Source organism: Pinus tabuliformis, chromosome 8, assembly GCF_031772625.1.
Source record: "Pinus tabuliformis cultivar Carrire ecotype Pingquan chromosome 8, CPIR1, whole genome shotgun sequence".
Taxonomy (NCBI): Eukaryota; Viridiplantae; Streptophyta; class Pinopsida; order Pinales; family Pinaceae; genus Pinus; species Pinus tabuliformis.
Window position 1 is genome coordinate 530069926 of NC_142294.1, and position 72089 is coordinate 530142014.

Consider the following 72089-nt stretch of genomic DNA (forward strand, 5'->3'; position numbering starts at 1 on the left):
ACAAGTCCCGGATTGATGATTTAATGTTGGAATTATAACACATATCTATCTCCCCAACACATATGCCATGCATGTCCAAACTAGTGAAGAAATCATACATGCAACTTGGTACCTGCAAGAAAATCTGATGTAGTTGCTAATGTCGATGTCTTCTTTCGCTTTCCTACTCTTCCTTTGCCTTCTTGCTCCAAGAATCTAAGTATGCCACACCCTCCAAGAGTGCTCCAAGAAAACTCTAAGTATCCCAGAGTATGAGAGAGAGAGAGAGAGAAAATGAGAGAGCTCCAACATTGAACTAACCAAGACTTAGCACTAACCAAGCTTGCCCACTGATCCTCAAAAACCTTTTTATTAATGATGCCTCTATTTTCTTCATTTTCTATAATTTTCCATTATTTTCCTTCATTTTCCTCCTCACATGCAACCTATGACCTTTCACCTTCCTTTTCTCCTAATTTCCATTATTTTCATAAATAAAATGCTAATAAATGCCTAATGCCTTTCCATTGGGGTGTCACTTTATCTAGCTCAACTCACATTTCTCGACAATGTTTCTACCCTAAGAAGGGTCTCAACTTTTCTTTAAAATTTTAGAGTGTGTAGTGTTGTTCATCCTTAATGCGGCATCTTTGGTTTACATACCAAAAAACAACTTTGTCCACATTATCGTCAATCCTCCTCAATCTCAACATTTTCTCCAATTTAGGTTGCATTTTTTATGTGGTGTCTTTGACTTATGCTAGTAATATTTCATTCATGTTAGATTTTATGGCTTGGACATTGAACCAACTAGCTTGCAACAACATCATTGATTATATTTTTACAAAATCATACCAAGAAACATCCTTTCTCACTTGTAATTTCATGAATATAATAGATGATCCATCAATTTCCTTCCATTTGATCATGTTTGAAAACCTCTATAACTCCAAAACATACTCCACATACAATGCATTCAATTCTTCATACTAATACAATCATTTCCTTGTAAAATTTTCAATGAATCATTTCTTTATACAAATCTACCTCTTTAATTAATTTTTCAGAAAATAAATTACATTACAACTACATTGTCAAAATATAGAATGAAATTAATAAATTACATTATAACTATAATGTCAATTTTCTCCAAACTTGTTAGTCATCTCATTTAAGCTACAATCAAAAGCATCAAAAGACAAAAAAAACACACACACATATATATTATTTCAATTGTAACATACATCAAAAGCATTATAGGAGAAGCGCGTACGCGCGCACTCACACACATATATATAATCCTCAAAAACATATATGAAGGTTTATCCTTGAAGATTGAGTGAAAAACATATATGATGTTTATCCTCGAAAAGTGGGTGATTAAAATACCCGCTTGACATACAAGAAAGGACTTGGAAACGAAGTTGTTTTTAGTGCGACTTTTTGGACTTTCCGGTGTTGGAATCTGGCGGAAAAATTTGAGGTGAAATCTTGATTTGTGTTATTTAAACTGGTTTTTTGACTGTATATATGGATTTAGCACCCTGAAAAACCCTTAGGGCACATCGATTGTGCAGGGGTTACCCATTAAACTTATGATTTCAATAAATTCCTACCAGATTTTAGAGAAATTAGATGGGAAAAACCTACTGGAAAAGCTTCCAAAAAATCTCACTAAAGACAACTCGCTTGGGAACCACTTTGGCTTTAAATACGAATAAAGGTTCTCTTGGTTAATTGAGAATAGAAGTTTACCCTTTATTAGTAAAGTCGTTAAGTTTATTGTATGAGTTAGTTTTTAAAATACGATTTAATTTAAAGAAAATGTATTTTTTTTAATAATATGATTTTTTAATAATTTAAAATGTGATTATTTTTTTAAATAATATATATATTATTTTCAAATAAAATTATTTATTTAGCAAATTATTTAAATTGATTATAATTTTAAATTATTATTATTATGTATTATATTTAGAAGCTCATTTCAACTAAGTATAGCTTAGATGTTGTAATATCATGTCTTATAAATATTTTGACTTGGTCAAATTATAGAAAAATAAAATAAAATAAAATAATAAAAAAGTCAAATCAACGAATAGTTAAAAGTATAAAAAAAATTAATAATTTTAATTTTAACACATAAAATTTATTAATTAATGTTAAATTAAATTGTTGAATTCTTTGAAATTTTATGGCTTTTCTCGTAGTATTCTTCTTTAATGTAGCTTTTTAAAAGCAAAAAAATCTAATAATTTTTCAATAATTTTTAGACATGTGTGATTTATATCCTTTGAGTTAGTTACCCGAGAACCCACAGTAATAACCATATTCTGTCAACTTTTCAAATCCCAACAAGGATTCATCATCAGGACTATTTCTCATAATAATTTTTCAATAATTTTTAGACATGTGTGATTTATATCCTTTGATTTAGTTACCCGAGAACCCACAGTAATAACCATATTCTGTCAACTTTTCAAATCCCAACAAGGATTCATCATCAGGACTATTTCTGATTAATAATTAGAGTCTTTAAAATTCCTCTAAATGTAATAATTTTCTTTATTTTCTTTAAAATCTAATATATGATTTCGTTTACATTATGAAATTATTATAAAATTTTATAATTTCAAAATGATATTGTTTATCTATTTTTTTCCACGCTATTATATTTGTTGTCTATTATATTTTTCCACAGTATTATATTGGTGGTCTATTATATCAGTGGCTACGGTAGAGATGACATTTTTCTATGGAGTGTGCTAAGATCTCATGAAAAACAGATTGTTTTATATTGCAAATTCTCTTTCTTCTGAGACAAGCTTGATTGGTATAAATGGAAACCTCTTCGAACTCAAGAAAAAAGTCATTCGCCATGTTAAGCGAGTTTCCTCTTACCAAATTATTTCCATTAACGTTTGCTGATATTATTTTACAAGCTGCCCTTATTGTAAGGTGAGGAGCATTAATCACGATTTGTTGAATCAAAATTTGGTAAAAGAAAATTGTTTTAGTTTTGTGATAAATTTTTAAGGTAATTATGTTGAGTGTTTCACAGTCTAATATGGATAAGATATTGTAGTGGTTCAGATAAGTTAAATCAAGCAATATTAAATAGAAAAAATTAATAAATTAATATCAATTTATTATGGGGAGATATTATTATGAAATATTAAAATATAATGTTAGTTAAATTATAAAAGTTAAATAGAGAGTTAAATGGGTTGGTTGTAGGCTTTCAAAATCAAGTTTGATTATGGATCAAGACCTTTGGCATATCCAAAAGTAGTGTGAATATTCCTCCTATGAGTATTATCATTATCACAGTTTATAAATAGAACAAATAATACAAGTTAAAAGGACCACATAAAAGATGCATTGAAGCTTACTATCCATATGAAGTTTTTTCTAATAAGGATGAAAACAAATATTTTTTCATGAATTTTTGTAGTAATATTATCTATATAGCTTTTTCTGAAAATTCTAAGGTAAAGTAGGAAAAATGTATTAAGAAGAAGCATGCTAGCTCAAAGTACAGGCACTCAAAACTTTCTCTTGAAATAGGCTTAAGGGTGTATATGCATAATGTAATTTTGAATCATTTTATAAATGAATGAAAATTAAGGTTTTAAGAAGAAAAAAAAGAAGAAAAATTAAAAGAAGCTAATAATAATAATAAAAAAAGAGAGCTAAATTTAATTTGTTATATTTGTTTTTATTAATAAAATTACAATTCTTTTAAATAAATAAATAAAGAATTTAATCATAATATGCATATTAGATTGAAAACAATTTAAATAATAATTTTCAAAACTTTATTTTTAAATTTAATTAATAACCATATACAAATTTAATACTTTTCTCTCTCACACACACATATATATAATTTAATGTTATGTATATTAAGAAGTTAAATTCTTAACAAAATTTATTTTGTATGATTAAGAGGCCCAAGACCTGCTAGTATTTAGTTGGAGTGAGAGGTTACCCCTTTAGGGACTATTAGCTTGTCATTCAAGGTGAATTTAAAATTATAAATAATAACAACTAGTCTAGATCTATTTTAACTTTTGATCTACTAAATGTTAAGAAAGATCAAATCTATTGAGATGCAAATCTCTTTTGAAATGAAAAAATATTTGATTTAGATTTGATTCTTCCATACACTTACAGATTTAAAAATAACATCAAAATGAACTAATAACTAATAATATAATAACAGTTTTTAAAATTATCAATAAAATTTTATTTGCTGAATTTTCACATCGTAATATCCAATGACTTTGTGAACATAGGAATATATCATCTTAATATCCAATGACTTTCGTGAACATAAAAGTATGTCCACATACCACAAATCACAAATACATGATGACAACATAGGTCAAATCGGTGTGACTGTCTTCTTTTTCCAGGAAAATGAAACCACTTTCTTTACCACTTGTAACCACTTGTGGCATCCAAGAACATGAAACTATCATTACATTAATGGAGTGACATGGAAATTACTAAGAAATTCGACTTAATGCTTAGGTCTAATCAATGTGATACATGGGGGCTGGTGGTGGCAGGATTTGAAAATGCACTGACTAAGAAATTGCCTAACAAATTCGGCTAAATGCTTTGTTTAATCACAATGCATCAATGTATTGACCACGAAATTTCCTAAAATATTTCTATTTAATGCCTTATGTAATCAATGCGATACCTGGTAGTGACAGGATTTGAAACTGCAATTGACTAAGAAATTGCCCAGGAAATTGGCTCAATACTTTATGTTTATCACAATGCATCCCTATATGGTTGGTAATTTGCTCAATACTTTATGTTTAATCACAATGCATCCCTATATGGTTGGTGGCAAGATTCGTAGATATCTGGGCGGTGGCAGTCTCAAAAATTTATTTAATTATTTAAAAATGGCCCACAACTTGGACTAAATGCTTTATATCTAATCAATGCGTCATACCTGGTAGTGGGAAGAATTGAAAATGCATTCGGGAAGAAGTTGCCTAAGAATTTCTGCTAAATGCTTTATGTTTAATCACAACACATCAGTGGTATGTGGTTGGTAAAGTTTTGAAAATAAATAGGGAGAAATTGCCCGGAACTTCTGCTAAATGCTTTAGGTCTAATCAATGTGTCACATCCAAGACACGAAAAAGCAGTGACCAGGAAATTGCCAAGGACTCCTCGCTGCCCCGTTCAAACTAATGTATTATTACTTCCTTCCATCCATTAAACAAAAAAAGGTATTAATAGTAAGAGAAAAGGCCTCACGACTCAGTTTCTTCAAGAAAACAAGAAGTTCAGAAATCAACCAGATTTCAGTGCTCAATTTTTCAATAGATTGGCTGAATATTGGCCGAATATTGAGAGTGATTAAGGCGCATAATACTGGTTACTCTGAAATAGTGAGACAACACTATCGAGAAGAACGACAACACTATTGAGGTTAAGTACGCATTTCCCGGCTCTGCAACGCATCTTCATCTTTACTTCATTGTTATTCATTTCTATAATATCCCATGGCTTCCTCCTCAACATCCACCTCACATAGCATCAACAACGACTATAAATTTGATATTTTTATAAATCATAGGGGTCCCGACGTCAAAAGAACCTTTGCCACCAATCTGTACAAACGCCTTCGCATACATGGCTTGGAGGTATTCCTGGATGAGCCGGAATTGCGCGTGGGAGAGAATCTGACCCCTCAAATTAAAAGCGCCATTAGAACATCCTCTGTGAATATTGCAATTTTTTCTCGGAATTATGCATATTCAACATGGTGCCTTGATGAGCTTGTACTGATGGTGGAGTGTATGTCAGACTATAAGTCCACCATCATCCCGCTCTTCTGCGACGGTGTCAAGCCTTCAGACCTACGATGGGTGGGGGGCGGAAAGGGAGTGTACGCTCAAGACCTACGCAAACTTCAAGAGAAAACAAATCTGGATGGTCAACGACGATACCGCTCTGAAGAACTTGAGAAATGGAAGACTGCTCTGTCTGCAGTTGCAGATATAACAGGTTTTGACGGAGAGAAGTATAACAGGTGAGAACAGCAACCGTCCATGTACATCTTAGAACTTGATTCGTTGAATTATTAGATAGATAACACCATGTGTAGCCATTTATTATTATTGGTTTGTATTTCATTTTGAAAAGGGTCCATGTACATCTTAGCATTTAATTCGTTGAATTATTAGATAGATAACACCATGTGTAGCCATTTATTATTATTGGTTTGTATTTCATTTTGAAAAGGAAACGAGAGCGGTGAAGATGATTTTCGTTTACGTGGTGGCAATAAGCACTTCTATAATAAGATCAATAAAAATCTCTTTTTTCTTAGAGCAGTTGAAGTACAATGGTAGCGAAAGTATGGTAGGATACTGATAACCTGAAAGGCCAAAATCGCATAGCTTCTGGCTCAATTAGTTACTAGTCTTCTATGCCCTACTGTGGAACAAAAACTTTATGAAGGGAGAGGAAATCGGGACAGTTCGTGATTAAAACTTTTAAGGGTTGCAGATGGCCCATGGATATATGGGCCTCATTTATTTCTAATTAGGGCTAATGACGTAAATTCGACTGTTTATAATTTCTTCTTTCCGTTCATGCCTCCCTAGTGCTTGCATTTTCTTTTTTCAGATTTTTAGCTCTGCCCTTTTCGTTGAATGTGACTATCCTTCGCTAAATCACTGTTTATATTTGGTTTCTTTTATTGTTTAAGTGGGAAGACAGGTGTCTTGCAGTGCCTTAAGGCGGTCTTTGAACTCTGCAACCTTCCCTTCGTATTCAAAGAAGAACAGCTCCTCGAAGACGTCGTGGAAGCAGTGCTGGAAAAAGTTAAAATAACGCTGCATGTGTCAGAATATCCAACAGGCTTGCAAGAAAAATTAAAAGATTTTGAAACCACAATGCCATTGCAGCAGGACGTTGGGAAGGTTATAGTTACCGGAATTGTGGGCCTTGGAGGGGTTGGCAAAACCACCCTAGCGAAAGAGTTCTTTAATATTCAAAGATCAAAATACAAGCGATTTTGCATTTTAGAAGATATCAGAGACAATCCTTTAACTACCTTGCAGAAATACCTTCTAAAGGACTTAACCCAGAAGAAGGACGAGGAAATACGCAGCATTAATGAAGGTAAAGGAAAGCTCCGAAGGCTTCTCCCATCTTCTGATTGTCTCATTATTTTAGATGATGTAGATAATATTGAGCAGCTGCAAGCATTACTTTATCTAGCGAAAGATGCCCTTAAAAGCAGTAGCTTAATTTTAGTGATATCTCACAATAAGGATGTTCTCACAAGCTCAGACATCCAGAATCATCCATATACATTCTGAAAAGCCTCAATCGACGACACTCCCAAGAGCTCTTTTGCTCGCATGCATTCGGCCAGAATCATCCTACTACGGGATTTGACATAGTGGTTAACAAGTTTTTGGATTCCTCCCTTGGATTACCATTATCTATTAAAGTGCTTTCCTCGCTTCTTTATGGAAAAAAATGATTTAAATCATTGGGAAGCACAATTTAGCAAAATCTCCAACATGCTATTTCTGGCCCATCTATTTATAAGCTTCTCTAATCCCTTCACAACCTTGCTATTGTGCAGCAGTTTCATGCAAGTTTCTAGAAAGGTCGTAAGTATAGAAGGATCCATTTCTTGATCAGGCTTATCCTTGCTCCTTGAGGTGGAGGCTTTGACAAAGCTCTTTTTTGCTTCCATGAACGTTTCAGTGCGTACTCCAAATAAAATTTAGTGTCCTTTGGTAGAGTTTTGCGAACCCATGTGTTGTGTTTGGGTTATTTCCCCTTATCATCGCCCGTTGCAATTCCACTTCGGAGCACTCTATTCACATTCAGATCCTCCTCGTGAGGTTCAGCCCTCATCTTCTGCAAGTTTTGAGTAAGTTGAGGTGGTAGCACCCCTTTGTCACGTATCCTTGCTATCAGCGTAGGACAATCTTTTGTCTCATGATCAAACTGACTACAATATTTACACGATAATCACGTTAGGTTAGTGCATTAATGGGCATAATGTCCTGGTCCTCCACAGTGGTAACAGATCAGCTGTCCCCGACCTCTGCTAGGTCCTCCTCCGCCTCGGCCTCGTCCGTGCCCCTAAAATCTTGTTCGCGTCATCCCAACATTCTGGTCAGGGAGCCGAATTTATGCCTAAACCCTATAGGCAGGTGTTTTATCCATCATCAATTCATAAATTCTGCAGTTGCGCTCATCATGCCCTACTGACCTGCAAAAGTTGCAGAATAGTTGTTGCGGTGTTTGTACAAACTTCTGCAGCAAATGACAGTTATCCGTCGCATGTTTTCCTACTACCTGATATACAACGCACCACAACGTAGGCCCCGCGCTTGGTCCTGCTTGGGCTTCCAGCCTCAAAGGCATCGGTCCTCCTCCTGCAATATAGTTCGCAAAGACTAGGTAGTGGTCTTTGTCATGCCCCTAACTTTTACATTTCAGGCACCATACCTCTTTGCACACCTCCGGTCGAACTATTCTGTCCTGCTTCAAACTTTTCATTTCAAGGAAAATATTTTGCAACAGTGCATGGATCTACTGAACCCTCGGATTCGGATCTTGCATCGGTGTTTCATGCAGTCTCATTGCAATCTCCAAGGCCTCTGCCTGAGTCGTAATCTTTTGTTGTGATATTGCAACCCTTAAGTGTGGCAGGAGCAAAGCCACGAACCATCTGCGGTGCTGTCCATCTGCTAAGTTCATATTGGCTTCGTGGATTTTTCACTTCAACCTTTGATCCAATTCCCAAGGTGTCTCGCCTGGTTTCATTGCGATTTCCTTGAACCCCACAATTGACTGTGCCTCAGATTTAGGCCTACTGAATTCTTTATTCAACGCGGTCTAGATGTCTCCCACTCCAGCGTTTGGGTTATCATTAGAGTACTTGATGTACCAAGTTAGCGCGTGATCCTGCAAAGCACTAACCAATGTTTCCTTCTTCATGAGATCATCTGTGACACCCTGAGCTTCCCATACAACGTTCACGACGAACCAAAACTGATATGGGTTCTCATTTCCCAAGCCTTTAAACAAAGGAAACTTCACTGAATTTTCCATGTTGAACTGTGGTGGAAGTGGTGGTGGTATGGGTGAAGTCGCAGGTGATGGTGGAGAAGATGGAGGTGGCATGGGTGGAGGTTGCAGTCGCAGGAATCCCTGTCTTATTAACTGAATTGCACTTCGCGGAGAAGCCTGTGTTACTCCCTCTTCGTCACCCAATGGAGGTGAAATCAGTGGGCTATACTCAAGACCCTTTCTTCCTTCGTTTTTGTAAGTCTTTCCACTTCGTGTAGCTCTGAACATCAAGGTACCTGCATAACCCATTTTTCGCACAATAACATCTTAATCCAGGTATTCAAAGACTTCAAGTACTTACCTCGCGAACCTTTGAAAAAGTGTCACTCTGCCTTGCTGTAACCAACTGAGGTATCGACCACGAATTCAGTCACAAATCCTCCTATGATGTGATCGAGCCAATGATCAACAGCATGGGAGATCTTATCCTCAGAGGCTTCCAGTCTCTGTACCAACTACGGGGTCCAGACAATAGGACCGTCAAGTCTCCACCTCCCTTGGCTATCCGCTAGCTTCGCGATCCACTCGTATAACTCAACTTGAAAGGAACAGAAAAAGATCTCGTGAATTTTTGTATATAGGTATCTATGCAGCCACTGTTCCTTTGCCAACCATGGATTTCTATTCTCTTGCGTTGCGAATTCGTGGATCTTCCTGTCCAACCAGTCTTCGATCTCTTTCTTATTTGGGTTCTAGTGATACGACATCACACATATCTTATGCAGATTCCGGTCCCGGTAACGGAACCATTTGTTGGCTGTGTGGGGCCTGACCCAAGTTCAGCGTTAGTTAGCCAAACAAATCCCTACACTACTGGCCCTTTCGGCATCAGCTCGCGGAGCGCAGATCGAAGTCTCACCCGAAGCAGTATGGGGAGATGTTGGAACCAAGTTTCTGCACCCTGAGATGGTCGTGATATCGGGTTATACCCTCTGTTCCTACTTTTGCGTAGGTCACTAAGCTTTAGGGCTATGTCAGTCTAGCCCTTTATTTTGTCCTTCAGTACCCCCGCGAAGGTGTATGATTGACCTTCGTGCAGCCTTAACATGTAGTCCAGGTACTTTCGTGCTGCTATGACAACGTATTGTACAAGTTCCCAAGTTATCTTATGTGTTTTACTTATCTTACTAAACAGTCACAGTTAGCGCTGTGTACACTAATATTCTTACTTGCATTCAATTAACTAATATAATCACATACATTCGCGCATCACATAAACATTGTAAATGAAACCCAAAACGCAATATAACCAGATGCATTAACAGGAAATAAATACAAAGAATTTGCAAAATACTTCTCTTTATTGATATCTTCAGATTATTATAGATTCTATTTGCCTTGCGCACACAGCTGTAGGGGTCCGCGCACTCAGCTGCAGACTTCCACCCTAGCCCTCTGTGCACTTAGCTACAGAGCCTCTACCTACGCTAAGACCTGAACACTTAGACTTCTCTACCAAGACTCTTCACTTCATTCTTGAAACTACAACTAAAATACTTAGAGCTTACTTACTTAGCTCCTTTTTATACCATCCCATGGTCCGCGGGCCATGGGTGGATCTTTACAGCCGACTTTACACTTTACAACATAAGGGCAGACAACCCTTTATGACTCTTGACACCTTTGCGCTCCGCGACCGCAAAATGCAGAGACTTTACAACTTTATTACACAATTGACCCAAAACATGGGATTTTAGACCCAAAACTGTCCTTGGGGGGTCCCGTTCCCAACAACATGATATACATTTATAGTACATGGTGTGACCCTTGGATTCATATTCCAAGCGGTCTCTTGGACTCCCTTTGGCCGTTCAACTTCCACACAACCCTTAGAGGATTAGGTGTCCAATAACAACAAAAATCAACATTGATGCATAAAAAACAATGCCTAGAACATTGAATGATTTCAATACATAATAAAACAAATGGATAAAAACAAGAAATAATGGGTTGATAATACAACAAAAATTAGCATTTCTGCATTAAAAAAAGCCTAGAACATGGAATGATTTCAAGACAAAAACAAATGGGTAGAAAGAAGCTATAACACTAACAAGTAAAAAATAACATTGAAAAACTACACGATCAATCACATTTAAAATTCAATTAAGTTCAAGGGATGAAACAATGTCCATATAAAAGTTCTAAGTTAAAATATAATAATTTAAGATAACACATGTAAAAATCTTATAAGAAGTATAAGAGTTGTGCTTTATCCAAATTATTTTAATTGATGCCAACTTCATACATGGGCTCTCTTTTTTTCTTCGATTGTATAATAATATCCATTTCACAATCAAGATGACTTGATGACTTAGTTCTCCTTTTTGAAGATCATGAAGACTCTTAAAGGGAATAACAACTTCAACTTGTGTTTATACTGAAATAACTCTATTTGACATCCATACCACCAAGCAAACCATCTAGAAGTTCTTGTAGCATCATCTATGTAACTTTTTCCAGTACTAGTTTAAGTGGTTGTTGCGACATTCTCTTATTTCATAGAACTATGCAACAATCTAATTGGGTCGAGTTGATTTTATGTGTATTTTGTTTTTTTAGGGTGTCACTTTATCTAGCTCAACTCACATTTATCGACAAATGTTTCTACCCTAACAAGGGTCTCAACTTTTCTTTAAATTTTTAGAGTGAGTAGTGTTGTTCCTCCTTAATGCGACATCTTTGGTTTACATACCAAACAACAACTTTTCCTGCATTATCGTCAATCCTCCTCAATCTCAACATTTGCTCCAATTTAGGTTGCATTTTTTATGTGGTGTCTTTGACTTATGCTAGTAATATTTCATTCATGTTAGATTTTATGGCTTGGACATTGAACCAACTAGCTTGCAACAACATCATTGATTATATTTTTACAAAATCATACCAAGAAACATCCATTCTCACTTATAATTTCATGAATATAATAGATGATCCATCAATTTCCTTCCATTTGATCATGTTTGAAAACCTCTATAACTCCTAAACATACTCCACATACAATGCATTCAATTCTTCATACTAATACAATCATTTCCTTGTAAAATTTCAATGCATCATTTCTTTATACAAATCTACCTCTTTAATTAATTTTTAAGAAAATTAATTACATTACCACTGCATTGTCAAAATATAAAACGAAATTAATAAATTACTTTATAACTACAATGTCAATTTTCTCCAAACTTGTTAGTCATCTCATTTACAAAAGGTTAATGCCCAAACCTATATATGAAACACCACCATAAATTTCAATTGTAACATACATCAAAGGCATCATAATTGTAATGTACATGAAAACATATATGAATTTTATCTTCGAAAATTGGGTGAAAAACATAGATGATGTTTATCTTCGAAAAGTGGGTGATTAAAATACTAGCTTGATATACAGGAAAGGACTTGGAAATGAAGTTGTTTTTAGTGTGACTTTTTGGACTTTCTAGTGTTGGAATCTGGCGGAAAGTTTTGAGGTGAAATCTTGATTTCTGTTATTTAAACTGGTTTTTTGATTGTATATACGGATTCAACACCCTAAAAAACCCATAGGGCACTTAGATTGTGCAGTTGTTACCCATCAAACTTGTGATTTTTTTATTTGTGTTATTTAAAATGGTTTTTTGACTATATATATGGATTCAACACCCTAAAAAACCTTTAGGACACTTAGATTGTGCAGTTGTTACCCATCAAGCTTGTGATTTCAATAAATTCGTGCCGGATTTTAGAGAAATTAGACCGGAAAAAACTAGTGGAAAAGCTTCCAAAAAGTCTCACCAAAGGCAATTGGTTTGGGAACCACTTTGGCTTTAAATAGGAATAAAGGTTCTCTTGGTTAATTGAGAATATAAGTTTACACTTTATTGGTAAAGTCGTTAAGTTTATTGTATGAGTTAGTTTTTAAAATATAGTTTAATTTAAAAAAAAATGTATTTTTTTAATAATTTAAAATGTCCCTTTTTTAATAATTATATATATATATATATATATATATATATATATATATAATTTTATTTTAAAATAAAATTATTTATTTAACAAATTATTTAAATGGATTATAATTTTAAATTATTATTATTATGTAATATATCTAGAAGCACATTTCAACTTAGTATAGATTAGATGTTGTAATATCATCTTGTAAATATTTTGACTTGGTCAAATTGTAGACAAATAAAAATAAAATAAAATAATAAAAAACTCAAATCAATGCATAATTAGAAGTATACAAATAAAAAAATAAAATTAATAATTATAATTTTAACACATAAAATTTATAATATTAAATTAAACTATTGAATTCTCTGAAAATTTATGGTTTTTCCCATAGTACTCTTCTTTAATGTAGCCTATTTAAAAGCATAAAAGTCCAACAAATTTTCCAATAAAAATAATTAGTGCCTTTAAAATTCCTCAAAATACAATGATTTTTTTTTTTTTAATCCTATATATAATTTGTTTACCTTATGAAATTATTATAAAATTTTATAATTTTGAAATGATATTGTTTATCTATTTTTTTCTACACTATTATATTTGTTGTTTATTATATCAATAAGATCTCCTAAACTAGATTATTCAAACATAAAGCTCAAAAATCATCCAAAAAACAATGAGGAAATCAAATTATTTTATACTACAAATTTTCTTTAAATATTTTGTGAGACAAACTTGATCTATGTAAATGGAAACCTCTTCAAACTCAAGAAAAAAGCCATGCGCCATGTTAACCCAGTTTCCTATAACTCTTACCAAATTCTTTCCATTAACATTGCCTGATATTATTTTACAAGCTGCCCTCTACCAACATTTGCATTGTAAGGTGAGAAGCATTAATCACGATTTGTTGAACCAAAATTTGGTAAAATAAATTAAATTGTTTTAGATTTGGGATAAATTTTTAAAGTAATGATGTTAAGTGTTTCACAGTTTAATATGGATTAGATATTGTAGTGGTTTTAAATGGATAAATTTTTAAAGTAATGATGTTAAGTGTTTCACAGTTTTCAAAATAAAGTTTGATTATGGATCAAGACTTTCGCATATCTAGTAGTGTGAATATTCCTCCTATGAGTACTATCATTATCACAGTTTATACATAAAACAAATAATATAGGCTAAAAGGTCTTATTTTTTTTGTATAAACACTTCACATAAAAGATGCATTGAATCTTACCATCCATATGCAGTTTTTTCAAATAAGGGTGGAAAAAATTATTTTTATCAATTTTTGTAGTAATATTATTTATATAGCTTTTTCTGAAATTTCTAAAATAAAGAAAAATGTATTAAGAAGAAGCATGCTAGCTCAAAGTACAGGAACTCAAAACTTTTTCTTGAAATAGGCTTAAAGGTGTATATGCATAATGTAATTTTGAATCGTTTTATAAATGAATGAAAATTAGGGTTTTAAGAAGAAGAAAAAAAAAAAATAAAATTAAAAGAAGCTAAAAATATTAATAAAAAATAAGAACTAAATTTAATTTGTTATATTTGTTTTTATTAATAAAGTTACAATTTTTTTTTAAATAAATAAATAAAGAATCTAATCATAATATGCATATCAGATTGAAAAAAATTTAAATAATAGTTTTCAAAACTGTATTTTTAAATTTAATTAATAACCATCTATATATATATATATATATATATAATTTAATGTTTTGTAGGTTAAGCTTTTAAAATTTTAGCAAAATTGATTTTGTATGACTAAGAGACCCAAGACAAGTATTTAGTTGGAGTGAGAGGTTGCCTCTTTGGGACCACTAGCTTGTCATTCAAAATGAATTTAAAATTATAAATAATAATAACTGAGGTAGATCCATCTTAACTCTTGATCTACTAAATGCTAAGAATGATCAAATCTATTAAAATATAAATATCTTTTAAAATGAAAAGAGATTTGATTTAGATTTGATTCCTCTTTATATTTACAGATTTAAAATTAACATTGATATAAACTGATAACTAAAAAGTATAATAACAATTTTAAAAATATCATTAAAATTCTATTTGCTAAATTTGGGCATCGTAATATCCCATGACTTTGTGAACATAAAAATACATGGCTTTTGTGAACATTGATGTCCAAATAGCACAAATACATGATGGCAAGATACGTCAAATCGGTGTGACTGTCTTCTTTTTCCAGGAAAATGAAACCACTTTCTTTACAACTTGTGACCATTGTGGCATCCAAGAAATTGACTCAGAAATTGCCCGGGAAATTCGCTAAATGCTTTATGTTTAATAACAATGCATCCATATATGGTTGGTGGCAAGCTTCGTAGATATCAAAAAACTATTTAATTATTTAAAAATTACCCACAACTTGGACTAAATGCTTTATATCTAATCAATGCGTCACAACTTGGACTAAATGCTTTATATCTAATCAATGCGTCATACCTGGTAGTGGGAAGAATTGAAAATGCATTCAGGAAGAAGTTGCCTAAGAATTTCTGTTAAATGCTTTATGTTTAATCACAATACATCAGTATATGTGGTTTGTAAAGATTTGAAAATAAATGAGAAATTGCCCGGAACTTCTGCTAAATGCTTTACGTTTGATCAATGCGTCACATCCCAGACTCGAAAAAGCAGTGGCCAGGAAATTGCCAAGGACTCCTGGCTGCCCCCGTTCAGACTAATGTATTATTACTTCCTTCCTTCCATCCATTAAACAAAAAGGCCTCACTCAGTTTCTTCAAGAAAATAAGAAGTTCAGAATTCAACCAGATCTCAGTGCTGAATTTTTCAATAGATTGGCTGAATATTGAGAGTGATAAAGGCGCATAATACTGGTTTCTCTGAAATAGTGAGACCATAAAGGCGAGGAGGACGACAACAATATTGAGGTTAAGTGCGCATTTCCCGGCTCTGCAACGCACTTTTAATCTTTACTTCTTTGTTATTCATTTCTATATCCCATGGCTTCCTCCTCAACATCCACCTCCACCTCACATAGCGTCAACAACAACGACTATGTGTTTGATGTTTTCATCAATCACAGGGGCCCCGATGTCAAGAAAACCTTGGCCACCCATCTCTACCATCGCCTTTGCAAACATGACTTGAGGGTATTTTTAGATGACCAGGAATTGCGCGCGGGAGATACTGTAAGCCCTCAACTTGAAAGCGCCGTTAGAACATCCTCTGTGAATATAGCGATTTTTTCGGAAAATTATGCGTATTCAAAATGGTGCCTCGATGAACTGGTAAATATGGTAGACTCTATGTCAAAGTACAAGTCCACCATCATCCCAGTCTTAACGATGAATTTCGTTTGCGTGGTAGCAATAAGCACTCCTATAAAAAAAAAAATCAATAAAATCTCTTTGGAAAAATAATGAACAAATAAACAAATATCCTAGAGCAAAAGCAAATTAAATTCATAAAAATTTCATAGTTAAATGTGATTAAAACTTCCGATGCATGTATATAGGCAGCTTTATTTGTTTCTAATTATGATTAATGATAAAGATGAAACCAAATCTAGATTAAATATCACTCAAAATAAATTCTTCTTTCCTGTCTATTATTCTTTTGAGATCTTTAGTTCTGCCCTTGTACTTCATAGCGAGTGTCTGATGTTCAACCACTGTTCATGTTTGGTTTCTTTCACTGTTTTAGTATGGAGCAGCTCCTAGAAGACGTGGTGGAAGGAGTGCTGAAAAATGTGAAAAGAAGACTGTATGTGTCAGAATATCCAAAAGGCTTGGAGGGAAAATTAGAAAACTTTGAAACCACAATGTCATTGCAGCAGGAAGATGGGAAGGTTAGAGTTATAGGAATTGTGGGCCTTGGAGGGGTTGGCAAAACCACCCTAGCAAAAGAGTTCTTTAACAATCAGAGATCAAAATACAAGCGATGTTGCTTTTTATTTGATATCAGAGACAATACTTTAACTACCTTGCAGAGCTACCTTCTAAAGGACTTAACTCAAAAGGAAATGGAAATACGCAGCACTGATGAAGGCAAAGAAAAGCTCCGAAGGTATCTTCCATCTTCTGATTGTCTCATTATTTTAGATGATGTGGACCATATTCAGCAGTTGGAGGCATTACTTTTACCAGCGAAGGATGCCCTTAAAACCAGTAGCTTAATTTTAGTGACATCTCGCAATAAGGATGTTCTCACAAGCTCAGACATCCCAGAATCATCCATATACATTCTGAAAGGCCTCAGTCGACGGCACTCCAAAGAGCTCTTTTGCTCGCATGCATTCGGCCAGCATCATCCTACTGCGGGATTTGACATAGTGGTTAACAAGTTTTTGGATTCCTGCCTTGGATTACCATTATCTATTAAAGTGCTTGCCTCGCTTCTTCGTGGAAAAAATGATTTAAATCATTGGGAAGCACAATTTCGCAAAATCTCCAACATGCTTCCTGATGATATACAAGGCAGGCTAAGAATTAGCTACGACGGTCTTGATGAGGAGGAGAAAAAGATATTCTTAGACATTGCCTGCTTCTTCAGAGGAGAAAAAAGAGATAGAGTCATTAGAATATTGAATAGAACCGGCTGGGAAGGAACGCTAGGCCTTTGGAAGCTGGAAAACAGATGTTTGGTGCAAGTGGACAGTGAAAACCGTCTGAGAATGCATGACCATGTCAGAGACATGGGCAGATATCTGGCGGAGAAGGAACCTCCTGATGGTGAGCTTCGGCTTTGGAACCCAACTGCCAACCTTTTTCATAAGCTTTCCGGCCAATTACCTGTAAGTATTTTGAAGTGTTTTCGACAGATTTCCAATTAGCGTCCTGTTAGTTTTGAATTCTTAAAACTTTGCAAGAATGAATCTTGTTTCTAACAGCTCTGAGTGAACAATTCAGGTGCGTGGAATTAGCCTGGTAGATGGAAATGAGTTTGAACAATCTTTCGAAAACCTTGCGGAGCCTGCTCGCACTCGTTTATTGAGTAATATGAGCGGGTTGCAGTTGCTTAAGGCTGAAGGTTATTTTCCTAAATGCCTATTGAATGTTTGCCACCATTTACCAAACCTAATATATTTAGACTGGCTGAACTGTCCCGAGTCCTCCTTCCCTTCCTGGATTCCAACAAAGAATTTAAGAGTTTTACATATAAAGGGAAAACGTCTTAAAACACTCTGGCAACACGAATCTCAGGTATTCTTCTTAAATTTCTATTTTTTGTTTTTTCTTCAAATTGTAAAAATTTACTGCATTTAAGAATTGTCTTCCTCTAACACACTGCCTGTGACATTTACAGTCTTAGACGTACTTTAATAATGTATGTGAACAATGCAGGCACCTCTGCAGCTGAGGGAATTGTGTATTCGCACTTGCTATGGTCCCGGTCGTCGTCTTGAAAGTTTGCCAGATTCGGTTGGGAACCTAGCACGCCTCCAACATCTCAACTTGTCGCAGTGCTCCGATCTACAGACGCTTCCGTACTCGGCTGGGAACCTAGCAGGCCTCCAACATCTGGACTTGGGTAGTTGCTACAATCTGCAGACACTTCCCGACTCGGTTGGAAACCTAGCGGGCCTCCAACATCTCAACTTGAGCTGGTGCAAGGCTCTGCAGCGGCTTCCGGACTCGGTTGGGAACCTAGCACGCCTCCAACATCTGGACTTGAGCTGGTGCTCCGCTCTGCAGACGCTCCCAGACTCGGTTGGGAACCTAGCACGCCTCCAACATCTGGACTCGAGCGCGTGCAGCGCTCTGCAGACGCTCCCAGACTCGGTTGGGAACCTAGAACGCCTCCAACATCTGGACTTGAGCTTGTGCACCGCTCTGCAGACGCTCCCAGACTCGGTGGGGAACCTAGCACGCCTCCAACATCTCAACTTGAGCTTGTGCACCGCTCTGCAGACGCTCCCAGACTCGGTGGGGAATCTAGCAGGCCTCCAACATCTCAACTTGAGCTCCTGCTCCGCTTTGCAGTCGCTTCCAGACTCGGTTGGGAACTTAGCAAGCCTCCAGCATCTCAACTTGACCTACTGCAACGCTCTGCAGGGGGTTCCGGACTGGGTTGGGAACCTAGCAGGCCTCCAACATCTGTACTTGGGTAGTTGCTGCAATCTGCAGACGCTTCCGGACTCGGTTGGGAACCTAGCAGGCCTCCAACATCTGTACTTGGGTGGTTGCTGCAATCTGCAGACGCTTCCGGACTCGGTTGGGAAGCTAGCAGGCCTCCAATATCTCGAGTTGAGCGGTTGCTGCTCTCTTCAGCGGCTTCCGGACTCGGTTGGGTCCCTAACAGGCCTCCAACATCTCGACTTGACCTGGTGCTCCGCTCTGCAGCGGCTTCCGGACTCGGTTGGGAACCTAGCAGGCCTCCAAGATCTCGACTTGAGAGGGTGCTCCGCTCTGCAGCTGCTTCCGGACTCGGTTGGGAACCTAGCAGGCCTCCCATATCTCGACTTGAGCAAGTGCTCCGCTCTGCAGTGGCTTCCGGACTCAGTTGGGAACCTAGCAGGCCTCCCATATCTCGACTTGAGCGAGTGCTCCGCTCTGCAGTGGCTTCCGGACTCAGTTGGGAACCTAGCAGGCCTCCAACATCTCAACTTGAGCTACTGCTCCACTCTGCAGATGCTTCCCGACTCGGTGGGGAACCTAACAGGCCTCCAACATCTCAACTTGAGCAGCTGCTCCGCTCTGCAGATCCTTCCCGACTCGGTCGGGAACCTAGCAGGCCTCCAACATCTCAACTTGAGCAGCTGCTCCGCTCTGCAGACGCTTCCCGACTCGGTTGGAAACCTAGCACGCCTCCAACATCTCAACTTGAGCAGCTGCTCCGCTCTGCAGACGCTTCCCCACTGGGTCGGGAACCTAGCACGCCTCCAACATCTCAACTTGAGCGACTGCTCCGCTCTGCAGCGGCTTCCGGACTCGGTTAGGAACCTAGCGGGCCTCCAAGATCTGGGCTTGGGAGGGTGTTCCACTCTGCATACCCTCCTACAGTCAGTTTGGGATCTAAGAGGCCTCCAAAGTCTTGACCTGTCCGAATGCCCCGCTCTGCATATGCTTCCAGACTCAGTCTGGAAGTTGAGAAGCCTCCGAAGACTTGACCTGTCTAATTGCTCCGCTCTGCAAAGGCTCCCAGACTCGATTGGCTACTTAACGAGCCTCAAAACTCTTGACTTGCCCGGGTGCTCCGCTCTGCAAAGGCTCCCAGACTCGATTGGCAACTTAACGAGCCTCCAAACTCTTGACTTGGCCGATTGTTCCAATTTAGAGATGGTGCCCAATGTTGAGCATTTGGGTTCGTTGGAGTATTTTGTTGTGACTCAATGTTCCAAACTGCAATGGGATGCTGAAATAGTAGAGCAGCTGCGCCAACGCCTGGGAAAAGGGGGCTTTATTGAAGAAAGTTCGCAAGAAAGATGGTCGTCAATAGGAGTTTCCAGTGATGGAGAAGGTTTCACTGAAGAAAGCAGCAATGTTGGAGAAGGTTTCAATGAAGAAAGCAGTGACGAAAGCCGGTAAATATGCTTCAGTGAAGAAATCGGGTATATTGGTGACGAAAGCTCAAGCTGGGGAGAAGGGTGGGATAAGGAAAGTGGGTATATCGATGACGAAAGCTCGGCAAATGGCTCTAGTGAAGAAAGCGGGTATATCAGTGATGAAAGCTCGGCAAACGGCTCCAGTTGAGAAAGGGTATCCGAGGGACGAAAGCTGGGGACCAGACTCCAATGAAGAAAGCGGGTATCCGAGGGACTAAAGCTGAGGAACAGACTCCAGTGAAGAAAGTGAGTGGTAAAATATAACAGCACTTTCCGAATGACAATCGTGGTCTGGTGGCAACAGTGCAGTGTAGTGTGTATTACTAAAGAAATTTATCAAGGATTATATATTTGCAGACCTAAGTTTTTCATTAAAGATTATTATGCATCAAGGATTATCTATTTGGAGAACTAAACTTTTTTGAAAAGGTTTAAAGATATAAAGTGTTATTATAAAACTCTTTGAATCAATTTAATATTCATTTAACACAAATTTATTGAGATTTTTACCTTAAATTTATGTAAATTCATTTAATATAAATTTATGTTAAAATTCATTGAAGATTATTAAAAAAACACAGGAAGAAATTAAATAACTTTTAACTTTTTGGAAGTGTTAAAAATATTTTTTTAATATAAAATTAAAATATTTTTTATATGTTTGATTTTTTTTTAATAAATTTAATTATTATTTTACGAATAAATTTTATTTTATAAAATTACATAAAATTTATTAAACTTGTCGGAGTGCTCCTATCTGCAGAGGCTTCGGGACTCTCGGTTGGGAACCTAGCAGGCCTCCAACATCTGGACCTGGGAAGGTGTTCCACTCTGCATACCCTCCCACACTCAGTTTGGGATCTAAGAGGCCTCCAAAGTCTTGCCCTGTCCGAATTCCTCGCTCTGCATATGCTTCTATACTCAGTCGGGAAGTTGAGAAGCCTCCGAAGTCTTGTCCTGTCTGAGTGCTCCGCTCTGCAAAGGCTCCCAGACTCGATTGGCAACTTAACGAGCCTCCAAACTCTTCGGTTGGCCCGTTGTTCCAATTTAGAGATGGTGCCCAATGTTGAGCATTTGGGTTCGTTGGAGTATCTTGATGTGTCTCAATGTTCCAAACTGCAATGGGATGTGGGAATAGTAGAGCAGCTGCGCCAACGCCTGGGAGAAGGATTTATTGAAGAAGGATGGCTAGAAGATTCCAGTGATGGAGAAGGTTTCAATGAAGAAAGCAGTGACGAAAGCTGAGAAATAGATTTCAGTGAAGAAAGCAAGGGAGTTGTAAAATATAATAGTTTATATATTTGGAGACCAAAGTTTTTGATTAAAGATTATTATCGAGGAAGAATTATATATTTGGAGAACTAAACTTTTTTTTAAGGGTTTAAAGATATAAAGTGATATTATAAAATTTTTTTGAATGAGTTTTATATTAAATTAATGTAAATTCATTTAATAGAAATGTATGTTAAAATTTATTAAAAATATACGGGAAGAAATTAATTTACTTTTAACTCTTTGGAAGTGTTTAAATTTTTTTTTAATATAAAATTAAAACTTTTTTATATGTTTGATTTTTTTTAATGAATAAATTTAATTATTACTTTTATGAATAAATTTTATTTAAAAAATTTACAAGAATTTTTGTGTTCAAGTTTCTGTGATCCATAATGAATTATAAAAAGTCTTTCTGTAGAAATCACATGAGCCCTTAGATCTTTAAAAGACCTAGTGGACCCCAAGAATATGAAGGGTGTTTATGTTATCCCATGCTCTTGTGGGACTCCCTTCATTGGTGAGACTAATCGCTCGATTAATCAAAGGATTTGTGAGCATGCTACTGACATCAAGCATGGCAGGACGCGCTCAAAGCAGACATCAAGCACGGCAGGACGCGCTCAAAGCATCACATCTACATTGAAGACCAAGTTGTTGCTAAGGTTAGTCATTTCCATCATCGTAAATTGAAAGAGGCCCTAGAAATTGAAAAAAGAGCCAATAATTTGAATAGAGATGATGGTTGGAATATTAATAGAAGTTGGGTCCCTGTCTTGTCCTCCTAATAATTTATTTATTTTTATTTTTATTTTTTTGTCAAGTAGAGAGTAGAGATTGGCATCCTTTTTATAGTATTTGTTGTTGACTTATTATTCATCCTTCGTGTTTTTTATGTATTTTATCATCCTATTCATTTTTAACTCCTTTTAGTATTTTTGTTATTTGTTTGGGCCCAAGCCCCATATTTGATTGTTGACCCTGTTTTATTTATTATTTTTCTTTGGATATATAAATATATATATGTTTTTGTTTTTATTTATTTATTTTTATTTGTTTTATATATATATATATATATATATATATATATTTATTTATTTCGACTTGTGTATATTTTTGTTTTATTTTATTTATTTTTCCATTATTTATTTTTAATTTATTTTATTGTATTTCCATTAGTTATGTTATTTATCAAATGATCTTGTTTCGATTAGGGTCTTCACTCATTTTTATAATTTTTTATTCCCCTCCTTTAAAGTTTGACTTTGGTTATTTATTTATTTAGTTTAAAAACTCGTCGGCCGTTACTTATTAATATTTGTTTTTAATAAATTAATTTAAATATTATTTTTGAAAAACTAGTTGTTACATATTAATATTTTTTAATTTATTTTATTTTATTTCCATTAGTTATTTTATTTATCAAATGATCTTGTCTCGATTAGGGTTTTCACTTGTTTTTATAATTTTTTATTCCCCTCCTTTAAAGTTTGACTTTGGTTATTTATTTATTTAATTTAAAAACTGGTCGTTTAATATAGCGGTTACTTATTAATATTTGTTTTTAATCAATTAATTTAAATATTATTTTTGAAAAACTAGTTGTTACATATTAATATTTTAATAAATTAATAAATTAATATCATTATTTAAATATTATTTTTCAAAAACTAGCCCTTCGATATGGCAGTGACTTACTTTTAATATATTAATAAATTAATAATATTATAATTTATACATTATTGTTCAAATATAGCCGTTACTTGGAATTATGTCTTTACATTGCTCTCTATTTAAGCATTTGCCATGGTCTAGCTTTTCATCTGGTCTTGATGATGAACCACACTTGTTGGTTCGAAACGCGTTGGCCAAAAAATTCTCTGATATAATTTCTACTGAAAAACTTTATTTAATTTACAAAAAAATATTAAAATTATATATTTAGTAAATTAATTTAAAAACATAAACCATTTAAAAATTATATAAAAGCAATGATATTCTATTATATTAAAATATTAAAAAACTTAATAATTTAAAATTCCCCATTTTTAAAATTTTTAATTATACACTTACTAAAAGATTATATAAAAATAATAAAATTCTATTATATTAAAATATTAAAAAAATTAATAATTTGAAAATCCCAATCTTTAAAATTTTTAATTATACACTTACTAAAATATTATATATAAAAAAAAAAAATTCTATTAAAAAAAAAAAAAAACTTAATAATTTGAAATTCTCAAAATTCTTAATCATATTCGAAGTGCTTATCATTTTAAAATTTAACTTAATAATTTGAAATTCTCAAAATTCTTAATCATATTCGAAGTGCTTATCATTTTAAAATTTAAAGTTCATTGTGTACATTTTTCAAATATAAAAAAATAAAATCGAAAGCATTTTAGGCTTCAATATGTTTTCATAAAATATGTTTTATTTAAAAATTAATTTATTATCATTTTGCAAATATAAAAGTCTATAAATGAAAGCCATATATATATATATATATATATAAAGTTTTATATATATATAACTATATATTTATTTATTGGAATTAAATACGTTTTCCACATATATATATATATATATATATTAAAAATATAAATAAATTTTTTTATATAAAAAATTATATATTTATTTATTATAATTAAATACATTTTTCAAATAAATATATAATTATTGATTTTTATTTTATTTAATTGATTCTTAGTGTATATATATATATAATTTTATTTATTTAATTTTTAATTTTTCTATTTATTTATTAATATAAAATTTTCACATTTTTTAACTTTATATTCTATACATTTATAAATAACATCTCTAACTTACATAAATCAATATACTTCTAGGCATTTACAACTCTCATCAAAGCATCTACATACAAATAACCATTAACCAACTAAATAATAATATTGCTATAAAGTAACCCTTCATTACTTGTCATTTATACCCATTTTTATAAATAAGGAGAAACAAATTAGAGAGTGGGTATGCAAAATACTAAGGAAATTTTTTATTTTATATGCAATTTCTCACAAGTGGGAGTCATATTTGTTGATAGTCATTGAGAGTTGAATATTCTATAAATTCAAGTATTTTCAAATTTTTTATAAAAATATTGATGACAATAAATTTAATTAAATTTTTATTTTTATTTAATTGAAATCCGTTTTTATATAAATATGTAGAGAAACAAATTCATAAAATATTATATATAAATTATTATTTATTCATAAAATATTTAATAAAAATAGATTGTATAATAAAAAAATTATATTTAATTTCTCAATTTTTATTTCATTTTGTAAGTTTAATCTAACTAATTTTGAAAATTATATATATATATATATATATATATATATATATATATATATATATATATATGTAGTTAAAAATTGTGTTTATGTTGCACCTAGGGTTTCTTTTGTTGTCATGCTATTTTAGTCTAGTGTTGTTATGAGTTGTGATTGTAAATTATTAATTTCTTCATCCCAATTTCATGAATGGATCTTTGAGTAATTTTGTCAACATCAGACTCCCATATATTATTGTGTGTTTACTTATGCCTTTCATTTCTCTAGGCTTGCACTTCATATTTGTCAAGTTTTTTTTGTTGGTGTGTTGTTAAACAATCTCAATGGTTGGGCCTTCCATATCAAATGTGGAAGCCCTTGGTTCAACAAGTGAGGAGAAATGCAAAATTGTCAAAAGGGCGAGTTCCAGCTCCACTCTAGATATGAAACACTCTATGGAAAAATCGAACATCAAAAATTCGATGCAGAAAGGATTAATTAATGATTTCACTAGCCTTTGGTCCAGTCCCAATATGTTCAAGAATGGACCCCTAAGAATTACATCAATCAAAACTTTATTTCTATTATTACTGCAAAAAAGCATTTTTATATATTTTTTATCTATAAAATGCAGTGGATATTCCATTGGATAGTTCGTCTCAACATATTTGATAAAATATATTAAAATTCGAAAATCTATACTATGAGGGTTTATTTTTCTTAGATTTCTAAATTTATTAATTTAATAAATCTAGAACAACGAAAAATACGGAAAATAGAGGACAGTGAAAAGTAAACATCAACAAACCACAATGAACATAAGATATGCTTTGGGAAATCCTTTTAGGAGAAAAATTAGTTGGAAGGTGAGGTTGCTTTGCTCTCTCTTCCTCTAAATGGAAATGGTGCAAATACAAAGTAGTGAGACCTATGGCCCGTGGGTTGCTACAAAACAAAACCCTCTGTTATGCTCTCTCTCTCTATCCACTCTTAGCAACTCTTTTCAACTATGGAACATAATGCACTTGAATAGAATGGAACCATGTTTCCTCCTAGTGGCATGGTTATAACATAGCTTGGTAGCCAACTAGTGGTTAAGTTTGACTCCTTTGAACTCTTAAGTAAAGTTACAATATCAACCCTTCTAGAGTCCTCTTCATCATGTTCACGTGTCTAGTGCCTTTTCTATGAATAATAGGGCCCGGTGTGGCATCCTCTCGAATTATGGTGGTTCATCACGATAGGTGAACTTTGGGAGCAAGGAAAATTTTAAGGATGGAAAATTTTCTTGAAGTTTAAAACATTGGCGAATCTCACTAATCCCTAATATGCAAATTATAAATGTTTATTGATATATTTGTAAAATTATTCAAATTTATAATTATTTTATATATACTCTCTATATAATGTTGGCGATTTTTAAGGTAAAATAATTTTATATTCTAAAATTTGGGCGAATCGCCTTTTATAAAATTGGAAATTGGTGAATCTTTTTTGTGGAAAAATCATGGAAAATTAGCCCACTGGGCGAACATTAGCCCCTAAAATTTTCCATGTTTGGGAGGCATAACTCTTGCATGCAAACTCTAATTAACGACTTTTGTAGATAGTTGGAAAGTTCTATGTTGTATAATAACACCAGTGGATGGAGTGCTTAAGGGGAAAAGTTTTACTCCCCAAAAAACATCATTAAAGGCCTCACACTGGCCCTAGAAGGTTCAAGGCCCCAATTCTCCAAATTGGGCCTTACTGCTAAAATTGCTCATGTAAGTTGATTTCTCTAATTTTCCACTCTATAAGCATTGAGATGGATAAAAACCAATGTAACGATCCAATCCATGTCGATTTTTATTTGAAAATATAGAATAAAGGGACTTGATCTTTAGAACTCGTTCCTATTCTATGGGTTGCAGGGGAATAGGGGAATGTATTTATTTCATTGGACTTTGGACTTTAACCCAGATATAGAAATCACATTTGCTCCTATTTGGATCAAACTCCCACACCTCCATATTATCTTTGGGACCTTGATTCCTTCAAATTATTGGAGAAAAGTTGGGGTGTTACATAATTTACATTGAACCTAAGGGAAATTTTTTTACATGTGCTAGAATTTGTGTGGAAATGGACTTTCAACCAAGAGTGTCTGAGGCAATTTAACTGAATTTGGAGGACCAGAGTTATCTACAGGCCCTAATTATGAGCAAGTCATTTTTAAATGTAACATGAGTGTGGACATTTTATAAAATGTTACTTAAAATCCCAAGAAATTCAACCATCTTTGAAGCAGAGTTCAAAGAAAATTTCAACCTCTCAAAATAATATTGAGCAAGGTGCACTCAAACAAGTAAGAAGAAAGCATAAGTGACAATAGCCTTGGTGGGACTCAACTTGATAACCAATCTCATCTACACTTATCCAATCCCTCCAATAATATATTTGGAGCTCTGACGATGAAGAAGAGGTTGAGAAAGATCATTCAAAGAATAACTTAGAGCCTAGCTCAGGGTGTCTTTCAAAGGAACAAAAGATTTTAAAAAATGCAGCTTCTAATGATACCCATATTGAGCAATGTGCACCTTCTTAGGTGAAGGGATCTATTCCATAAATAGAGAGTATGGCTCCACTTCTGAAGGATAATATAGTTACCAACTTAATGAGAATTTTTATCTCAAAATGAGAACACTAAGTCAACAAATCTAGATTAAAAAATCAAAATTGACTCTAAAATTGGCACTTGAAATTTATTTACTATTTGTTTTTATAAATTTACTTAAAAAATAAGTTAATAAAAAAGAAAAAAAATGATCTGATATTTCCTGATTCATCACAATATATTTTCTGGTTGACGTTTCGAGCTAGCAACTGTGGCTCATCATCAAGACATAGATAAGAAATATGATCTAGTTTAGAAAGATAAATAGGAGAGAGATGCAAGGTCAAAGAGTGGAAAATAGACATTAGGTTAGATAAAAGTTAGAGATAAATTTAATTCATTAATAAAATTGTAAGAACATGATTCAAACGATCATATTTATTAAAATATATAAAAAAAAAATAACGTGTGTGTGTGTGTGTGTGTGTATATATATATATATATATATGGATTATATCAACAAATTGTAATCAAAAGTATATATATAAATATAAAATAAAAATGTGTAAAAATACATTAGTAATAATATCGTTAATATAAGGAGATCGAGAAACAAAAGAGATTCAAATGGCCAAAAGTATATAATAATCAATAGAAGGATATATATATAATCAATTCTTACATTATAAAAGAAAGAAATAAAGATATTAAGTTCAGAAGGAAATTAGTAACACTACGGAATTATTATTACAATAATGAGGGTTACAAAAATAATAGGGAATATATATATAGATATCCAAGGAAAAATGCACAATTTTCATTAATATGTTAAGAAAATTACATGTTGTATAATGTTGCATGTATGAGATGCATTCACTGAAGAGCAGTTCAGAAGAGTTAGGGAAAAATTGTATACAAATTTACATCATAGTAGTCCAGGTAGTTATATCCACCATAATAAACAAAAATACTAAGTCACTGTCCCAATAGTAATAACATAAACTGTAGCAAAAAAACATAGAACCAAAAAACCGAAAAAAAGAAATGATCTGTGAGATCACTCCAAGAGATGCCCATTCATCTCAATGAACGGCTGGTGGAAAAAATGGTAGAAAACACCCTCCCTGTATTCCTGAATTTGCCATTGTCCCATGTTCAGCTGCGCGACCGCTTTGGAAAGACGATCAACGATCTCATTCCTTTCCCTGTATATATGTGATCATACAATAAAATCAAATTGTGATTTTAATGTAAAGATATCATCCAACATGTCTCTGAGTGTGTGCAAGTGACAGCGATATACATCATTTATCTCATTTATAACAAGTTGTGAATCCCCATATATCTGAATCTTTTGGCAATTTAGTTCTCTTGCAAATAGGAGAAGGTGTTTAACACTGTTTAGTTCTGCATAGTTGATCCGATTTAAACAGGAACACAACAAAATACAGAGATAACCAGAGATAACCATATACACAAAGATGCAGCGGAAATAATACTTCATTTCATTAATGTAAAATGCTGAAATATGCTTACAAACAGAAATGGAAATAAACCAGCTAGGGCGATGGTAGCTTATCTCTGAGAAGAGATGTGGCGGCTACATGCCTCTGAACTGTGTTACAATGAGGCTCGAAGGCCTATTTATTGTTGAGAAACAATGAAAAACCATAAACATCCAAAAACCTAACCCTAGAAGATGAAACACCAAATTGTGGGCCCCGTTTGGGTAAATTGGTACATCAACTTCCCGGGGTCGTAACTTTGGCATACGATCTTCGTTTGATGTGCACATTATCTCGTTAGAAAGATCTATTCAAGAACTACAACTTTGGGAAGAGAAACATCGGTCCATGGACCCATGTTGCTCCCAATTTTCCCAAAAAAACGTCGTTTAGGGCCTCAAAATGGATCTTTAAGTTTAGGACCTGAAAAACTGCTAAAAATGGTAAATTGTGCTACAATTAAGGAAACTGAAAAGCTGACAGAAACAATGGTGGGGGTCCAAGTGGACTTGGCAGGTGGCCACCAATATCCACTTGGATCATTCCTCCCCCCTTAGGAAGAAATGGTCCCCATTGCGTTGAGTTCCTCCATGAGATGAGGAAACTTCTGTTGAACTTGGTCCCTAGTGAGTCACTTGCCCTAGTGAAGGAGTTGGCTTGCTTCGACAACTCGATACAATTGGATATTCTGCTCGCGAGTGTGCTTGATCTATGTGTCCATGATCCAATCAGTGGCAACTTGTTCCATGCAATCTGGATTTAACTCTGTGGGTGTGAGCTGTTCTGCAATGTCGGATGTGTCTAGTAATGGTGGAAAGTATGGTCGAAGGCGATCCACATTGAACATTGGGTGCAGGCCAAGGAATGGGGGAATGCTGAGCTCAAATTCATTGTCTCCCACAGCCTTGGTAATGGTTTAAGGACCATATCGGAGTGTTTTGAGTTTCCGATAGGCTCCTGTAAGGCGTTCCTTTTGCAAATGCAACTAGACTTTGTCACCCACCTAAAACTTGTGTGGCACCTGATGTTGATCATGTCGCTGCTTGTACTTGGAATTTGATTTCTCCAGAATGTCATGGACCTACTAGTGAATATGTTGGATGTGCTCAATGAAGCTGTTTGCCTTATCTATTTCGGATTGGACTTGAGCTGAACCTGCGTGAGTAGCTACAACTAGCATGGCCACATCAATGGGACATAGTGGTTGGAATCCCAAGCCCACCTAAAAAGGGTTGTGACTAGTCGAGCTGTGGAGAGCCCGGTTATAGCTGCGTTGAAAATAGGGGAGGCTCTCGTCCCATGTGCATGGATGCTTTGAGTTGTACATGGGTAGAATGTGTACGATCATCCTGTTGAAAACCTCTGTTTGGACATCAGTTTGAGGATGGAAGGCTGTGGACTTAGTGAGTTTGGTGTCGAGCATCGACCAGAGACTGGACCAAAATGTATTGAGGAACCTGCTGTCCCGATCTAAGATGATAGACTGTGGGATCCCAAAGTGTGCCCACACTCGTTCAAAGAAGATTTTAGCAGTGGCTTCTGCTGTGATATTCTTCTTGCAGGCGGCCATAATGGCCATCTTCAAGAACCTGTCGATGACCACAAAAACACAGTCATTGCCATGCTTAGTGGAAGGAAGACCTGACATGTAATCTATGGAGATGGATTCCCAGGGTCGACTAGGGGTAGGTAGCGGGGTGTAGAGGCCTTGCTTCTTGATGGTCGGTTTGGCAATGGCGTAGGCAGTGCATGATCTGATGTACTTCCCGACATCATGTCGAAGATTCGGCCATTAGAAAGACTTCTGCAGTACTTCCACTGTTTTCTCGACCCCAAAATGTCCAGCAGCCCGACTGTAGTGTGCTTCCCAAATCATATTGGCACGCTCGCTTAAGGGAACATAAAGGTGACCTAGGTGGCATAACAGGGCATCTTGGAGGTGAAAATCTGGAACATGCTGACCCTCCAAGAGCATTTAGTATGTGTGGTCGAATTCTGGATCGCTTTTGTAGAGAAGTGGCTAATCAGAAGTCTTGTGCTCACAAGAGTTGAGCACAGTGGTTAACGCCATGATCGGTGGTCAACTGAGGCAATTTGCAACATTATTGGTGGCTACCCTTCTTATACTTGATATTCAAATGGAACTGTTGCAGGTATGTGGACCACTTCTGATGGCAATCATTCTACAATTTCCCTTGGGTCTGTATGAATTGTAGGGGTCAGTGGTCTGTGTGGATGACCGTTTCCTTCCCCAAAATGTAATGCTTCCATTGTCCTTGGGTCTGTATGAATTGTAGGGGTCAGTGGTATGTGTGGATGACCGTTTCCTTCCCCAAAATGTAATGCTTCCATTGTCGACAGGCCTGCACAATGGAATACATCTCTTTGTCATAAGTGGGATACTTCCGGACTGTGTTTGAAAGTGTCTAACTGTGATATGCCACTGGATGCTCGTGTAGAATAAGGACCGCCCCAATAGTAGAGTCAGAGGCATCTGTCTCAACCTCAAATGGTTGTTGCAAGTTTGGTAATGCGAGCACGGGTGCCGTGCAGAGGTGATATTTCAACTGTGTGAATTCCCTCTGTTGAGATTCAGACCAAAAGAATTTTTCTTTCGCTCCTCCATTGGTGACTTGACTCAAGGGCCAAGTGATATGAGAAAATCCCAACAGGAACCTGTGGTATAAGTTGGCAAGACCTAGAAAGCTTCAGAGCTCTATCAGAGTGGTTGGAGATGGCCAATCTCGAATGACTTGGATCTTGGATGGATCCACATGTACCCCCTGTTCATCAATAATGTATCCCAGCTACTGAACCTGGGTCATGCCAAAAGTGAATTTCTCCAAATTGGCACATAGCTTGTGTTGCCACAGTGTTTGGAGAACCTGTCGGATGTGGTGGAGGTGCTCTTCCCAACTTTGGTTGAAGATCAAGATGTCATCCAAGTACACCACTACAAATGAGTTGGTGAATAGCTGCAAGATGTCATCCATTAGCCTCATGAAGGTTGCAAGAGCATTCCTCAATTTGAAAGGCATCACCAACCATTCGAACAGGCCCTCCTTGGCTTTGAAGGCAGTCTTCCACACATCGAAGGGTTCGATTGGTACCTGGTGATATCTTGACTTCAAATCAATCTTGCTAAAATATTTTTCCCCCTTCAATTGGTCCAAGAGGTCATCAATCTGTGGGATCGGGTACCTATTACGGATAATGATCTTGTTCAGCGCCCGATAGTCAATACAGAGTCTCCAAGTCCCATCCTTCTTCTGTACCAACACGATCAAGCTCCCACAGGGCAATGAACTTGGACAGATGTGACCTTTCTACAATAGCTCCTGAATCTGTCTCTTGATTTCATCATTCTCCAGAACAGAGCACCGATAGATTGGTCCATTGGGCAGTGGCACACCTGGGGTCAGATCGATGGAGTGTTTGACCTGACAGTGCAAAGTAACCCCTGCGGGGGAGGTGAAGATGTCCTCATACTCCTCCACGACCTTGTCCATCTGTAGTTTTCGTGCGGAGGGGCCCTGTCTAGAGGTCATGGCCACCGTCTTCTTCTTTCCTTGAGGGTGTATTATTAGGAAAACAAATTTCCCGGTTTTGGAAAAGAGCTTACTGCATTGTTTTGCAGTAATAAAAGAGATGGCGGTAGGCGGTGCTACCTCTGGTATCCTGTACAACTTAGTTCCCAAAGTAATAATAACAACACGAGGCCTTGATTCATACACAACATGTCACTTCCACAAGTATGGTTGTCCTAGTAATACATTACAAACTTCAAGGGGAGCAATGTCACACAATACATCATCTGTGAAGGGCTTGATGTTGTATGGAAGGCGAAAATGCTCGCTCACACGAAGATCCCGTCTTTAGTGAAGCCACCCGATGGTGTATGGTTGTGGATGTGCTGTGGTCGGTAAGCCCAGCTGTTTCACGACCTTTGCCAAAATGAGGTTCTTTTGGCTCTCGCTGTCTACAATGAACTGTAGCGGGGAGCCCTTTACCCACATCTAGGAGTGGAAGAGACGCTCCTCCTCCTCTGGATCTTCGAGTTTCTCCTTTTGGATCTTCGTGGTGGCAACAATGGCGTTGGGCTCCGCATCAATAATCTGCTTCCCTTTGTCATTCTCCTTGTCGGGTTTTGACTCAGAGTCGGAACCTGCATCTGATTCTGAAACCTTTAGCTCAGCCACCAGTGACGGCTTGGCCCAACACTCACTTGTGTTGTGAGTGGGGCCCTTATGGAACTCACACCACTTTCCTGTGTCCTTTTTCCTCTTCGCGGCGTTGTTCTTTGCTTGCAGCTTTGGCGGGTTGTCTTGGGCTGCCCCGCCTTGGCTTTGTCCTTTGTTCTACGGTTTGGGGGCACCTTTCCCTTGCTTTGGATTCGCAGATCCAAAGTCTCGCTTCTTTTGTTTAAACTTTTGCTCGACCTTGATGGCATATCAGTATGCAGTGCCGAGTGAGGAGATGTTTAGGAATTCTATTTCTTCTTGGATGTACTTGTGCAGGCAACCGCAGTATTTGAGTACCAAATGCTGCTCCGAATCCTTGATACCCAACTTTGTGCGAAGGGTATGGAAAATATTGGTGAACTCTGGCACGTCTTGGTCCCTTCCCTACCGCAGTGTGGTCCACTTTATGTATTGATCCTCATAGCTTCCGATAGGGTAGTACTGCTCCTTGATGGCATCCCGGAATGAATTCCAAGTGGGTGCGGCCGAAAATAGTGAGCCTGTACTTTCATCCTTATGCTCGCAGTAGGTTTCCCACCAGTCCTTGATGTGGGGGGCTGCTTTGAGAAGAGCGAAAATAATCTTTTCCCAACTGGAAAAATCATGAACATAAAAATAACCCTCTAGCAGATTTAACCATTTATCGACGACATCTGCGTCTATCTAACCCTTGAATATGGGGATTTCAAAATTAACTTGTACCTTAAATGGTGTAGCATTTCCAGAGTAGCTGTTGGAAGCCGATGCGTCGCCCCTGGGTTGTCGTTGAAGGATCTGGGCAAAGTTGTCCATCATAGCGTTCCTTTGTCACTTGAGGGCTTCTTCGAGCAAGATTTTGATGCGATCTCTTGCCCCCTCTTCTTTCTTTTCATCCGCCATGGGAGGCCATCGGGATTTGTGAGGCTAGTCTTGCCAAGGTTTGACCAGTTCAAGTCCTAACTCCTTATATCCCAACCTCGTTGCGGACATGCAAAGAAAAACAGAGAAAAAAGCAGACTGCTCTGATACCACTGATATGGATTTAAACAAGAATGCAACAAAATACAGAGATAACCATATACACAAAGATGCAACGGAAATAATACTTCATTTCATTAATGTAAAATACTGAAATATGCTTACAAACAAAAATGGAAATAAATTATCTAGGGCGATGGTTGCTTATCTCTGAGAAGAGATGTGGCGGCTACATGCCTCTGAACTGTGTTACAATGAGGCTCGAAGGCCTATTTATTGTTGAGAAATAATGGAAAACCCTAAACATCCAAAAACTTAACCCTAGAAGATGAAACACCAAATTGTGGGCCCCGTTTGGGTAAATTGGTACATCAACTTCCCAGGGTTGTAACTTTGGCATACGATCTTCATTTGACGCGCATAATATCTCGTTAGAAAGATCTATCTGAGAACTACAACTTTGGGAAGAGCGAAATTGGCCCATGGACCCATGTTGCTCCCAGTTTTCCCAAAAAACATCATTTAGGGCCTCAAAACGGCTCCAGAAGTTCAGGACCCGAAAAATTACTAAAAATAGTAAACTATGCTACAATTAAGGAAACTGAAAAGCTGATAGAAACAATGGTGGGGGTTCAAGTGAACTTGGCAGGTGGCCACCAATATCCACCTGGATCAATAATTATTAGTGCCCCTTCCCAGGTCGACTTGGATTTTGTAGGACACAAGATTGTTGATGTGTACTATAGCCCCTCCCCACAGAGCTCGGGTTGGGAAAAGCCATCAAAATATCCAATATATATCCAATATATATATATATCTATTTGAAATCTAAGAAAATATTTGACCAAGCTAAAAAGAAAGGGGTTAGAAGAAAAATAAAGTAAGAAGAATCAGGGAGAAGATTTTAATGATCAACATAAATATGTTAGAAATTAAATAACAAAGCAATGGAACACATAAAATGTTGCAGAAACACCAACACTAAAAAAATCATAAAACAAGAGAGACACATATATACGTGGTTCACCCAATTTGGGCTACATCCCCAGAGAAACAACCAGTCATTCCTTTTTATATTATCTAGCAAACTGAAGGGATACAACCTATAGAAAATTCCTTGTAACTTCCTCTTATCTCTCACACAGTTTCCTATGTTTTTCTGTCACGGAATAATACACAATCACAATACAATACCATCATATAAATTAAGGGTTGTCTTCTAAGGAAAAAACCCTAAATTAACATAACTTCTACTATTAAATCTTCCGCTTGATAAACAACCGAGATTGACTACGAAATTACAATATTTACAAGGCAAATTTTCTCTAATTTTTTCTTCAAGGGCGCTACCCCTGAACCCCTGCCAAGCCCCCCCACCCCCCCTTGGTGACACTAGTGGTGGGGGGGGGGGGGGGATTAAGCCCCCCCACACCCCCCGTAAGGGATTGACATCCAAATGCAACTGAAACAATACCTCTGAATCAAGAAAATAATCAGGCTCCACACCCAACAAAAGAGAGAATGAAGGGGAAGATAAAAATGAAGAAGACAAAATTTCAAATGAGACAAGAAAATGAAAGTAGAAGGGAAAAGGGAAAGGATTTGCTTCAGCATGAAGCAAAAACGGGAACTTTGGCCAAAAAACCCTGAAAAAACATAAAAAACAATGCTAAAAACGAAAAATGTGTATACTGGAACGATGGTTTTCTTTTTAGGGTCAATTTTGAACATGTTTTAAAAACTGTAGTGAAAACGAATTTTTTGTGCAAAAATTGTGCAAAAAACACCCTGAAAACAAAAAGTGTTGATACTGGAACGATGGTTTTTTTTAGGGTCAATTTTCAACATTTTTAAAAAATTCCAGTAAAACCGAATTTTTATGTGCAAAAAAATAGTTTTTTTTGAGGAAAAAAACACACTAATGTTTTTGGTAGAATAACATTTTTCTTTCCTAAGTACAATTTCAACATGTTTTAGTAATGATGATAAAGATAAAATAATGGGATCTGAAACACTTTAAAATTCTATTAGTTTTCATCGATGTTGTTAAACATATAATAACATCACACTAAAGATCGCTAAAATTATAATTGTTTTCAACCATAATATTAAAGATACAAAAAAAATTGGAAAATTTTCAACCATAAAATTAAAAAAACAATGATATTATGAACAAACTACATGACTAAATTAATCAAAATGTCATTATTTGTAGATTGAATGAAACATACATTATATCTTTAATTTATTGTTGCATTGTAGATACTCTAAACAATAAAAATCATCATAATTAAAACATATAATCCAATAACATAAAAATGACTCATAACTTATGATTTAACACCATATGGAAATCAAAATTTTTATTTCAAGATATGAAGCAAACATCAGTTATATAAATTGTCTTAGACAATTATTCAAAATCACTCATATTTTCTTGCATACCATCAGAATTCACATCTTCAGATGAATGACTCGATGCAGACGAAGATGTTCCATATTTTTATCTTTCATCAACTAGTGCCCCATCTGAGTCCACATGCATGCCCACCATTTCAGGTTTCAAAATTCTTCTGGATCTACGACTGGTTTCAGCACACTCCCATCTCAACATTGTTCCTTCTGGTAACAACCTTTTCAGAATCTCTATCGTCTTGAAGCAAAGAGTTCCTCTCTTTGTTAAATTGAAGTCATAAACAAGTATGTCAACATCCTCCAATTTTAAGAGGTTTGTGCAGCGACAATTTATATTTGTACCCTTTCTTTTTCTCTTTCTACCAATTTTTTTATTAGCTACCATCTATGGCTTATACACACCATTGAATGGGTGTGTATTTGTGGCATACCAATGTACTTCAACAACTGTAACATTTTCATTTTCTTTAAAGACCTCTATAACCTTAGCAACCCAGAATGGATAGCCATTAGGATCTCCATCTACTAGCATTGCGATCATGTAACCCTCCTTAATATCCTGTACTGAACCCCTGTAAAGGTATTCAACGGCTTCATGTTGTGCACAAGATCTTCTGGAACCAATATACATCTCTCTTTCATCTGCCTGTGAAGAATTAATAATACCTTGAGATTGTTGCTATTTAGCAATGATTCTTTTCTCATGTTCATTTCACACATTTTGTGGCCAAATAAATGGATTTTTCAAAGGTATATCTTCATTTGTTTTTTCTTGAAATGATATCACTTTGATTATTGAAAAATGACGCCCACTAAACTGAATCAACAATGTCACAGTACTCATATGTATATCTAATACATTTGTTAACTTCTTCTAGGAAATCAAAATAATTTATATCTCTATTCTGTCTGTGTGCATTATGAACTTCAACAACTGATTGTAATAGCAATATATGTGATGCAAATATTGGATGATCTAGAATGAACTTCAAAAATTCCAAACTTGATGACGGTGCCCATTCAGCAGTAGTTGAATACTTCTTTCCCCATATTAGTGTTTTCCCATCAATTTTTTTGATATGAAATTGATGTTGGAAGCTAATGTCATTAAGTTGCTCAATGCATTTCTCCTCACCATGTGATCCCAGAATAAACCTTCGCATGTCAACAATTTCTTCCAACACAACAAAAGTAGGCTCTAGCATGTATGATTTATTAATACATGCAATTAATGATGGCAAGCTCCCAACTTCCTTCCTCTGTAATGTGACTGAAAAACGACTAAACATCTGATCAATATGGTCATGAGTGTGCCCAATAAGAAGGAAACCAACCTTTACCTTCTGAGAGATTCTCAATTCAACAAGCATGTTTAGATATATAAAAACAACCTGATTTTTGTTTTCACGGCAAGTGTTGTTCAATTGTAGATACAAAACTTCAGGAAGGTTACCAAACCAATGAGAAAGAACATCATGAATTATGGTTATTTTCAGATTTGCATCATTATGAATATTTGGAGTTGTGAAGTACACCCTTGGCAACATTTTTCCATTGAAGACCATACAACTGACCAAGTGATATTGAATGAAAATTTCCTCCTGTAAATTTTTGAGTGTGCGAACAAAATGTGGTAAAAGTGTTTTCTTCTGGTTCATACCATTAGTTATCAAACCCAAATATTTATTCGGATTATCATAACACTTCTTTCGATGCTTATACAACTTTTTCCTTTCACTTGTTTGTTGTTTGCGATGCTCCTGAAGTTCTTTGACAATGGAATCTACACAACATAAAAGAAAGTCATTAATAAATACGTTTTCATAGTTGATGACTATACAATTTTAAAAGTTAAAGTTATGAATGCTTACCTCTTTCTGACCCTTCACATTTATCCATTTTTTATTTAAGAGAAGCACATGTACTACAAATCCCCATCCTTGTCTTAGGAATATAGACATTGTTGAATTCTTTCTTCCATACCTTCACAAAATATTGATATGTAATAAATCGACCATGTCCCTCAGAACCTTCTGCATATTCTTTGTATAAGTTGTAGATTTATCGTCTTGAAAAATTATCTGGAATATGTATTGTCTCTCTATTTGGCATACACTCTCCATGCTTTGAAAAGAAATCTTTCATCCATGACATTGTAGTATATGATGGCCCAAATTGTCATTTATGACGTACTGCTGAATAAAATGTGGGAGCCTTTTCCAAATTTTCTTGGATTCTTTAGGGACGAAAATTACCCATTGAATGAAACATTTTGAAATCCTTTCTATAGATAAATAAAGACCCAATATGATAATCATAACCTGACAATGTAGATTGCATACACCCAACTAAATATGAAATTTTCATGCTTTTATTCATTGACAAATATCTCTTCCTTTTCTCTAATGCAAACTTGAAATCCATATGTTTCAAGCAATCTTTTTGACAACATTCACTTGAAATGAGAGCGCCGATAGAACTTCTTCTCGTCAGATATTCTGCTCTACCACTTGTATAACTAGAACATCTTGGATTGATACGAAAAGGTCTGCTCCTACTCCTCAATACAATATTTCCTTGCAACATCTCCATCATTGGATCATCATTTGTATAAGCATTTTCATCATCATTTTGAGGAATGTTATCCTCACTATGATGAGTTGTGCTTTTGAAATACTGACTTGGAGGATATTATTCATCTTCCCCTTCTTCAGTGCTACTGTCATAGTCCTTAGAATTAGAATTAAATGGAAAATTTGAATCGATTTTTATTGGATATTCTTCCTCATGTGCATTGTTAGTGTTGCTCTTATTGTCCATAGGATTAGGACTACGTCGAAAAAGTGACTGTTTACTTATTGAAAATTCTACATCCTGTCCTTTGTCACTACTACTATCATAGTCCTTAGGATTAGAACTAAGTGCTTAATCCTATCCTTCATCACTACTTCTCTCATAGTCCTTAGGATTAGGATTAAGTGGAAACTGCGATTCTTTATTTATTTGAAAATATTCATCATGTTTTTCATCACTGCTTCTCTCATAGTCCATAGGATTAAGACTAAGTGGACACCGTGACACTCTATTCATTTGAAATTCTTCATCATGTTCTTTATCACTGCTGCTTTCATAGTCCATAGGATTAGGACTAAGTGGACACCGTGACACTCTATTCATTTGAAATTATTCATCATGTTCTTCATCATTGCTGCTTTCATAGTCCATAGGATTAGGACTAAGTGGACACCATGACACTTCATTCTTTTGAAATTCTTCATCATGTTCTTCACCACTACTACTTTCATAGTCCATAGGATTATGACTAAGTGGACACTATGACACTATTCAATTGAAATTCTTCATCATGCTTTTCATCAATGCTGCTCTCATAGTCCATAGGATTAGGACTAAGTGGACACCATGACACTCCATTCTTTTTAAATTCTTCATCATGCTCTTCATCACTGCTACTCTCATATTCCATAGGTTTAGGACTAAGTGGACACTGTGACACTCCATTCTATTGAAATTGATCATTAAGCTCTTCATCACTGTTGCTCTCATAGTCCATAGGATTGGACTAAGTGGACACCGTGACACTCCATTATTTTGAAATTCGTCATCATGCTCTTCATCACTGCTACTCTCATAGTCCATAGGATTAGGACTAAGTGGACATCGTGACACTCCATTCTTTTGAAATTCTTCATCATGCTCTTCATCACTGTTGCTCTCATAATCCATAGGATTAGGACTAAGTGGAAACCGTGACTCTTTATTTATTTGAAGTTCTTCAACTTGTATTTAATCAATGGTGCTCTCATGGTCCTTAGGATTAGGGCTAAGCAGAAGAATTGACTCTCTATTCATAGTGGAAGAATTTTTGTTATATTCATCAATATGAATAGAGTTGTTACGCGATGAAGATGTTGATGCTTCACAAAGCAAAACTTCACTATTAGAAGAATCCATGCCTTTCAAATAGAAGAGGTTGAATGATACAAATGAAGACTCTCCTAATGATAATATATAGCTTAAAGAATGAAAATTTCCCTCAAAAAAATTTCGCCAAAAGTTTTCCCTCCAAAAATTTCGTTTCATGTATTTCCCTCCATTATTTTGTTCTACAATTTATTGAAAAATTTTAACTAAAATTTTCTTATGAAATAAACCTTTTAAATTAAAATTGTAAACTAAATCTTTTACCTAAATTAATTTATTACTTAAACTATATAATATTTACTAGACAATCGATTTTTATTTTTTTTTAATTTTTATTATACCTTCTAAAACAAATTAATCCCACATTCACCGTGTTGTAAAACAATTCCATAATGTTCATTTTATCATAATTTCCTATATCGCCATAACAAAATTTACATGTTAAAATTTATAAAAACAAATTAATCCCACATTAATCGTACAGTAAAACAATTCTGTAATTTCCCCTATATAATAAATTTCATTATCACTATTCCTCACATCACATCAAGGTTTTCCGAAGTTCGTTAAAAGGCTTGGAGTGAATTTGTGGGGTAGTTACATTGCTATCAACAACATATTCAATGGAGGATTATCCCATTTTAAAGGTTAGTTAATTTTTTTGTTGTGCAAGTTTTAAAATTAAATAAGTTTATTGATTTTTTTTTAGAAATTAAATTTTTTTGTGGGACAAATTTACCCACTACGTCCGCAGTGGGCGTGGTGGGCCCGATCATGCTCCCGACGGCCCAACTGGCCTGTGGGTGAGGGGAGGGTGGCCCAGATGCCCAGCACCCCGCCCCACCCCGACAGTGGGCTGTCGGAGCGGCGAGTCATTGGGTCGTCGGGGTGGGGTGGCCGGGCTAGCGCCCAGCTCCCCGCCTCACCCCGGCGGTGGGCCATTGGGCCGTTGGGCTTGGATGGGGGGTTGGGGATGGGTAGGGGGGCAGTTGTTGGGCCGCCAAGTTGGGGTAGGGGGGCTGGGCCCAACTGTTGGCCCGGGTGGCCAACCGATTTCCAGGGTGGGGTGACAGGGCGCTGTATTTTTTAAATTTCTTATTTTTATTTTTTTTAATTGTTATGTTTTACAAAAATAATTATCATTTATCATTTTTTTTGTTAATTTAAGCTATAATTTTTTTGTAATTTACTGATTTATATATCTGTCTTTTTTTCAGGAAAATGGCATCAAAGAAGATTTTTGTGAATCTTTCTAGACCAAATACTATTAAAGGTGGATCTTCAAAAACACTATTGAACGAACCAAACCTAAGCTGATAGCTACAAATATTTCAAGTTCCTCAAACGATAAGAAGATTTCATACTAGAAGAAATCAAAAGAAGTGAAACTTCCAACAAATGTCTAGTATGTGAAAGAAAAAGAAAGCCAAGTTGTGTAGATATATCTAATGATAATGGAATTTATGAGGTGTTGGGAAAGGTCATAGACAGGTGTTCGGTACCAGACAGTGAAGTTGTTTACATACTTACAAAACCGCCCAAGTCACATGAAAGGATTAAATATCAGTTATTATATTCAGTGTATGACACGAGAAAGGTATCTACAAAGTTGTCCAAACAAATCATAAATTATATGACACAAAATATTGTAAGTATTCTTATTTATATTTGTGTTTTGCATTCTTGTAAATACCTCATTATATTTTTATAACTTTGTTTTTATTGACATATGATATTTTGTTTGGCATAATTTTGTTGAAAGTGTTTCAATTATGTTAGAAGGCATTCATTTCATAGAGCACAATATTATGAAAGTTGTCAACAGTTTCTAATTAGTGTCAGAAGAAGATAGGAAAAAAAGCAAAAGGTAGTAATTCATGATGCTACAAAACTACATCAAGGGATTAGAAAAAATGCCTCTAGTGGATAAATCTAGCAAAGGTAGACAAATTACTTTTGAATACGAGGAAGTTGAAACTGACACTGAAGAATATGTTGTCGTTACCGAGGATGACATTGGAACTGATGTTAGAAATGAGAAGAGCCGTAAAAGACCAAAAGTAACAATGCCCAAGAATAAATCTATTCTAGTTAATGATGAGAATGTTATGACGAATAAAAGTAAAGTTGAACATTCTCAAGTAGTCATTACCAACAGTGAAGATCATAGTGAAACTTCAAAAGAAAGTAGAGAAATCATTACACCAAGAGTTGATTTAGAGGATGGCATTATTAAAACAAAACAAAATGCCATTCAACAAAACTTGACAAAGAGAAACTTAATTGAAGTTGGTCATACATTTCAGCTTAATGTGAGACAAATCTATAAGGAAAGTGAAGGACAATGTAAATATCAAATCAAAAAGCCACACCACCTGCATGTTCACAATTTAAAGACATTGATGAGGTACAATCCATATGCTCATGTGGTTACTTATGTGCTTCTTGTTGATCCAGTTTAAGTTCCCAACAAAGAAGCATTTGATAAGTCAAAATGTTTTGAGTACAATTATTATATGCTTGGGGGGAACCATTATGTAGAAGCTCAAAGACAATTGATGGAGGAATATCCCAATAACTTACGTTTTGAAACAATGAAATGTATCGTTTATGATGGTTTATTAGATACAAAATCAAAGTTAGTGGCATGGGATCATAATTCAGATAATGAATATAGGATGTCTATGACTTTCATCCAAAGGGTTCGATTTATTCATAGTTAATTTGAAGAAAAATGTGGCAAGGATAAGATAAATCTTATTGTAGATTTCTGAAAGGAATGTTGTATGGAAATAGGCTATCAAATTAAGGAGAAAATCAGTTCAAAAGGCAACAGAGTAAATATTGATTTATTCAGAGGTATTGACAACATTTTCCAGTTAGCATTTAGAACTGGAGAGATATGGGAATTGATTAATGAGATTTTTAGCATGTGGGAGAACATTGGCATTAAAAACTAGAAGGTCAAAAGGTATAAACCATTGATATGTAGCAACAGTAAATCAAGTCCTGAAATGAAGTAGTTTCTAGAAGATATGACTATCACACCTTCGAGAGCATTGCAAGGAGTGAAGGATGAAAAACTTGTCAAAGAAATATTATCTCGTGTGAGGTCAGGGGAATTATCATTGGAGGAAATGTCTGAGGAATTTCAAAAGTAAGTTTGTTGAATTATTTTTATTTATTTCTTGATTATATCTTTCTTTTAAATATAACATATTGTTCTTGGTAATATTTGTTATACATATCATTATATTAACTTTTTTTTACTTTATCTATGTAGTCACAAAGTTTACATGAAAATACAAGAACAAATGGTTAAATTGTTGAATGAAGATAGTTGGGATGATGTTGCACTCAACTATCTAGATTCACGTTCTACATCAACATTAATTTTTTTTTTTTTTTTTTTTTTTTTTTTTTTATCTTGCATTTAAAAAGGTATGTTGATTTATACATTCATTTTTATTCATTTGTATACTATTTTTATTTTATAAATTACACATATATTTGTTTATTTTAGTAAAGATGAGGAAGGATGCAAATGGAGCACCAGATAGTTTCAGAACCTTTATTGAAAAAATTAAGATCAAAAGACTGAAGAAGCAAAGCCTTAGGAATGTTGAACTTGATCCAACTCTCACTCATTTCATTTGGAATGGGATTGACACTATTCAATATAAAGTAATACAAGGCGATTGTGAAGAATTTGATAAACTCATACCTAAAAGGGATTATGCCCTAGTTATTGCAGATATTCCCCATGGTTTCAATATTCCAAACATTGACTATGATAGTGACCCTTATACTTATCAAGCTCTTAGTAAAGTTGTTGCGGGATTTCTAGAAGTCACATCATCACCATTATGGAGATTTGTGACATTTCATTCAAACACACAATTGGCAATGTTATTGTCAAGCTTCAAGGGGAAAACAAACTCAAGGATTCAGCTTACATGGTAAGACGTTGAAAATGTATATTTGATTAATGTCAAAAAATTAATTTATGTACAAGTTAATTGAACTTTTACTATTTCATGTTACAGGCAAAAGTCAAATCTTCTTAATCATGAAGATCAACCATTTATAAATGATTGTGAGTTCATCCATATTGATAGTTGGGAAAAAGATGATATCTATATGTCTATGATTTTTAATTGGGTAGATGGAAAGAGTCATAGCCAAGTACTGGTTTATGATATTGTTGTGAGAAAATTAACATATAAAGACAAAGAAGAAAAATGAGAGATAGTTAATATTTATCAAAAACCACAGTTATTGATTAACTATCTTATAGACATATGTTCAAATGAAGGAGATTGGATTCTCGATTTATTTTCTAGCTTAGGTAAGTTTTATTATATGAAATTGAATTTCAATATCTTCTTTCTTAATTTATATGTCATTGTACTAATTTACTCCATTATTTATTTTGTGTTTGATAATTAGGTACAACACAAGCATGTTGCCTTCAAAAATGAAGAAATTACATTGCCATTGAAAAAGATCCAATACAGTGCAATTTTATTCAGCAAAAAATTAATGCACTTCAATTTCTTCCAAATGCAATCAAAGAAACTGGGTTGAAGAAAGACGACTTTAGTGAATCACGTGTGGCAAAAAAGGCAAAAGAACCTCAACCACCATTACATGGAATGATTGGAAAGACATACATTGAGAGATTCGCAGACATCAAAGATCTATTAGAAGAGGACAAGGAACAAAATGAAGTAGAAAATATTGTGGAAGAAGACAATGATGAAACTCTAGAGGATGAAGAGTTTGGATTACGTGATATTGTTGATTAAATTTAAGTTATGCTTGGAAATCAAACTCATTTTTTGTAACTATTAATTAGTTATACTTGTAATGTTTTTACTTTGACAGTTGATGAGAAGAATAAGCATTCAATTAATGTTGTTATGTGTTCAATATTTGTTTTATGTGATTTTCATATTAATTTTTATGTTAATCATTATTTTTTGAAAAAAACAATAATTATTATTTTTTTTTATTAAAAAAATAAAAAAATTAAAAAAATAAATAAAAATTATTTGATCATTTTTTGTTAAAATTTTCCTATAAAAATTGTGATTTTGACATGTCATTTCTAGCAAAAAATTACAAAATATTATCAAAATATGTAATTTTTTAGTTATATTTATGTTGAAAATGGTTATTTTTATGTCAATTGTTAAAAAATATTGTTTTTTAGAGACAATTATTTCATGTGCATTGAAAAATTAATTAATGATGTATAAATATGTAGAATATCAAAACTTCAAAATATCAACCTTCTTCTTTAAATATGCAAAACAATAAAAACCTCACTACAAAAAAAAAAACAAGAAAATATGAAGAAGAAAACCATTTCAAAAATTGTTAAATTTAGAAAATAATTATTTACATTTCATACATTAGAAAATTTAAAGTCAAAAAATAGGTCTTTTAAAAAAAGGGTCTGATGCAGAATCACCACTTTTTTAAATCAACATGCAAATCACTAACATTCTAAAACATAATGTACAAAGTGCCAAAAACTATGCTCTAAAAAAATATGTGTGTTCTGCATCACCCCTTTTCAAAATCGGGTCACTTTTTTTTCTATCTCTATGAAACGGGTAACAATATCAGTTCCCATTTCAAAGTTTACATTGTTCAAATCTAAAAGAAATGGCGGGAACCAAGTTCTTACTAATCTTCCAACCATCATCTCTATTCAGATTTCCCGAGTGTTTTTCAATCTCAGTGGATTCTATGAACTTCCTATGATGATAGTGCCCATTTTTTGATAGGATCATGTAGTCTTCAATGCAAATATGTCGTTTGGTTTTCTCAACATGCTTAGCCAGAGCTGAGGAATGAGACCTACCATGTTTAATGTCTTCCACATGCTCTAGAATCCTTTGCTTAACATATCTTCTTGTCTCACCAACATAGGGAGCCCCTCAAGAGAATGGCATTAAGTATACCCCTTTCATGTTTGAAGGGTCAACAAGATCCTTGACAGATTTCAAGATACCACTAATGTTGCTTAATGGCTTCAAAGAAGTAGGAACTTGATTCTTCCTTAATATGCGAGATATTATATCTATGGTTCCATGGATAAAGGAAAGTTTAACATTGGTGATAGGATCAACAAGGTCCCTCTTTTATCTAAAACACTAGCTAGATTTTTGGAACGCCTTGATGCCTTGGTTTTTCTTACAGAAACAAATCATTAAAACTATTAAAAATTCATTTGTTTTGTGAAAAAAACCCAAACCTTCACCCAATCTCCCATCCTCTCACTACATCCATCCAAACAAGCTCCACCACCATGTAAGTTGTAGGTCACCCCACCAAAGGTGGACACCCTTCCATTGTTCCCATCCACACAGACTCCACCACCATGTTGTTGTTGAGGTGGCCCATGGCCAACTAGATAGTGGTTGCTTGGATAAACATGGCGAAAGGAATGGGAATGTAGGTGGAGGGGTCACGCAATGCCCGTCCCCAAAATACATGAAATTTTTAATAGTTTTAATGTTTTCTTTCATTAATTTTTTTTTTTTAAATAGTTTATTATTATTATGTAATTTATATTTTTAAAATATTTTTTAATGTTTGTTTTAATTTCTTTTAATTTTTAATTTTAGTTTTAAAAAAAGTGTTTTGAATTTAGTTTTTAAAAGTGTTTTTTTTGTGTTTTTAATTTGTTTTGTTTTTGAAAGTTATTTTTATGTCTCTTTTTTTTTTTCTTTTCTTTTCTTCTTCTTCTTTTTTTTTTTTTTAAAATTCAATTTGGAAATTTGTTTTTGTTTTTTTTGTTTTTTATATAAAAATTTGGGATTTTTATTTTAATATAAAAAATTAGAAAATATTGATTATGGATTTTTTGAAATTATTATTATTATTATTATTTCTGAGAAATTTAAAAACACATTTATGTATTTTTTTCTTTTTCTATCCATTTAATTTTTTAATGTAAATGCAACACCCTCCTCCCACATCTACCCAAGTAACCATGCTAACCGGGATAAACATGAGATGAGAGGCTACTATGATCAAATTCAACCTCATATGTGACCTTAAGGCAATGGAATCGATGGAATATCACACACATTTATCCAACATCATCAACAGAATACTCAGGAGACAAGTCAGCCACTCAGACAGCCTGTCTCTAGGCCCCACTGTTATTCTAAACCTCTTAGGCTATAGTCGCTCTCTTGTTTTCGAAATGTCTTCAACCCTCATTCTAATTTGATGATATCTTGAATGAAGATCTAGCTTGGTGAAGTAAATTGCTCCATGTAATTCATCCAACAATTCATTAATAACAAGAATGGGAAATTTATCTTTAATAGTGAGCTTGCTGAGATCCCTATAAACTGGACACATATGCCATGATCCATCCTTCTTGTGCACCAATACTACTGGAGTAGAGAAAGAACTTTGACTAAGTTTAATTATACCAACCTCTAACATTTCTGCAACCATATGTTTAATTTCACTCTTTTGGACATAGAGATATCTGTAAGGCTTGATGTTTGGAGGAACACTTCCTGGAATCAAATGAATAGCATGTTCATGATCATGAATAGGTGGGAGGCCATGGGGAGTCTCAAATACCTTGGAATGATTTTCCAAAACTTTTTGGAGATTTGGAGAAATAGATGATTTCGTTGTTTGAACATCCAGTGAGCATAATTGTGCAATTACGCCCTGTTGTTATTTCTTCAGAATCTTTGTCATGCTATTAGAGTTGATTATATTTCTTGTTTTCCCTGTGATACCCCTTAATTCAGCTTCCTCTCCTTCCCAAAAACAGTTCAAGAAAAGTTCTTGAAAATTAAAAGTTATTGTCCCCAAAGATTGTAACCATTAGACTCCTAGTACAACATCAACACCACCCATTGGTATGGAAAACATTAGACTTCAATACATATTCACCCATGGTTAAGTTGATATTATGGCACTTTCTAGAGCAATTTATAGTTCCTCATTTTGCAACCATCACTTGACACTCTGGTGTTGGATATAGAAAGAAATTCAATTCCTTTGTTATCTTACAATGAATAAAATTATGGGCACTACCCAAATAAATCAACAGTATTACCTTTTTCTTCTTGATATATCCTTCTACCTTGAGAGTTTTAGGAGTGGTAATTCCTGCTAATGCATCACAATATATGGTCAAATTCATTTCTTCTTTCTCAGGGGTTGGTTCTTGGTGTATATCATCCTCTTTTGATGTTTCTTGTTCCTTTCCTTCCTCCTCTTCACAATTTATGTAAAATAATTTCTTCTCAGGACACTTACGACCTTTAGTGTATTTTCTATCACAACTATAACAAAGCCCTTTTGCTATTTTTTCCTCCAATTATTGTGGTGTCAACCTTATAGGTTGTGGAAGGCTAGGAGCAACAAAACTTCCATTTTTATAGTTGTGAGTGGTAGACTTCCTTGTTTCCATAAATTTTCTTTCAACTTTTCTTGCCACCTATAATGCCTTCTCCAATGAATCAGGTTCCCAAAGGAAAACTTCTTGTTGGATGTTATCCTTTAGAGTCCCTATGAAAACATCAATCCTATGGTCCTATAGAATATCAGTTACCCTGATATTTAATTTTTGGAAGTCCTCATTGTGCTCCGTGTAGAAATTCCCACTGTAGATCACCTGATAATGCAATGTACTAAAGAAAAATACTAGTTCTACTTCTATAACAAACTTTGCAGAAACTTAATCGATTATGAGCAAGATCAAATAGAACACATATAATAGATGAAGAGAAAGAAATCACACATGAACACAGAAGAATACTCTGGGGAAAGCCTCAACTAAAAACCCTGATCTCTGTATTATCATACAAGTGGAAATTATCTCTGGATTACATAAAGCTTTAGCTCACAGGCTATCTATCTCTTAGTACAATCGCTCAATACCACTCATAGACTGAGTAGACAACACATATGCCTTTCCTCAGCCCTCCAAGCCGCCTATTTCCTTGCGCAGTTTTCCTTAGGGTCCAGTGCCGCCACCTATGTGAAGTTTGGCCTCATACAACTCACTAAACCAAGAAATAACTGCACAATCTTCAAGGAATGAATTCCTTCTGTATGCAAGAGATATCCTGCAAGGAATATTCTTGCAACTGATAGTACACTATCCCACCATCTGATCTCAACTAGGTCTCTGACTGAACTACATGCATGAGTTATTTATGAGAGAATATTTAGTTATCTGAAGAGCAGTAGTTACATGCATGCATGCATTAACTAACTGAACTCACAATTAGTTCTACAAACTATTGGAACTAATCTAACTAGACGTAACTCAATTAACTGAGCTAACTAATTACAACTCAAAGTACAACTCATCCTCATCTCCTTAACTGAGGGATAAATTCCTCAATCAATGGAGAAATTGTTGCATGTCTTCACATAGACTTCATGTTTGATTTTCTCCAACTAATTAACTCAGGATGAATTAATTAATTATTAATCAAACGGCTGATGAAAACAAATTCGAATTTTACTTCTCAATTTTAGTTCAGGGACTAACTAAAATTGGAAGGTATCCTGAAATGCTATTTATAGCAATGCTATTTTTAGCACTTCTATATTTAGCATTTCTTGTTGCTATTTTCAACACTCCCTCTCAACAAGAAAGGGATTATCAGTTACCCCAATCCTGTCTCTGTGGAACTCTAATTTGCATTTTGACAATGCCTTAGTCAAAGTATCTGCATCCTGCTCCTCAGTCGAAACATACAGCAACAACATGATCCTCTTCACCACACAGTCTCGAAGATGATGGTACCAGATATCTATGTGCTTGGACCTGTCATGAAATACTGGATTCTCAGAGAGTTTGATAGAACTCTTATTATTGCAATAGATCACAGTTGGATCCATCCTCTAGCCAAACAATCCCACTAGAATCTTTCATATCCAAATGGCTTCGCATGCTGCCTGACTTGTAGCCATGTATTCAGCCTCTGCCAAGCTAAGTGCAACTGACCTGTGTTTCCTACTGTACCAAGAAATTACAGTTGAACCAAGGTTGAAGATTCCTTTGGAAGTGCTCTTCCGGTCTGATGGACTCCCTGCCCATTTAGCATCCGTGAAGACCTAAAGCTTCACTCCCTTTGTCTGTTTGTACCACAATCCATACTGAGATGTGCCTCTAAGGTATCTCAGCACATGCTTCGCCGCCTTCCAAAACAACTTGGTAGGCTGAACCATAGCTTGACTCAGCTGGTTCACCGCAAAGCACAAACCTGGTCGTGTGTTCACTAGATACATTAGTGAACCCACAAGCTGTCAATAAACAGTAGCAGCTACTACCTCACCTGAAGTAGCATCCTCCTTCCTCCAGTTACCTACTAGAGGATTCTACATGGGTTTGCACTTCTCCATGTGGAACCACCTAAGTATCTCATTAGCATACTTCCCTTGAGACACAAAGACTTCCGCATCCTTCTGCCACACTTCCATGCCTAGAAAGTAGTGCATGAGACCCATGTCTTTCATCTCAAACTCTCTTGCAAAGTCCTCCTTGCAAGACTTGATCAACTAATCATAACCTGTCAAAATCAGATCATCAACATAAAGAACAATGATTAATGGCTTACCTTCTACCATGATGTGGTAAAGGTTCGAATCTGCTTCACTCTTCGTGAAGCCCAACCCGGTGAAATAGTTGTCAATCCTGGTGTACCAAGCACGAGGTGCTTGCTTCATCCCACACAATGCTCGCTTGAGTTGGCAAACATGTGACTCACGATCGAAGTTCTCAAATCCTTCTGGCTGCTCAATATACACCTCTTCCTCAATCTTCCCATTGAGGAATGCAGTCTTCACATCCATATGATGGATCTTCCAACCCATCTGAGCTGACAATGCCAACATCAATATGATAGATGAGTACCTTACTACAAGAGCAAAAGTCTCATCGTAGTTGATCCCCTCCACCTGTGAGAAACCATGGGAAACGAACCTTGCCTTGTGTTTCTCAACACTGTCATCAACTGCCTGCTTTACCTTGTAAAGCCATCAGGAACTCACTACTAACTTGTCCCCAGGTCTTGGGACAACATCCCACACACTGTTCTGAATGATAGAGTCATACTCCTCTACCATCGCATCAACCCAGACTGGTTGCTGCATTGCTTCCTCGAAAGAAGAAGGTTCGATCGCTACACACTCCCCAACCAGGGCCATGTAACCAGTGTATCACTCGGGAGATCTCCTCTGTCTGTGCTGAGAGGATGGCTGCCCCACATTCTCTCGCACATCTAGCATCAACCTGTCAGCTTCCCTCAAGAATTTTCGCCCGTCTCTGGAAGACTCTCCATGAGTGGATGTCTCCACTTTTGGATCCTCTGCATGCAGCTACTCCAGATCGGTATGAGGCTTCTCCTCCTTTGGAACCAAAAGTTCCTCCTCTGCATGCAACTTGAGCTCCCTCTCAAGTGATACTTGCATGGCTCTCTGCTCGTCGAACTTCAGATCCCTGTGCACTATTGTCCTCTGACTGGTAGGCAGAAACACCCAATAGTTGTGGGGTGTATCAATATACCCCACAAGTATCCCCAACTCAGCTGTTGGATCTAGCTTCTTCCGGGCATCTTTGGTCACATGGTAGTAAACCGATGATCCAAAGATACGGAAGTGACTCACATCTAGTCGCTTCCCGGAAAAGGCCTCCATTGGTGTCTTCATCCCCAATATATGGTGAGGACTTCTGTTCTGTAAGTATACTGCTGTATTGCATGCCTCAGCCCACAAATGAAGTGGTAGGCTTTGGTCATGCAACATTGCTTGAGCTACTCCCACTATTGATCTGTTCTTCCTTTCGGCCACCCCATTCTGCTGTGGGTTGTGGGGTGCTGTCAACTCCCATTTAATTCTTTCTGCAGCGCAGAAGTCCTTAAACTGTTGGGAGACATACTCTCCACCATTGTCGCTTCGCAAGGCTCTTATTTTCTTTCCAGATTCTATCTCTGCCAAGGCTTTAAACTCACAAAACCATAAGAAGGTCTGATCCTTATTTTTCATAAAGTAGATCCAACATCTATGAGTAAAATCATCAATAAAAGTAACATAGTACCTTTGTTTAGTGGTGGAGGCTGTAGAGAATGGTCCACATACATCTGAGTGAACTCGCTCCAGGATTGCTCCAGCTCTACTGTCTCGATCCTGAAAGGAAGATTTTGCATACTTACCTAGGGTGCACCCTTTGCATGTATTCGTTTGCTCCAGTTTCCCATTGGGTAGTCCGGTAGAAATCTGGTGCATGGTCTTCAGGTCCCCATCGTGCAAGTGGCCCAATCTTCTATGCCATAGCTCGCCAAAATCTTGGCTTTGCACCAACTCAACTTTGGAACTCAATGCAGCACAGTCGTCTACCTCCAGCTTGTAGAGATTCTTGACTCGAATCCCCATTCTCTTGGTTTGTCCAGTGCCGATATGCCTCATGAATACCTTTCCTTTACTAAGGACTACATCATAACCTTTATCTTCTAGCATAGCAACGGACACAAGATTCTTCTTCAGACCCAGTACATACTTGACATCAGTTAGGGTGAGAGGAGCTCCATGCTCCCTCTGAAACACAACCATACCTTCACTTGAAACATGGTACTTTCCATCATCGCCCATCTCGATTCGCATTTGGAGATCCTTCTCCTCTAGGGTACTGAAAAGATTCTTGTCGCCAGACATGTGAAACGAAGCTCCACTGTCCAGGTACCAAACACATCCCACCATGGATGAAACCATGCATGCGATAAGAGACAAATCCAATTCAAACTATGAGGCCAGTGCCTCACCATTTGATCCCTTCGAGGATCCCTTCTTGGATTTCTTTTGTGGACAATTCGTAGCATAATGGCCCACCTCATGACAATGAAAGCATTGCACTTTTGATTTGTCAAACTTCTTCCCACCATGGGAAGAACTAGACTTGGAATGGGACACCTTCCCTTTCCCTTTCCATGCCTTACTCGCTAAGGCTAGATTTCCTTCATCATCTTGTTTTGATGAAGATCCATCTTTGAACCTTATCTCCTCCTACATCAGATCCAACCAAAGTCATTCCCAATCTGGTAGTTTCTCTCTTCTGTTTACTGAGTCTTGGTAGCTATGCCAGCTCTTAGGAAGACCGAGGAGAGCTAGACTCACCATGTCATCATCGGCTGTCGTGATCCCTACAAAGGCACAATGCAGATGGACCTCACTTATGCCACCATTCCTGTTTTTGGTGAACAAAGGAGATTGTATCGGGAGACTAGAATGGCTTATATGGTAAGCAGCAAAGATAAACCTCATAATTTTCCTATTTATTCATTTGATACTGAGCTTGGATTTGCTATTCTTTTTAATGAGTCAGTTGATAGTGGAGAGGAAGAAATGAAAATAGAAAATCAGCACTCAGAAAATCAGCAAGAAAATGACAAAGAGATGAAGGGATGGTGGTCTTTGTACTTTGATGGATCAACAGGTAAAGAAGGGGCAGGAGCAGGAATTTGGATCACAAGTCCAAGTGATGAGAGTAAGTTTTACTCTTACAAACTGAATTTTGATTGCACAAATAACATGGCTGAGTATGAATCTTTGATTTTGGGTCTAGATGTTTTGGTAAGAATGAAGGCTCAGAATATTTCCATTTTTGAAGATTCAGAATTGGTTATTAGACAAGTTGAGGGTGTCTATCAAACAAAGGATGTAAAAATGAGAGCATACAGAAATCTAGTTTTAGATATGTTGGAAAATTTTCAAGCATATTCTTTCACTATCAAAACTAGAGACCAAAATTCCATTGTTGATTCTCTTGCTGTTTCGGCAAGTCTGTTTGTCATTCCTATTCATTCTTCTGAGAAATATGAGGTTGAAGTTTGTCATAGACCAGCTATACTAGATAATATCACCAATTGGCAAGTTTTTGAAGATGATCAACAGGTAAAGAATTTTATTGAACTAAAAGAAGGATTTGAAAGTACTCAAGTAGATCAACAAAACATGTAGAAATTTTGAATAATTTAACACATATTCAACAGAGATTATCCTGATCATCTACTATTGCGGAATACATACACAATACATGTTGCGCTTCCCATTAATGGCAGTGTTGATCCAACGCTCCTGTGTGTTTCGTGGATCCGTTAACTCTAGCGATGTGTCTGTTTACTAACACTTGCGGGTTTTGGTGTAACGGCAATCGTGTCTCCAACAAGTGGTATCAGAGCCAAAGGTCTCGAGTTCGAAACACACCTAGCTCACGTTGAGGGGGGAGATTGTTTCGCTTCCCATTAATGGTGGTGTTGATCCAACACTCCCGTGTGTTTCGTGGATCCGTTAACTCTAGCGATGTGTCTGTTTACTAAAACTTGCGGGTTTTGGTGTAACGACAATCGTGTCTCCAACAATACATAATTTCCTCTACGTTGATCATCAATATAGCAGCATCAATAACAATAAAACATCAAGATCATTCACACATTAACACAGTATGTAACCCGGGGAAAGCATCTCGCTAAAAACCCCACACTATCTGTATATTAATGATTGAGACCATGTAACATTACAAAGTACAATGCTTATCACAAGCAATCCAGTACCAGCTCCACCTGTTACACACAATACAGCTAAGATCTGATCTCCAAATCTATTCCACTGCTTGCCTGCCTCCACTGCTCAATACCTGCTCAAGAATTGATGAGAATGGTTTACCAAACTCGTATTTCACCTACAAAGAATCAATCACACTGTGTTGGACGTGAGCACAGGCTACAATACTGGGCAAATACATGAGAAAACTCATTGGCATACTCAATCCTTTGATTGTGCAAGATCTGATGCACAACTATAGTCACAATTGATAGCAATCTGATTCTCTAACACCTGTCCCTGCTGAACTGAACATGCACTAACATGCAACTGAGTTAACTGATGTATTCTATAGTTGTATTATGAGTTAATAATTAGTTTAACAACTCATCATTAGTCTATTTGCAGTTAGACTAACTAAAACTAGTTTAACCAAGTCAAACTGAACACAACTCCATCAACTCCACCAAACTCAACTGATTGAGTTCTAACTGAAGTCATGCATGCAACAACTCAACTGAGTCATAAGAAAAGCATACTTCCTTCTGACAGCTGCATGGGCCACATCTGTAACTCAAATTGAAGTGCTCCAAGAGAATAAGATCAAGTTTATAGTCCAAATATTATTATGAGACAATAATATTTGACTTTTCTATTTTTGACAGCCAGTCTAAAAATAGACTTTGATCACTCATACTGTGATCACCCACACTGTGGTCACCCACACTATGATCACTCATACTGTGGTCATCCACACTGTGATCATCCCTGCTGGGATCAAAAATAGAACTTGCGCCATAATTTGCCTGCGGGCCCACTTAGTGAAGGCGACTCTTTTCACTAAGCTCCATCATCTTGTTGCAATCTCAACAAAACATGCTTGTTGAGTCTAAAGAAAATTCTGAAGTCTTGCAATTAAAGAATAATTCAATACCAAAGGGTCTTATTCCTCTTGAAAATTTGTTCGATCAGAATGATGTGTTCAAATCGCCAAAGATACAAGTTGATGAAGAGGAAATAGAAAGTTGTAATCTGGGTACATCAACTTTACCTAAGATGATCAAAATTTCAAAGTTTCTTTCAGCTGATATGAAATTCAAATATATTGAGATGATGAAAAGGTTTGTTGATGTTTTTGCTTGGAGTTATGCTGACTTAAAACAGTATGATCCTTCCATTATTTAGCATACTATTCCTATTAAAGAAAATGAGAAACCTTTCAAACAAAAGTTGAGAAGAATTAATCCCCTTCTCATGCCATTGATTGAAAAAGAGATTAAGAAACTCTTTGATGCTAAAATCATTGTCCCAATTAGATTCTCAAATTGGCTTGCAAATTTGGTTCTGGTTAGAAAGAAGAGTGGAGAAATCAAAATTTGTATTGATTTCAGAAATTTGAATAAGGCTTCTTTAAAGGACAATTATCCTCTTCCCAAGATGGATTCAATTCTGCAAAATATTGTTGGTTCACAAAGAATGTCTATGCTTGACGGTTTCTCAGGGTACAATCAGATTCTTGTGCATTCGGATGATCAGGAGAAACCAACTTTCACAACACCATGGCGCACATTCATGTATGCCAAGATGCCTTTTGGTCCCATGAATGCGGGAGCTACTTTCAAAAGAGCAATGGACATTGCTTTTTTTGAAGAAAAGGACAAGACAGTAGTTTTATATCTTGATGACATCACAGTCTTTTCAAAGAAAGAAGAGGATCACCTGAAGCACCTAGAAAAAATTCTATTGAAATGTAGAAGTTTTGGTATCTCTCTTAATCCTACTAAAAGTTTCTTTGCTTTAACATTAGGCAAGTTACTTGGTCATATCATTTCTAAAGAAGGAATTAGGATTGATCCTAATAGAGTTAATGCAATTCAAAAGGTAGATCTGCCAAGAAGTAGGAAAGAGATTCAATCTTTTCTTGGGAAAGTGAATTTTGTTAGGTGCTTCATTCCTAATTTTGCTGAGATTGTCAAAGATATAACAATAATGTTAAAGAAAGGAGTGGACTTTAAGTGGAAAACTAAAGTGAAGAAATCAAGAGGGCACTTACACGCGCACCGACACTCATTAGTCCAGGTTTTTCCAAAGAATTTCTTATTTTTACATTTGCTTCCGAGAATACAATTGCTGGGTTTGTATTACAAAAATGAAAGCAAGGTATTGAACAACCTATTTCTTTCTTTAGTAGGACATTAGCAAATGCTGAATTGGAGTACAATATTCTAGAAAAGCAAGCTTATGCCTTGGTGAAAGCTATAAAAGATTTCAGAATCTATATTCTGCAGTCTCACATTGTGGCATATGTTCCAAATGCTGTAATAAAAGATATTCTAACTCAAGGATATCCTGATGGTAAGAGGGGAAAATGGATAGCCAAATTGCTAGAATATGATATAGACATTAAACCAACCAAATTAGTGAAGGAACAAGGCTTGGCAAAGCTAATGACTCAGCCAAAGCTGGACTGTCTTGACATAAATCTGAATGCAGAAATCTCAAAAATTTCTGAAAATGAGGAAGAATTGGTCCAAATTGATGAGAAATTCTTGATTTCAGAATGGTATAAGGATGTGGTTTTTGTTCTATAGCATAATAAAGCTCCCACCAATCTAACAAAGTCCAAAGCAAGGTTTGTTAAGCTGAAATCTTTGAGATATTTTGTATATGATCAAAATCTATTTTGGAAAGATGCAGGAGGAATTTTGCTGAATTGTCTCCTTGAAGAAGAAGCTGATAAAGTTATTGAAGAATTTCATAAAGGAGATTGCGGAGGACATCATTATTGGAAGGCTACAGCAAACAAGATCCTAAGAGCTGGATATTTTTGGCCAACAATGTTTAAGGATATCTACAAGAAGATCACTGCATGTCATGAGTGCCAAATTTTTGAAGGAAGAAGGAAGCTTGTACCTTTACCTTTGATCCCTATTTATGTAGAAGCTCCTTTTCAGCAGTGGGGGATAGACTTTATTGGAGAGATACATCCCCTTCATTAGAGCAGCATCACTGGATTCTCACAACAATAGACTATTTCACCAAATGGATAGAGGCGATTCCAACAAGGCAAGCTAATGATTCTGTAATTATTTCTTTCCTAGAAAATAATATATTGTCTCGATTTGGTTGCCCCATGAAGATTATAACAGATAATTCTCAAGCTTTCAAGTCTAAGAAAATGATTAATTTCTGTCATCAATATCACATTACTCTTGGACACTCTATAGCCAAATATCCGCAAGGAAATGGTCTTGCTAAATCATTAAACAAGAGCATTGTTAGAATCATAAAAAAGGTATTGCAAGAGAACAAGAAAGCTTGGCACTTAAAGTTGAAGTATGCCTTATGGGCTGATAGGATATGCACAAAGAGATCAATTGGGACTTCGCCATATGAACTAGTTTACGGTGCCGAAGCTATATTTCCAACATCACTTGGAGTACCGGTAATGAAGTTAATTCAAGGACTTGAAGAAGAACCAAATGCCATTCAGAGGAGAATCAACCAGCTGATAGCCCTGCAAGAGAAGAGAAGTGAAGTCTATGACAGTCATCAACATGCTCAGAACAGAATTAAGAGTACATTTGATAAAAAGATCAAAGAAGACAGTTTTTAGATTCAAGACAAAGTGCTGAAATGGGAGGCCAGAATTGAAGAAAAGGGCAAACACGGTAAGTTTGAGAATTTATGGAAGGGTCCTTTTCAGATTACTGGTTTTCATGGGAACAACACTTATATACTGCAGGAAATTGATGGAGGATCATATGCTAGAGGGCCTGTTAATGGCAGGTTCCTAAAGCATTATCGTTGCTGAAGTATTACCAATCTCTCATGACATTGTATATATTCGTTTTTGTCAGTTTTTGCTAATAATGACAAGCTGAAACAAAAATCTTAAGCCTGAGGTGAAGGCCCAAATAGTTTGAAGAAGATGCTTGTCAACAAAATTTTTGTTTTTATCATAAATGGATAAAGCACTGGAACTGCAGGTTCTTAGTGTACCACAAGGGCACACTATCCCAAGTGGAGCCACTGTTATCACTGTAAAAGTTTTTAAAAATTTTGGACAACCTACATGGTTCCTAAGTTTTTGTGTTAGACATGGTCAAGTCATTTTTTATGTTTTTAAGAGTTTCAGTTATAGCATTAGAGTCTCATTTCCATCATTAAATAAAGTCCATCAGCATTGTCTGGCCCCTTATGGATCCCATATCATGTTTTAAGTTTCATGTGTCTAGTCATTTCAAAAATTTGAACGCGCTACAAAACTGTCTAGTCGTTTTCATAGCGCAAAGCCCTAAAATTACACTACATGCGCTACAAAATCGGGGATTCATAGCTAGTTGTTTTCGTAGCGCAAAACCCTGAATTTACACTAGATGCGCTATGAAATCGGGGATTCGTGATCAATCCTGTCTAGCTGTCAAATCCACTAGAAACCATTAAATTTTCATCATCAGGTGTCAGTCCATGAACCTTTCCTCTCACATGCAACCATTCATATCCATCATTAGATTCATTAGGGGTCATTTGTCATTAGTCATTTTAAATTAAAAAAATAAGGTTAGTTGATCTTGGTCATATTCATGCAAGAGACACTTGGTGCTGTTCTTAGTCCGAGTAAACAAGCCCAGGGTGAGCAGAAACCATATTTCTTTCGTAGGATTCAAGCGAGGCAGTTTTTCATCAAATTCAAGTGAGGCAGTTCCTCAATTAAGAAAGGCAGTTTTCTTCCAGGTTTTTTGTCTACAGGGATTTCAAAGGAAAAATGTCAGAAGAAAAAAGAAATCACAGGTCAGGTCGATGTCTGAGAACGGAACTTGAAGGCTTAGATGCTCTCACAAAAGATAAATCAGTTGAAGAAGCCTTCAAAATGCAGGTTGCTGGAGGTTCTGTGAGAAACTATAGGGAGGACATAACCAAGTGACCAAGGAATTTTCTCTAAATTTCACAGGTTCACATACAAAGGTTGGAGTTTTAGATTTGCAAATTTCTCCTGAAATTATATCTTTAGTGACAGAAATTCCTAGAGGTCAAGAAAGGTGGTTTAAGAATTTCAAGTTTGAAATGGCACCCTGCAAGATATTCTTGAGGCCAGAATTTGTAGACACAGATTTAACTAAAGCAGTGCCAAGAAGTTATGTCAAAGATACATATTCCAACCTCCTCTCATGCATACAAAGGTACTTCACCTGTGAAGGAAGATACCACAAGGTGTATTCTTATCATTTCAAACTCTTATTTCATTTCACTAGGATAATCTCTCTTGATCTACCTTTCTTTCTGTTTCGAAGTTTAGGAAAGATGTCTAATAAAATACAATTAAAGAAAGAGGCATGTGAAACTTCATTGTTCCATCATGGCTTAGTTAAATTAATTGTCTTGCATGAACTTCAGAAGGTAGATAGAGAGTGGTCTGCATTTCTCTTTATGTCTAGTTTTAGAGTTGAAACAGGGCTTAGCCCTAGGGCTAAGGAAATATCATCACCAGAGACTAGTTGCCCTGCAGAAACAAGGTCAAGCAGGTTGGTTAAACTGAAGGCCAGAAAGCAAGTTAAGGAGCCAGTGACTGAAACACCATTGACTGTTCAAGATACTCCTTAGCATTCATAGAAGAAGAAAGTTCAAATTAAGGAAGCAGCACAAGAACAGTTCATTGGTGAAACAGTTCAGAGGAGGGTAACTAGAAGTCAAATAGCCAAAGGAAAGGGTAAAACAGTGGTCACTGATGAAAACCTAGTCTCAAAGGGCAGTTTGAATGATATTCTCAGGCTATTGACATTAAAGAGTCCCCTATGGTCCAAGCAGACTTCATTGAATTGGATGAGGGCAAGTCAAAAAAGATAAAATCCTCTAAAAAAATACAGTTTGATGATCAGGTTTCAGAATTTGTCTTCAAGCCTAGAAAGCCTGTGACTAGGCGGTCAAAAAGGTTACAAGAGGCAGAGCCGAAGGTAGATGAAACAGGGAAGATATCAGGTTTTTGTGAAGAGCCCATAGTTCCACCATCACCCATGCATGAAGATGACAGAAACAGAGTGGTCAATACTCAAGAAGAAGAAAATAGCTATGAGGAAGTTAAGAAGGAATTGAAACTTTCCAAACTTGAGATTGCTAAACTTAAGAAAAGGGCAAGGAAACATGTAGCTGAGAAGGCCAATTTCAACAGAATGAAGGCTCTGTGGGAAGCTGAAAAAGCTTCAAAACCTGAAGTAGTTAGCAAAAAGGCTCAATACTTTACCTGGACTGTCCCCGCAATCAAGGAGGCAAGGTATGTAAGATGGATCAATGGCAGACTAAGAACTAATATCAGGAGGATGAAAAGACAAATTGAAGACCTTGAAATTCAGTTGAGCAAGTCTGGAGGTCAGCCTCAGCACAAATGAACAGGGTAGTAAGTAATGAAACCCTAATACAATTTTGGTTGAAACAAAGATATTACTTCCGAAGATGTTTCAAGGATGGGGGATGTTAAGTATATATGGCATATGTACATAATGGAACAGCTGTAAAGAATCCTTAGAAAGAAAATTTTTGGAAGAAAACTGTGTAAATTGATTCACACAGTAGTTTCGTAGCACGCTATGAAACTGCTATAGGTGACATACACAACAGTTTTGTAGCACGCTACGAAACTACTGTAGGTGTAGTTTTGATGTTTTGATCAATTCTCAAAGGAAAGAAGCGGTTATTTTTTGGAGAATGATGCTGCTGGAGAATGTGAGGAGGTCACTTATGAAAGTTTAAAGCTCAAGCAAGGAAAAAACTCAAAGGATAAAGGATATATGTAAAAGAAAAGTTCTGCACTACAAAAACAACAGTTAGTTTCATAGCACATCTAGATTGACCTTCTTCATGCACCTTCAAGGAGTTTAATTTTTGCACAAGTGAAAGAGCAGGGTTCTATGGCTAACTTAACATATGTTACATGATTAAAGGGGCCAATTTTGTCATCAGAAGATTCGAGGAACATCATTGAAGACCAAGGCTATAGTGCAGGGGACATATTCCTAGTTTTCAGGGCAGATAAAGGAGAAGTTATTAAAGGCCAGCAAGAGGGTTATGGACATTACCAAGGTCGAAGTTAAGGAGGAGCAGCTGTCAAGCATCGAGTTTAATTCCTATATTAGGTTGTTGTTATCATAATAAGGAGTTGTACTCCTAATTGTATTAGGACTCTAAGACAGTCAGTTAACTATTACTTGTAATTAATAGTCTGTTTTAGATATGAATAGGTGTCAAGCTAGGAAATTTGAATTCCCCCTCAAGTTGGATTAGGGAATCCAAGTTTGTAATGATAACTCTATAAAAGAAAAGAGGTGGAATTCCTCAAGGGTTGGCAATTTTCAAAAGAAACAAGCACACTATGTTATTGTATGAGACTGTATGTTTTCATGTTAATACAAAGATATTGGCTTCACTACTCAAGATTCAGAGAGGGTTTTAATGTTTGATTTTCTCATGGATTTCTTCATTTAATTACTTGCAAAGGTATAAACACATGTTACTTAGAATTCATTGATAATGATCTAACTTCCTTCATGTGTTTATAAACTGTGTTCCTTGCATTATGTCTCTGTTTTGCTGATATATTAAGACTCTTTATGCCCTGACTTCCATGTTAAGCTGATCTTGCTGTTGTACTAAAACATACTTTGACTCCATAGCCCAATAGATGTTTTTTGATTGGTATTTCAACCATTTATACATTTTTGTTTGATTTTTCCATAGAGTTAGCCATCTAATCTTCAAATTAAAATATTTAACCTAGTGAGAGAGCCCTCTCAGGTTGAGGAGGCTAAGCCTCAGCCAAAAGATTGGTTTGAAATAGTTACTCAAAGTCTTCCTAATCAGCAGCCTATCAGGGTCTGGTTTTGTGATAACATTTTGGTGCATCTGCCAGGAGATTGAGGATTACTCATTCCCGAAATCAAGAAGCTGAACTTCTGAAGGTAGCAGGAGCTCAGAAAACTTTTCAGGGCTGCATTCTACCTTGGTGACTCCATATATTATCAAATATTTAAAGGTGGCTTCGAGAAGGAGATATACACAGAGAAATCCTAACCCCAATCCACCTACTCCTGTGGACAATTCGGACACTGTTTCAAGAGGTAGTCAAAGATTTTCAGAAATATCAGATACTCCATCTTTTTCAAAATCTTTTCTCTCTAAATTATTAAGAAGTCCTGAAGACAAAATAGCTGATGATAAAATTCATGAAGTGTTATTTAGATCAGAAAATGAAGAAGAACTCATTGGTATTATCTTAGATCTGCAAAAGAGAGGAATAGACACCTCAGCCTTTTTAACACAAGAAGATAAAGAAGAGTTTTGGGAAGTGGTTACCTCTGAGTTTTTGTTAGAAAAAGAGGCTCTAGATAAATTGAAAGATCTTGACCCATTCGAAGTTTTGCTGAAATCTAAAGATGGTTTACCTCTTCCAAATTGGAGTACATTTGTCATTGGTTTGCAGAGCCCAAGTAGTCCTCCTCGTGTCAGTTCTTCATCTTCTGTTTCTGCTATTCCTAGTGGTTTACAAAAACCTGGTAGTCCTCCTCATATTGGCTCTTCATCTGCTGTTCCTGTTGTCACTGTCACCCATGTTCATCCTATAATCATGGCTGTACCTGCTAGGTATGCCCCACTTGTGCTCCCTATTGTTTTGCATGATCTTCCTAATAAATATGCTGCAAGGATCCCTACATGGGGTGGTGATGAAGAAATTACAACAGAAGAACATGTAGACAGATTTAATGATTTTTCTGATAGAGAGGAAGTTGATGATGAGGATGTGAAGCTAAGACTATTTGCACAGACCTTTATTGGTGAAGTTAGAAAATGGTTTAAAAATCTTACCCCGAGAAGCATTCGGAACTGGGCTGAATTTGAAGACAGTTTTCTAAGAAAATGGGGAAACAGAACTAACCTTGTTCAAGCACTTACTGAGTATAACAATCTTAGAAGAGCACCTAATGAAATTGTTCAAAATTTCTCAAAAAGATTCAATAAAGTGTTTAACTTAATTCCAACTCAGTTGAAACCACAGAGGCTCTTGCGCAGATGAGATATGCTGAAGCTTTTGATTCTAACTTTTCTCTTTTGTTGAGAGAAAGAGAATCACCTACACTTGCTGAAATGCAGAGTAATGTTGTTAAAGTTGAGGTAAACATGATAGCTGCTAAAAAGTCAAAAATGGGAAAAGCTAAATTGAAGGAAGAAGAGAAACCTTCCTCTTCCACTCCTAAGGATAAATTAGACTCAATGATGAAAACCATGGAGAAGTTGATGGATAGGTTAGCTCTTGGGAACACCTCTGCTCCCCCTATGCAACAGGAACCTCAATTTAGAAACCCTCAATTCAGGAGACCTCAAAATCAACAAAGACCAAGAGAAAATAGGAATCAACAGCGTGATCCTCCAGTGAGACCTCCATTTCAGCATAATTTGGTTGATGAAGAAGATGACCCTGAAATTCCTAAAGAATCTATCCATTGTCTTGATGAAGAGATGTTAGGAATTTTCCTGACTAAAGAACATGATGAGTCTGGGTTGACCAAACAAGGGGAAGAGCCTTCAGATTATTTTAAAGGGTATCAACATGCTATCTTTGAGATGCAAAAACAATACAATCTTAGAAACAGAAATGTGCCAATTATTGCAAACAAAGCACAACCCAAGAAAGATGCTTCAAAGGTTGCTGAAGCCAAAAAAGATACCCCAAAGGTTACTGAAGGTAAGGAAGACTCTCCACTTGGTAAAAAGGACACTCAACTCCCTCCTCCTATCAAAGAAGCTGAAAAATCTGTTTCTGTTTTCAACCTTGAGAATGAAATTTCAAAGATTAAAATATCAGTCCCTTTTAGTGAGATTCTCAAGGTAGAAAAATATAGAAGCAAGATTGTAGAGATGTTAAATTCACAACTAGGAGCTGTTGATATCTTAAATGTCCAAGAAAATAATCCTACTATATATTTGGGTCCAAGGTTAGAAGATGATCAAAATGAAGAGTTTCCTCCTTTCTATGTAAGCATTAGTATTCATGATATGACCTTACATAATGCTATGTTGGATTCGGGGGCTTCTCATAATCTCATGCCCAAAGTAATTATGGAGAGGTTAGGATTACAGGTAACAAGACCATATAAGGATTTATTCTCTTTTGATTAAAAAAGAGTCCAATGTATTGGTTTAATCAAAGATGTTGTTGTTGGTCTAACTAAAATCCCAGCGAAAACAATTGTTATGGACATTGTTATGGCCGATGTTCCGCCAAAGTTTGGGATGTTTCTATCAAGATCATCGGCAGCAAAAATCAAAGGAACAATGTAGATGGACCTCACTTATGCCACCATTCCTGTTTTTGGTGAACAAAGGAGATTGTATCGGGAGACTAGAATGGCTTATATGGTAAGAAACAAATATAAAGCTTAGAATTTTCCTATTTATTCATTTGATACTGAGCTTGGATCTGCTATTCTTTTTAATGATTCAGTTGATAGTGGAGAGGAAGAAATGAAAATAGAAAATCAACACTCAGAAAATCAGGAAGAAAATGACAACGAGATGAAGGGATCGTGGTCTTTGTACTTTGATGGATCAGTAGGTAAAGAAGGGGCAGGAGCAGGAATTTGGATCACAAGTCCAAGTGATAAGAGTAAGTTTTACTCTTACAAACTGAATTTTGATTGCACAAATAACATGACTGAGTATGAATCTTTGATTTTGGGTCTAGATGTTTTGGTAAGAATGAAGGCTCAGAATATTTCCGTTTTTGAAGATTCAGAATTGGTTATTAGACAAGTTGAGGGTCTCTATCAAACAAAGGATGTAAAAATGAGAGCATATAGAAATGTAGTTTTAGATATGTTGGAAAATTTTCAAGCATATTCTTTCACTATCAAAACTAGAGACCAAAATTCCATTGCTAATTCTCTTGCTGTTTCGGCAAGTCTGTTTGTCATTCCTATTCATTCTTCTGAGAAATATGAGGTTGAAGTTCGTCATAGACCAGCTATACCAGATAATATCACCAATTGGAAAGTTTTTGAAGATGATCAATAGGTAAAGAATTTTATTGAACTGAAAGAAGGATTTGAAAGTACTCAAGTAGATCAACAAAACATGCTTGTTGAGTCTAAAGAAAATTTTGAAGTCTTGCAATTAAAGAATAATTCAATACCAAAGGGTCTTATTCCTCTTGAAAAGTTGTTCGATCAGAATGATGTGTTCAAATCGCCAAAGATACAAGCTAATGAAGAGGAAATAGAAAGTTGTAATCTGGGTACATCAGTTTTACCTAAAATGATCAAAATTTCAAAGTTTCTTTCAGTTGATATGAAATTCAAATATATTGAGATGATGAAAAGGTTTGTTGATGTTTTTTCTTGGAGTTATGCTGACTTAAAATAGTATGATCCTTCCATTATTTAGCATACTATTCCTATTAAAGAAAATGAGAAACCTTTCAAACAAAATTTGAGAAGAATTAATCCCCTTCTCATGCCATTGATTGAAAAAGAGATTAAGAAACTCTTTGATGCTAAAATCATTGTCCCAATCAGATTCTCAAAATGGCTTGAAAATTTGGTTCCAATTAGAAAGAAGAGTGGAGAAATCAGAATTTGTATTGATTTCATAAATTTGAATAAGGCTTCATTAAAGGACAACTATCCTCTTCCCAAGATGGATTCAATTCTGCAAAATATTGTTGGTTCACAAAGAATGTCCATGCTTGATGGTTTCTTAGGGTACAATCAGATTCTTGTGCATCCGGATGATCAGGAGAAAACAACTTTCACAACACCATGGGGCACATTCATGTACGCCAAGATGCCTTTTGGTCTCATGAATGCGGGAGCTACTTTCCAAAGAGCAATGGACATTGCTTTTTTTGAAGAAAAGGACAAGACGGTAGTTGTATATCTTGATGACATCACAGTCTTTTCAAAGAAAGAAGAGGATCACCTGAAGCACCTAGAAAAAATTCTGCTGAAATGTAGAAGGTTTGGTATCTCTCTTAATCCTACTAAAAGTATCTTTGCTTTAACATCAGGCAAGTTACTCGGTCATATCATTTCTGAAGAAGGAATTAGGATTGATCCTAATAGAGTTAATGCAATTCAAAAGGTAGATCTGCCAAGAAGTAGGAAAGAGATTCAATCTTTTCTTGGGAAAGTGAATTTTGTTAGGTGCTTCATTCCTAATTTTGCTGAGATTGTCAAAGATATAACAAGGATGTTAAAGAAAGGAGTGGACTTTAAGTGGACAGCTGAAGCGAAGAAATCTTTTGAAGAAATCAAGAGGGCACTTACACAAGCACTGGTACTCATCAGTCCAGATTTTTCCAAAGAATTTCTTATTTTTACATTTGCTTCCAAGAATACAATTGCTGGGGTTCTATTACAAAAAGGAAAGCAAGGTATTGAACAACCTATTTCTTTCTTTAGTAGGACATTAGAAAATGTTGAACTGAAGTACAATATTCTAGAAAAGCAAGCTTATGCCTTGGTGAAAGCTATAAAAGATTTTAGAATCTATATTCTGCATTCTCACATTGTGGCATATGTTCCAAGTGCTGTAATAAAAGATATTCTAACTCAAGCAGATCCTGATGGTAAGAGGGGAAAATGGATAGCCAAATTGCTAGAATATGATATAGACATCAAACCAACCAAATTGGTGAAGGGACAAGGCTTGGCAAAGCTAATGACTCAGTCAAATCTGGACTGTCTTGACATAAATCTGAATGCAGAAATCTCAGAAATTTCTGAAAATGAGGAAGAATTGGTCCAAATTGATGAGAAATTCTTGATTTCAGAATGGTATAAGGATGTGGTTTTTGTTCTACAGCATAATAAAGCTCCCGCCAATCTAACAAAGTCCAAAGCAAGGTTTGTTAAGCTGAAATCTTTGAGATATTTTGTATATGATCAAAATCTGTTTTGGAAAGATGCAAGAGGGATTTTGTTGAATTGTCTCCCTGATGCAGAAGCTGATAAAGCTATTGAAGAATTTCATAAAGGAGATTGCGGAGGACATCATTATTGGAAAGCTATAGCAAACAATATCCTAAGAGCCAGATATTTTTGGCCAACAATGTTTAAGGATATCTACAAGAAGATCGATGCATGTCATGAGTGCCAGATTTTTGAAGGAAAAAGGAAGCTTGTACCTTTACCTTTGATCCCTATTTATGTAGAAGCTCCTTTTCAGCAGTGGGGGCTAGACTTTATTGGAGAGATACATCCTCCTTCATCAGGGCAGCATCGCTGGATTCTCATAGCAACAGACTATTTCACCAAATGGATAGAGGCGATTCCAACAAGGCAAGCTAATGATTCTATAATTATTTCTTTCCTAGAAAATAATATATTGTCTCGATTTGGCTGCCCCATGAAGATTATAACAGATAATGCTCAAGCTTTCAAGTCTAAGAAAATGATTAATTTCTGTCATCAATATCACATTACTCTTGGACACTCTACAACCTACTATCCACAAGGAAATGGTCTTGCTGAATCATCAAACAAGAGCATTGTTAGAATCATCAAAAAGGTATTGCAGGAGAACAAGAAAGCTTGGCACTTAAAGCTGAAGTATGCCTTATGGGCTGATAGGATATGCACAAAGAGATCAATTGGGACTTCACCATATGAACTAGTTTACAGTGTCAAAGCTATATTTCCAACATCAGTTGGAGTATTGGTAATCAACTTAATTCAAGGACTTGAAGAAGAACCAAATGCTATTCATAGGAGAATCAACCAGCTAATAGCCTTGCAAGGGAAGAGAAGTGAAGTCTATGACAGTCATCAACATGCTCAGAACAAAATTAAGAGTACATTTGATAAAAAGATCAAAGAAGACAGTTTTCAGATTCAAGACAAAGTGTTGAAATGGGAGGCTAGAATTGAAGAAAAGGGCAAACACGGTAAGTTTGAGAATTTATGGAAGGGTCCTTTTTAGATTGCTGGTTTTCATGGGAACAACACTTATATATTGCAGGAAATTGATGGAGGATCATATGCTGGAGGGCCTGTTAATGGCAGGTTCCTAAAGCATTATCGTTGCTGAAGTATTACCAATCTCTCATGACATTGTATATATTTGTTTTTGTCAGTTTTTGCTAATAATGACAAGCTGAAACAGAAATCTTAAGCTTGAGGTGAAGGCCCAAATAGTTTGAAGAAAATTCTTGTCAACAAAATTTATGTTTTTATCATAAATGGATAAAGCACTGGAACTGCAAGTTCTTAGTGTAGCACAAGGGCAGACTATCCCAAGTGGAGCCACTGTTATCATTGTAAAAGTTTTTTAAAATTTTGGACAACCTGCATGGTTCCTAAGTTTTTGTGTTAGACATGGTCAAGTCATTTTTTATGTTTTTAAGAGTTTCAGTTATAGCATTAGAGTCTCGTTTCCATCATTAAATAAAGTCCATCAGCATTGTCTGGCCCCTTATGGATCCCATATCATGTTTTAAGTTTCATATGTCTAGCCATTTCAAAAATTTGAACGCGCTACGAAACTTTCTAGTCGTTTTCATAGTGCAAAGCCCTAAAATTACACTACGTGCACTATGAAATCGAGGATTCATAGCTAGTCATTTTCATAGTGCAAAACCCCGAATTTACACTAGCTGCGCTACGAAATCGAGGATTCGTGATTAGTCCTGTCTAGCTATCAAATCCACCATAAACTGTTAAATTTTCATCATCTGGTGTCAGTCCATGAACCTTTCCTCTCACATGCAACCATTCATATCCATCATTAGATTTGTTAGGGGTCATTTGTCATTAGTCATTTTAAATTTCAAAAAAAAGGTTAGTTGATCTTGGTCATATTCGTGTTGATCTTGGTCATATTCATGCAAGAGACACTTGGTGTTGTTCTTAGTCTGAGTAAACAAGCCCAGGGTGAGCAGAAACTAGAGTTCTTCTACAAGATTCAAGTGAGGTAGTTTTTCATCAAATTCAAGCGAGGCAGTTCCTCAGTTAAGCAAGGTAGTTTTCTTCCAGGTTTTCTGTCTATAGGGATTTCAAAGGAAAAATTTCAGAAGAAAAAAGAAATCATAGGTCAGGTCAATGTCTGAGAATGGAACCTGAAGGCTTAGATGCTCTCACGAAAGATAAATCAGTTGAAGAAGCCTTCAAAAATGCAGGTTGCTAGAGGTTTTGTGAGAAACTACAGGGAGGACATAACCAAGTGACCAAGGAATTTGCTCTAAATTTCACAGGTTCACATACAAAGGTTGGAGTTTTAGATTTGCAAATTTCTCCTGAAATTATATCTTTAGTGACAGAAATTCCTAGAGGTCAAGAAAGGTGGTTTAAGAATTTCAAGTTTGAAATGGCACCCTACAAGATATTCTTGAAGCCAGAATTTGTAGACATAGATTTAACTAAAGCAGTGCCAAGAAGTTATGTCAAAGATACATATGCCAACCTACTCTCATGCATACAAAGGTACTTCACCTGTGAAGGAAGATACCACAAGGTGTATTCTTATCATTTCAAACTCCTATTGCATTTCACTGGGATAATCTCTCTTGATCTACCTTTCTTTTTGTTTCGAAGTTTAGGCAAGATGTCTGATAAAATACAATTGAAGAAAGAGGCATGTGAAACTTCATTGTTCCATCATGGCTTAGTTAAATTGATTATCTTGCATGAACTTCAGAAGGTAGATAGAGAGTGTTCTGCATTTCTCTTTATGTCTGGTTTTAGAGTTGACACTGGGCTTAGCCCTAGGGCTAAGGAAATATCATCACCAGAGACTAGTTGCCCTGCAGAAACAAGGTCAAGCAGGTTGGTTAAATTGAAGGCCAGAAAGCAAGTTAAGGAGCCAGTGACTGAAACACCGTTGACTGTTCAAGATACTCCTTATCATTCACAGAAGAAGAAAGTTCAAATTAAGGAAGCAGCACAAGAACAGTTCAATGGTGAAACTGTCCAGAGGAGGGTAACTAGAAGTCAAATAGCCAAAGGAAAGGGTAAAATAGTGGTCACTGATGAAAGCCCAGTCTCAAAGGGCAGTTTGAATGATATTCTTCAGGATATTGACATTGAAGAGTCCCCTCTGGTCCAAGCAAACTTCATTGAATTGGATGAGGGCAAGTCAGAAAAGATAAAATCCTCTAAAAATTACAGTTTGATGATCAAGTTTCAGAATTTGTCTTCAAGCCTAGAAAGCCTGTGACTAGGTGATCAAAAAGGTTACAAGAGGCAGAGCTGGAGGTAGATGAAACAGGGAAGATATCAGGTTTTTGTGAAAAGCCCATAGTTCCACCATCACCCATGCACGAAGATGACAGAAAAAGAGTCGTCAATACTCAAGAAGAAGAAAATAGATATGAGGAAGTTAAAAGGAATTGAAACTTGCCAAACTTGAGATTGCTAAACTTAAGAAAAGGGCACGGAAACATGTAGCTGAGAAGGCCAATTTCAACAGAATGAAGGCTCTGTGCGAAGCTAAAAAGCTTCAAAACTTGAAGTAGTTAGCAAAAAGGCTTAATACTTTACCTGGATTGTCGCCACAATCAAGGAGGCAAGGTATGTAAGATGGATCAATGACACACTAAGAACTAATACCAGGAGGATGAAAAGACAAATTGAAGACCTTGAAATTTAGTTGAGCAAGTCTGGAGGTCAGCCTCAACACAAATGAAGAGGGCAGTAAGTGATG

At 35.8% G+C, this 72089-nt stretch overlaps 1 protein-coding gene across 1 annotated transcript; it reads left to right on the plus strand.

Annotated features, from left to right (window-relative positions):
- The first annotated feature begins 5265 nt into the window (after window positions 1-5265).
- LOC149236493 (uncharacterized) lies at window positions 5266-20942 on the plus strand. Its single transcript, XM_089372409.1, has 4 exons — window positions 5266-6040; window positions 16744-17833; window positions 17949-18242; window positions 18384-20942. Exons 1-4 carry the CDS (start codon window positions 5511-5513, stop codon window positions 20565-20567), a joined length of 4098 nt encoding a protein of 1365 aa, XP_089228535.1. The 5' UTR covers window positions 5266-5510; the 3' UTR covers window positions 20568-20942.
- The last annotated feature ends 51147 nt before the right edge of the window (window positions 20943-72089 follow it).

Bases quoted from the DNA above. Each gene is read 5' to 3' on its own strand.
- LOC149236493 (XM_089372409.1), top strand. From the start codon at position 5,511: ATGGCTTCCTCCTCAACATCCACCTCACATAGCATCAACAACGACTAT. The intron at 6,041-16,743 runs GTGAGAACAGCA...TCACTGTTTTAG, and splicing joins GACGGAGAGAAGTATAACAG to TATGGAGCAGCTCCTAGAAG. The intron at 17,834-17,948 runs GTAAGTATTTTG...TGAACAATTCAG, and splicing joins AGCTTTCCGGCCAATTACCT to GTGCGTGGAATTAGCCTGGT.